We start from the raw sequence: 70,761 nt of genomic DNA on the forward strand, positions 1-70,761 counted from the left end.
ATCCCTTCTACGTAGGTGAGGCCAAACTTTGTTTACAACAGGACATTGCTTCATATCTAACCTATTGCATGGACACACGTTCTATCTCTAGTGCTATTGTCTAACCCTCCCACACTTAAGACCCTGTGTCACCCCACCAGTATTGCAGTGGGGTGCAACCTTGCCTCGCTGTATGTATTCAGCAAGACACAGTCATATTTGCAGGTAACATTTCAACAGCTCTCCTTAGCCAGGCTGAAGCATGAGGCATGCTTATGGTGTTTGGCTAAGCACAGGTAGCTTCATTCTGGCACGCTGACAGGGCCTTACACCGTGGCACTGTCCTCCAAAGGTTTCCCCTTAACTGCAGTGCAGCATCACGGCATCCTTTCTGCAACCCTACAGACATAGCTAACGGCATGCCGTGTGCTTCTCCTGCGGCCAGGACCTGTATCACCTACACGTGTTTATACCAGCATCATCCTCTTTGTGCACCCAGAAAGAGGAGCCTCTGACTCGCCAGCCCTGTGGTAATGAAACAGTGGGTTTGGTCATACAGATGGCCTGGGAAATGCCCACCTATAGGGTTCCCTCTGCCAGATGTTCCTTGCCTCTAGCAGAAAAGATTTTGCTGGTGCAGCTAGATATGGCATCCATGCTAGCATGGAGGTGCTACTGCTGGGGAGGTTCTGCCTGCAGAAGGCCCTGCAAAGCCGGTAGGAGGCCCCTGCACTGGGGCTTTTGCTGGGATACAGTCACGATTGCACTGTGGACCTTTTTAATTCCCCCCACTACGTACTCGTGTAAGAGCAGGGAAGTGCTTTTCACAACCAGAGCAATTGTATGCTGCAAATCAAGGTGTACTTCATGTTGGTGGTTGGATGCATCCTCCCAATGGCAGTTTTTGGCGGATCACTGGCACACGTGGGGATCACGCCATGTCCTCAGCAACCAGCAGAGCAGTGTCTCTGACAGCTCAGCCTCTCTGTGCTCGGTTGCTTATCAGCTTTGCCTCTATCCCCAGAGCAGCTGTTTCACTGGCCTAAGAGCTTTGGTTGACTTCACAGGTCCCTGCTCGGGTTGCATGGGAGAGGAACACCCTTGAAACCATAACTGATCATGTATTACTTCTGTTGAGGGCACAACTGAGAGTCCCTGCCCCGAGACGAGAGTTTTCCAGTGGAGATCTGTGCAAACAGACATGCTCTGTGCAAACTCCTGCACCAGTCTGCTTTCCACCGGGGTGGGCTCTGAACAAGCCACATCTCTACTGCAGAAATGCAGTTGCAAATACAAACTCTCCTGATGCATACAGACCAAACACTGCCTGTCTTTTTGGGTTCCCAGCTCCAAACAATGACTTTTGCAGCTCCTGGCAAAATTCATTCTGAACTCCTCTTCTAAAAGGGCAGAAAACCGTTCGTGCATTTCTTCGTTCCAGAAAAGGTGGAAAAGCTTTGATGGCGACCTACCCTTTAACATGCTGCTTTTATTCAGAGGGTTTCTTACACTGAAAGGCGGCTCTGAAGCTCACTGAGCTGCTCCAAGCAGTGTGAAAATCTTGTATCATGTGGTTGCGAGAAAACCATGATGAGGCTTGTCCACTTGGGAAATTTTACTGACATAACTTCTTTGTATGCATTATGTTGGCGTAGCTAGACAGATGATAGATAGGACCACATATTATATGTCATTCCTGAGCTAACAGTACCATGCAAAGAACATGTTGTGGGCAAGACCTTGTTTTGATGTCTCTGGCCTGCACAGACAGTGGCTTTCTCAGGCTGCAATCGATTCCCAAGATTGCACAAAGGTTATGGACTGCCTCCAAGCTTCCAGCTTCCAACAATGCTGCTGTGTATAGGGGGTATAGTAATAGCTGAACTATATAATTACTTCTGATCACATTCACATCAGGGACTATAGGACCAGGCCTTCGCTACATCTGTTATCAGTTAAGGATGCACCATCTTTTGCCTACTGAGCTGTGTCAGCAAGTCCCCGCTGTCTTGTACGTGGAGGAGCTGAAACAAACTACAACTGGTAGTTAGCGCAAAGTCCCACGTGTTTTGCTGTGCAATGCAGCAGTTATCTACCCTGAGGAGGAGTTTCTTAATACAGATCTTGCAAGAGAATGGCCAGCTAAGAGAGTTTTGCTGCTAGCACCCAGCAATCAGCCTCACCGAGCGCCTGTGTGAAGAAAGGAAAAGAGTTTTGTGCTCTGAAGGGCAGCAGAGGCAGATCCCAAAGCCTGCAAAGGGCTCAGATCTGTGCAGCGAGCTGCTTGATAGCAAAGTCTAACTCCTCTTCACGTCCTGCCTGGTAGACACCCTGCCAGCTCCACCAGCTGATGGGGGAAATGGGCTCCCAGCAAAGAGAAGCGAGGTAGCCCTCTTCCACACCTCTCTGTCTCAGGTCACTTAGCCTGACCAGTTCCATCTGAACACATCCAGAGATGGGCAAGACGCAAACGCAACTAAGCTCTTAATATAAATCTTTTTTTTTAGCTGCAAGGAACAAGCAGACACCGGTCTTTTTGTTCCGAGGGCTGAGTAGGAAAAGGCAAAGCAGGGAGGTTGGGTGCCCCGGCTGTAACAAGATCCGTGTCATGCTAACGAGGAGCTTTGCTACACACCGCACCGTTCGTTATGCCGCTTTTTGGCCAGGCTCCTGCTGCTCAGCCGGTCACGCAACAACCTGTCGCTCTCATTAATGCCAGATTGGGTTCCTGCCACCGCTCTCCCGCTGCTTTTAATCATGTGGCCACTGGCCAAGGACTGTCGGGGAAAACCCTGCCCCTTAGGATGGGTGTCAGCTGATCCCCACTAAACCACAGAGCTCTGGGGACAGGGGGGGCATAAAGGAAAGCAGCTGAAATGGGGACAACTCATGGGAAAAAAAAAGGACGAAGGTCAGAGGGTTAAAAGTGCAAGAAGAGGGAGCCAGGAGGGGACACGGAGCAGAGCCCCACCGTTGGTACATGGTATAGTCATATGGTATGGAATATCTCTTTGGTCACTTTGGGTCAGCTGTCCCGGCTGTCCCCTTCCAAAATCCTGTCCACCTACAGCCTATTTACTTGTGGGGTGCAGGGAGGAGAGAGACAAAGCCTTCACACTGTGTAAGCACCGTTCAGCAGCAGCCAAAACACCAGTGTGTTATCAATGCTGGTTTAGCCACAAATGCAAAGCACGGCACCATACAGGCTGCTGTGAAGAAAGTTAAAGAAAGTTAACTTCCTAACTCTCCTAACTCCATCCCAGACAGACCCAGTACAGACAGTAGGCATGTCTTGCCTCTTTTATACACACATTTGCAATGGCTCACCTTTTTTTTTTTTTTTTTTGCATGCTGTTGCCATCTTACTTGGACCTGGGTCTGCCACTCCAGTGATACTCGTTTCGTAAACACCATCGTATTCAATGGTTCATGTATCCCAGCACAAGAAGGACATGGAGCTGCTGGAGCAAGTCCAGAGGAGGCCACGAAGATGATCCGAGGGCTGGAGCACCTCTTCTATGAAGACAGGCTGAGAGAGTTGGGGCTGTTCAGCCTGGAGAAGAGAAGACTCCGGGGTGATCTTATTGCAGCCTTCCAGTACTTAAAGGGGGCCTACAGGAAAGCTGGAGAGGGACTTTTTACAAGAGCATGTAGTGACAGGACAAGGGGCAATGGCTTTAAACTGAAAGAGGGCAGATTTAGATTAGATACAAGGAAGAAATTCTTCACTCTGAGGGTGGTGAGGCACTGGAACAGGTTGCCCAGAGAAGTTGTGGATGCCCCATCCCTGGAAGTGTTCAAGGCCAGGTTGGATGAGGCTTTGGGCAACCTGGTGTAGTGGAGGGTGTCTCTGCCCATGGCAGGGGGGTTAGAACTAGATGATATTTGATGTCCCTTCCAACCCAAACCATTCTATGATTCTGTGATTCTTTGATGTCCTCAACAACCTCAGGAGTGCCCCCTCTCAGAGATGTACATTTCCCTCACACACGCTATCACAAACACCTGCAAATGAGCCATTACACACGTCTGTGCTCATACACACCCAATTGTTCCTACCACAAACACAGCTCAAACATGAATCCGAGCCTCTGCACTGGCGAGCTGCTTGGCAACCTGAACTCTTAACATAAACTCGACTGACTGCACTGGTGAACAGCACTTACAATAAAACCCACGTTAGCTTCCTTTCTTGCTTCCCATCCCGACAACGTGGCAGCCTGGGAGTCATGTTAGGTCAAGAGATGCAAAAGCCTGAACCAGCTGCAGCTGCCTCAAACAGCTCTGGAAGGATCTTTGTCTTTGTTCAGTTTTGATCCTGCTTTAATAGGCAAGAGTAAGTGGTTTACAGCAGCAGGCAGAGTCCCTGGGAAACCCACTGTTGAGCAGACGTTTGGCTTTGTCCAGCACCTGGGCACCTCGTGCAGAATGGGGACTTTGTGTTTGCTTTTAGAAGATAACGAATTCATATAGGAGGGTCATGAATATTTAGCTTGTGCTTAGTGTTGGGGAGAACAATCCCTAAAACAAAGAGGCAAATTCTTTTTACCCTTCATTTGGGGGAGTGCAGTTCCCAGTCTACGGGCTGCCAGTAGCCCGCGGTCCCTGTCTGTCACAGTGGGATCCATTAACGACCCGGGTTTTTCAAAGCCTGAGCATGCATCGCTTGTGGAAAATGGATGCAGCCAGCGAGGGCTTCGAGTTAATGTTTCTGGATGAAGGAAAGTTTGGAGGTGAGTCCAAGAGCATAAGGAACCAGGCCGATGTGAGTCAATCTCACTGTTGTAGCCTCTCTGACTTTGTCCCCTTTCCATGGCTGTACCTGTCCTGGGAAGCTGTAGCAAAGAAGTCTCCCAGCAGCGTGGACGTGGCTTTTTCTGCACAGCTGCTGTAGCTATTCCCTCCTCTGTGCAATGAAAATCAACCAGTGAAGACTTTGTCTTCACCATAGAGGTTTGTCAGTAGCAACCTATTCCCAAAGTGGTATATGGCTTCCTCCCCCATTTTCCTTGCACAGCACAGATTTTAGAGCTCAGACACACTGTCAAAGCATAATAAACAATGATTGTACCTTGTTTGTCTATGTTCAATGACCCTGCACGTGTTGTGGTCTCCGATATTCCTCCCCAGGCAATATGCAGCTGATGAGCAGGAGTTTGCTACGCCACAGCCGCCCGGATGCATATCTAGGCTCTTGTATACGTACTTCTCCATACAAAGCAGTTGTTGGCATTGTTTGCAGGAATTTCCAAGTGGAATAAGCTTTCCTCGTAAAAGTGAAATAGGCTTTCCTGGTAAAAGTGCTCTTTTGCAGCATAACCATGCCTACACTTGGGTTGTTACTGCTCTGACAAAGTGCTGTCTCCCCTCCTCTTCCCAGTCCCTTTCCAAAATGATTGCACCGGTAACACTTTGAAGTACAGCCTTGTTTTCCTTTTCTTCACCCTCACAGGAACTCTCCAGGCTACTGAAACTGCTCTATGTTGTACAACCAAAGCAGTAGAACAGGTTGGGTGACCACCGTGTGCCTGATTGTCACCCTGCAGCGGGGAAGGCAAACGGTCGGGGCTGGAGCTGGGCGAAGCGGGCACCGCTTGCACCAAACGAAGGCGGTGTTACTTTTGTGGATCTCTGGTTTGAACCCAAAACCCGGCTCCAGCAGTGGCAGGTGAAGACGGTTGCGAAACACGTACATCAGTGACACCTCTTGGGTGTGCGATGGGAAGGAGGCTCTGTGCGACCGCTCATCTCTGCTATAATTTCCCTCTTTCCAGGAAACACATGTGGCACCGGCTGCCATCACCAGGCCCTCCTCCATGCTTCCACCTGTTGCCTTTCCTTTGCAAGGGTATCTGTGTGCTCCGTTCTCCCCTTCCCTCTTTTCCCTCAGGATCTCTGCTTTCTCCTTGTGCTCAGCTCCGGCTTTTCCACCTTGCCCCATACTTCGACCTTCCATTCCCTTTGCCTTCCTCCAACCCTCTCGTCTCTCTCCATCATTATTCCTCTTTTTCTTTTCCCAGGAGAGGGGTCGTTCAGGCTGTCTACCTGCTGACCAAGGAAGAAGAACAGGGATAAAGGAGAGAGGTGGTCTGTGCACCATGACCGCACGCTGCTTTTGCCCCGCACAGTGATGGAGAGGGCTGTCACACCGTCATCGTGGTGTTGGCATGGCAAAGGTGGGAGGGAGGCGGCAGGGGATGAGGGGGAAGGGACTTGGAACTTCAGCTGCCCCTTTGTCTTTTCACCTCCTCCAGTTTATCTGGTGCGCAGTGGAATTTATGATCCTCCCCCCTGCAAAGGGCTGTTGTTATTTCAAGTCACAGAGTGCCTTCCAGCAGGCTGATAGACCTCGAGTTGAGTCATTCGACCAGCTAGCCTGCCCTTTAACAACCTCGAAGGGCTTAATGAACAATAACAAACTTTCTCCAAGCAACAGATTTGGGAAGACTGATTATCTCTGTTTTACAAATGGAGAAACAGTGTCAGTCCAGGCCAAGTCTCTGTGGCGGAGCTGAGCGATGGATACATGATTTCTCATACGTTATTCCGAGGCTGCTAACGATCCCGTCTCCTTTCTCTGTCTCCATGCTCAGCTGGATATTTGTCCAGCTTAGGGAGAATAAAGACATTAACTCTTGCCATTCGGAGAGGTAAAGCAGAGGAGAACTGGAGCGAGCCCAGCAGAAGTCAGCCAGAAAAATCCCTTCTCAGCAGCAGGAGTTGTCATCTAGGTATGGCTTTTCAGGTAACCCAGGTGAAGGACCTTAGCAGTGTCAACATTATCTGTTTCTCATCTCATTGCTATAGCGTGCTGCAACAGGGACAAGAGGCATCGTTTGAGAGGACTTAGCAAGCATGGGGTAGCCCATCACCCCCATGTCAGAACGCTGATCAGGGCCCACCTTCCCCTCTCCTCCAAGCAAGGTGACACGTGGGATGGGTGCTGGCAGCACCAGGGCAGCCCGGGCAGCAGGCTTTTTCTGAGCACCGTGCCTTTTTCTGATTAACAGGACACAGCTGAGAGGCATTGGGAATTAGAGATACGCCCCAGCACTGACAGCATGTCTTCTGCTAGCCCTGTAGCATGATGGGATGAATGCAGATTTCATGCTCTCTGTACAAGGTTTGAGGCATCCCAAGCTCTGGAGGAGAGAGGTGAGCACCTGGGGATGTGGCAGGTTGACCAGAAGCCCTCTGAGGACATGGGTAGGTGCTGATGCAGCCATCTGTGTGCTGGGTGAAGCACCAGGTGCCCCAGCTACTGGGACAGGTGCAGGGCTGCGAGGTATTGTGTGTTGCTGGTGGCTCTGCTCAGCTGGGGTGGGGTGGAAGGAAACACAGACCCCAGGCTAGCGGAGTGCCTGGCAGGTATGGCTTTCTCTGAGCATTACCAGTCCAGCCTGCTTTTCCTGGGGAGGCTTGCTGTGCTGGTACAAAACACAGCTTTGTGCTCCCTGAGAGCATTGCCCTGCAACCATCCCTTTGCCTAAGCAGCCTGAGGGCCCCATCCATCTGCTGCTCCTCTTTGTCTATGCATGTACAGTGCCTTCAGGCTGTAGTAGGTAGCTATAGTACTGTTAACTCCTTCCTCCCCATCCCAAGAAGGAAACCACGGAGGTGGTCAGGCCAGGCAGAGCTCTGGTGCAGCTGAGACCCAGACTGCTGGTGTGACAGGGGTGGCCTCGTCTGTATATCGCCTGGCACTCTAGATGTGTCAGCCTTCCTCCTGGATGCTAGGTTTCAGAGATCAAGCTGATACCCATGAGATTTGGCTCTCTTGCCACCACTTTCCTACACGTGGTCTCTCAGAGACAGGGACACATAAGCTGCAGACTTGTTGGGTTTGCATTTATTCTGCTTTTTATATTCATAAAACATGAAAAGCCTGTTTGTCCATAATCTCCAATGCTGCTGTACTGACACCCTCTCAGTGGGATTTGCAACGGGATAGCTGATGGGCTACCTGTTTCTTGGATCGATTTCAGCTTGCCTTCCTCATGGCTCTGCTACAGCCTCTCTGGTTACTGCACGTAGATGTGCTGAAACCCAGCTGAGTAACCCACACCATGCCTTCCGCCACCCCTGCCTGTCGGACAACCAGGAGGAAAGCCACCTCCAAAGGCTCCTCCACAGGGAGTCACACAAGTCTTGGTGCCAAGACCTGCAACTCAATCCGTGGGCATGGCCTTTTTGGTAAATCGAGCTGAGTGTCCCAGGTTTCTAATTCTCCTGCATTATTAATGTTTTGCTCAGGAATTAATGTGGGTCGGGCTCTGCTTATGGGCCCATGTGCTTATTTCAAGTGTAAGCTTACCCAGGGTTTGGAGATGGCTAAAGGCAGCATATTGGTCCTAAAAAAGACCCTATGAGGTTATGACCCAGGGACAAGTCCCCTCAGGGGTCATGGGACCCATGTTTCAGCTTTGTTTCTGTTCCCTTTCCAGGGAAATTGTTCACTTAGGGCCATGGGGAATTGTATGCTGGGGTCAGAATTCAGACTAAGTTTGCGTTATATCAGGTTAAAGTCTCAGAGAGGTGAGGAAAAACTTTAAAAGACAGCAGCAAGTTGGGCAGAGAGCTGAGAAAACACGACCTCTGAGGAACACGCGACAGAGTCTAGTGTGTTTTCCTCTGAACACAACAAATGGGGAGAAACCAGAAAACCTGCCCTTTCGTAAAAGTTGCGATGCATTGTTGTTCATGTCCACAGAAGTGAGACAGGTTTGGCTTGACTTACAATAAGAATGATTTATGGTAGGTATCAGGGAAGCATTTTCAAGTTTTTTAAGGGCTGCTAGTCCTCCAATAAATACCCACAGCCTCTGCTGCTGGGCTACCACCCACCAGTTCTTAAAAGCCTCCCCTGTTCAGGCAGGATGGGATAGGCATCCTCAATTCTGTCTCGGAGCAACGGGTGGGTTAGATCAGCATGAGCTAATCAGTAAGGCAATTGGGCACAGCCCACAGCCTTTTTCCTTGGAAGAAGGTGGCTTTTGGGGTGTGTGTTCAGTCAGCACCCCCTCATTCAGCTGTGTGGGGCTGGGAGACAGGAGCCAGGCATCTCCCCGCTGTACCATGGTAGGAGAAAGTGTGGGGGCACCTTGTACACAAGTGCATGGCACAGCAGGGAACTACAGTTTTCCTTTTAAGATGTAGCTGGAGTTTCCTAGGCTCCGTGGTGAGTCCTCACCGATGAGTACATGGTGGTTTAGATTTCATATGGCTAGAAGTGGGATGATGCCTATGCAGCGAAGCTTACAGCTTGATCTTTTTCATGGTTCAGCTCTAAACTCTACTCTTTGGATCAAACTTTTCCTTCTCTTTCAGGTTTAGGGTAGGAAACTAGTCTCACAGTCAGACTGGTGTAAAGATCTAGTAAGAGAGAGTAACAGCTACACAGGGCGAAGCACAGAATTAGGTGCAGTACTTGGATTACCTTTTTTATTGCACTACAATCTTCCTTCAAGTTATTCCCTTTTATAGTGGCAATGACCCAGTTTATACTCATTAACTTGAGTGGACTGACAACAAAGAGCTTGGCTTTCCTGCCCCAACCACATCAAACAAACAAAAACAAATCCTGCATCAACAAAGACACAAACACTAGTTGCCAGCAAGAACCAGAGGTGTAACCTGCACCCACTCGCAGGGTTGTTTTCCACCTCGGCCTTCTCTGGCCATTACATTTGCTAATGGCCTTGCATCTGCAAGAGACCTTTTGCAATCCTGAGCAGAGGAAATGAGGCTCCACATGGCACAACAGAGGGTGGAAATTAAAAAAAGTTAACTGTGCGAGGTGGAGCACCAGTTACGCCCAGGTCCCCCTGAAGACCTTCAGGTGAAGAAGGGGCACTGACATCCTTCTGCTGCCCTCCAGTTTGCCACAGCTGCCTCATGGCACCCTGCCTGGAGTCCCCATCTCTGATTGCATGCTGGTGCCTGCTGTGCTGTGATTATTTCTCACCACCTTAGAAGCTGATTTCAAGAGTGCTCAATGGCCTTGGATCATGAAGGTGCCCGTGTTTTGCAACAGGGGACTCGGGAAGCAGTGTGGTATCTAGCCAGCTCCCAAAACATTGCTGCCTATGTTGGCAACACAGACAAAAAGTAATTCCAAAACTCAAATGCAGAGCAGGCTCCCTCTTCGGAAGAGCAGTGAACAAATCTCCCCTCTACTTTTAACCAAACAATCCTTTTTTTTTTTTTTTTATTCTTGTCTATTTTTTTTCCTCCTACTTCTCAGGAGGCTGTGCTCTTTTATCACCCTGTCTGTTCTCCGTTGCCTCAGAGAGGCAGAAAACCCAAAGAAAGATCCATCTTTCCTAGGGTGGAAGCCCTCCCAAAAGCTTCAGTGCATTCATGAAATCCAATACCCCAGAGAACCACCCACCATTTATTGAAATATCGCATGAAAGTGTTGCACAACCCTCAGAACATCAAACAACCCCCCCCTATTTATAGTATATACACTTACAACAATAAACCTCCCTTCTGAACTGCATCGGCCAATATAGATTTAAAAGGCTATTTTCCTATTAATCAACGTCTCAATTTGTTGTTTAAGCATTCAGTGCTTTGGCTTGAGAGGAGCTGGTCTCATGACTTCCCGTAGGACTAGCTGATTAGGTTTACAAAACCTTTTGCTTCCTCCTCTGTGGCTCTCAAGGAGAGGATGGTACTGCTCCAATTTAGTAATGCCAGCTTCTTGCTCAATACACTCAGCTTGCATCAGGAAGCCTATGTTTTGAGTTTGGAAGTATACGTGGGAAACGTTGCCCCAAAAATGAAGGAAGAGAGAGAAAATTATATTTCTTCAAGCTGCTAAGCAAGATTAAAAAACATATAAGAAATCTGAGAGGCCCTTTCTGCAATAGTGCCAGCCTGTAAAGGCCAGCAGCAGAGCATCAGCCACTTGCAAGCCATCCCCTCCGTGCCCACCGCAGCTCCTTTGGTCAGTCAGCCAAAATCACGTATTTCTGTCAGTGCCCTAGGCACTAAGTCGGGCCCCAGAAGTCATGTATTTCTCCTAGCTCCAAGCTGGTGGCCTTGGCCAAGGACAGCTGTCCCTTGACCAGATGAAGTCCCTCCATGATAGCCAAGAGAGCCAGGCTAGCTCAGGCTGGGTGGCAGGTACTGGCTCCTGAGCCACTCTGGTCCTGCTGGATCAGCGTCACCCTGAGCCCGTCCAAGGGCCACCACAGCTGACCAGCTCGGGGTGCATTGAGCCGGGAAAGGATCTTTCTGCCCCACTGCCTGGTCCTGCTAGCCAGCACGGCCGTTTTGGCTTCTCCATCACCCAGCTTGTTCCAGCTCCATGCTATTTCAGCTAGGGAAAAGCTGGCCCCCTCCAATTCTTCCCCAGTCTTTTCCATCTCTTCATTGCCAGGGACTTCCTCAGGGCAAGGAAATACTTTCTTTCACGTGTTGGTACAATACTTAGGGAATGATTTGCATACTTTTATGGGTGGTGCGTGCCCTTGCCTGGAGATGCAGGAAAAGACGACTGCATGGGCGTGACGTGCTTTGGCTCTTCAGAACATACCTCGGGGAGGCCGTCTGGTGAGTTTGGCAATGCCCTTGGAGAGGCTTGTGTGCACACTGTGAAGGTAATAAGCTGCTAAGAATGAAGACAAGGCTGGTGGTGTTTGTTACTGGTGTCTTCCTACTCATCAGGGCATAAACAACAGAGAGGAAGCTCCCGCTGTTTACGTAGGAACTGGATGCAAGGCACAGCTTTCTCACCTGTCCATTGGGATAGACTGGAGATGACTCAGGTTGTTTTCCTGACTAGCTCTTTGCAATATAGATAGATTTCTACATATTTACTTCAGTGAGATCTTATTCTTAAAATTTCCAGGTGCAAGCATTCCAGAAGAGCTATCCCAGCAAACCGTCCTTGTGGGAGTACTGCTCTTGCTGTCACAAGAGAGTTCGGTGGATTTAGCTGATTTCAATAAGTGAAACAAAAATGATTATGTATTGGCAAAAAGACTTTTAAGTGGATTCAACAGCATTTGCACTAAGGTTTTTGTCATTATGGAGATTTCAATTTCTCTGCCAAAAAAAAAAAAAGGGGCGGGGGAAAAATAGGATGTTCCTTAACAATATTGCTATTCTGGCACAAAATAAGACTTTTACAGACCTGCCTTAAAAATTAATTTTGCCAGATACTCACTCAATTCATGATTAGCCTCTTCCCAACTAAATGTTTTCAGCGTGACTACAGAACAGGCTTGAAGCAAGCTAGTGCATCCAGCCGTCCTCCTCAACACTCAAATATGGGAACAAGACCTGAACTCTGACACCGAGCCCTCAAACCAAAATAAAACCCTCAGGTTCTTTAGAACTGAGAAAATTCAGCTCTGGAAATGCTGAGACTGGTGGTTTTTTGCTTTTTATCTGCAGCAGAGGAATCTGCTGGATTTGAGCATTAGATCAGAACATCTTGAGGCTTAAGGGTGGATCCCAGTTATGCAGCTCAGGTCTATCGCTAACCATAATGGGCTCTCCGCATTGTTTCGTGAGGACGTGCCCGTGCAGACAATAGCTATGTGCTGGCAAGCCGAGGTCTAAACGTATCTAAACACTACATAATCATTAAAAAAACCCACACTGGGGGATAGGGAGCTGGGCTGCTGTACTGCATGTACTTGGCAGATACTTGTGCACTGTACAGACCAATGGCATCGGAGGAGCAAAGCACGTTCTCTTGGGACATGCTATTCCTCCAAGCTGCTCCCCTGGTCTACTGTCTCCACTGTAATTGCCTCTTAGAGTGCTAGATGTTAACACTAAGGCCCCAGGGAATGCTGCTTTTTCAGCAGCCTGTGGGAAAGAACAGAGAGAGTGACAGGAGAGCACCGGGAGCTAAGCACAGTGGTAGGCATCTCGTTGGGGGAAAAACCCAAGCTATAAGTCAGCAGATTCGCTGCAATTTCATGCACTGCTAAAATTTCATCGCAGTCCTGGTACAAGTATGTGTTGCATGAAAGTAAGGTGCACTTGCCCCAAAGCAGCTGGTGCCAGAAAGACACTGAAAAGAACCATTAGTGTCCTGGTGAAGAGCTGGTACCTGCTAAGCAGAGGCTGGTCTTTTAGGTTAGCCTGGAACTGGGATCCCAAGCAGAATATGGGCAAATCTTAGCTCTGCTATGAACTTTCCAAGAAGCTCAGGCAAGACAAGTTTTGGTGCAATTCACTTTAATTTTAATTCAATTTTTTAAAAGTTTAGGTCAAAGGTCAGGTTTTTAACAGGGCCAAAGTTAGTGGAGAAACATGGGGACTTCCAGAGTGACCTGCCTCACTTAAGGTTTGGGGGTGGGTGTCAGTAGGAAAAATCACTCTTTGGAGAGGTGCTCTCTAGTGAGTATGGAAACAAGATGAATCCTGACCCCGTCACTCTTTGCTGTGTTTCTTTCTGCCTCTTGTCAATGTAGATAATGGCATGGTGAGGCTCCTAGTGTGGAACTACACTTGGAGATACAGTTTGCCAGCTGGGTAAACCCACAAGTGGCTAATGCAGTGGATCAAAGTGGCTATAAGAGCAAGAGCTCTCAGAAGGGTGTTTCACGTGCACCTCTGGTTACTGATGGCCAATGGACAGCATCCTCCCCTCAGCAGGTATTGCCTTGGGCAGCCAAGGGTACGGATGCATTATAAATCCACGTCATCTTCCCCAGCAATAACACGTTGCCATGTTGCATGGTCTGTGCTCCTGTCGGCTGCCAGGACTTTTGCTAATTTGATTAAACCCAGAGCCACCTTTTTTTTTTTAATCTGGGTGTAATCCCTCAGACAGAGCCTGCCACAGCCTCTGGCCAATGTGCAACTCTTATCTCGGGCAGCCAGGAGCTCTGCTGAAGTGTGTGACGGCTGCATGATAGCCCGCCTGGTACAGTGGAGTGGAGATGGGTGGCCCCCATTGGCAAGAAAGGACCTGCCACCCTGTTGCCCTCAGCAGCACAGAGGGACCACCGAGGTGCCATGCTGGTACGGGAGAGTGCCTGGGGCAGCCCAAAAGTTATAACTTAGAAACACATCTGGACGAATAACTCAAAACAGCCTTTTGGCCACCTCAGAGCAGGGCTGTAAATGCCCTCAGCCTGCAAAGTCTCGAGCTCAGAGAGGGTGGAGGAAGAAACAGAGTGGCATCCATCCCAAAGCTTCTCCTCTGCCAGCCAGGACCGTGTGACTTGCACGACTGGAGGAGACAACGTGGGTCCTTCCCTGGTGTGAGTCTGAGCCGCCGCTGCTCTGCAGTAACTCTTGGAAAGACAATGGGCTCCCTGCTGCTCTGCTCCGCAGCCAGACCACGGCTTGCTCAGCATACAGTCGCGCCAGGGTGCCAGGCTGGCAGCATCCGGACACGTTCCTGTGGGGATGTTGTCCATTCATGCCCATTCAAACACTTCACAACACCTGCTGAAGCTGATGAAAGTACAAGAGCTTCTGGTCTTTACACCGAGTAAGCAGCAATACAGACAACACTTGCTAGGCCTCTAATTTTCCTGGGTCTACCAAACTTCATCCACCATAAAGGTGAAACTGCAGGTTTATGCAGGTTCTTTCTGAAACTGCAAGCGAACTATATCTTGCCCTTCCCGTTGCAGCAAGCAGCCATCTCCAGCTTTTTTAAAAAATGAAGCAAACAGATATGTGTGCATTTGTGTGAAACTCTGCTGGAGAAACCTCCGGGCTAGCACTGTCCTTGTGGACACCAGAAACCCCAAGTAATGCTGGTGAAGAAGAGCTTAAGCTGTGCTCCTGCGACAAAGGACAGAATGGATTTCTAAGCACTTGCTTTTAAAGAGATGCTGTACTGCTCCACCATGCAAAGGAACCCTTCTCAAGATCTCATTTACTGCTGGTTGAGGCTGCTTTTTAGGCTCTCTTGTTTGGGTTCTGAACACATCGACAAAAAATTTTTAAAATGATATTTTTGTAAAAGCCAGGAACCTTGTCAACTATGCCTGTCATCTGAGTTCTCTCTCTCTCTCTCTCTCTCATCAATCCTCCTCTTGTAATTAATTACCTTACCTTTTTCCATTGGGTGATATTACAGTGTTGATAAGCACCTCTTTTCTTTTGCCCCAGAACAGTGATGAGTGCAAACAGGTAGGATTTAAAATCCTTGAAGAGAAAGATGTTCTGCAAACAGAACTTGTTACTGAATCAAAATTGGATTGCAGATAAGGACTCAGAAACTTAGAGCAAAAATCTATAGCTGGTCAGCGCTTTGCTTGCTCATGCCTATTTGAGTTGCTGTGGGCAGTAAACGCTCTGGGAATACAACACATCCTTGGGCTATAGCCCATCTGCATAGAGCAATTTTGCTGCTGAATGCGCATTTCTCACTAAGGCAAACTGCTCATCTCAAGGCTATAATGATACTGATGCACTCACACCATGCTCTGCAACCCACGGCTCTGGCAACTCTCTTGTTTTATTTCCCTGCCGCAAGAGGGAATGAATTGTATTTGCTGGCGAAGCTTATTTTTGCTGGCTTTCCCTCTCCGTCAGCGGAGGATTTTAGGGAGCTATCTTGTCTGTTTCAAAACTTTTTTTTTCCATCATCCTTTTCCCCAGCAGTTACATTGTCCTGGAATAGCCCGTATATAAACACCAATCAGGTTTACGTGCTTCATGTTTCCCAGGGTGCAAAACTCCCTCTAAAAACACGGTTTAGGAGAACTGCTGTGAGTTTGCACCTTCTGGGCACCAGGTTGGCTGGGAGCAGCTGATATAGCCAACATCCTTGCTCTTTCCTAGACTTCTGCATCTCAGCTAAGATGGCAAGCAATTTCTCTGCACATAAACTCAACGAGTCAGGTGTACTTCTGAGCATCAGGGATTTGGGCCATACTCAGACAGTCCCAAATCCAGACTGGAGTGAGACTGGGGTGTTCCCTAGCCCCTTCCCTGGCTCTGTCACTTCTGCAGGACCCCAGGGGCATCTCACTTGAGGCCCTATCTCTGTGCCTCAGGGAGACGAGCATTTCCTTACTCTTTTCAGGTAGGCAGGATGCTTTTCCGAACAGCTGTGAAGCATTTGGGCATGAAAAGATACAGGACCCATGTAGGAATTATACTTGATTCCCAGCAAATCTAGGGGCTCCTGGCTCCCGTGCTGTGTGGCAATGCCAGTTTACAGCGATGCTGCCTTGTGCTGGCACCGCTGTTTGCGTGGACCTGATGCGAGAGCAGATCCCCAAATAAAAGTCTTCAAGAAAAAAAAAAATGGGAGATGCTTTCTGCATGTTTGTTTGAAGTGAGACCAGTCCTTCAACCAGTTTCACAGTGTTTGTCCACAGCACTTGGGCCAACATAGCTGCTGGGAGAGATGGGAAGTGCCGGGGCAGTAGAAGGAAAGGACAGAGGATTATGGCGATGAGGCAAAGCTTTTGCTCTGCTAGTGCTGACAGATGTTTTGGGACACCCAGGCACAGCCCCAGACTCCTGAATGATGAGATTACCCTCCCTCTTAGTGAGACATCCTTCAAATACACCTGGGGGATATGGCTTTTTTCATTTGGGTTTCCTCCTTACCACACACTGCTTTTTAGATAATTACATCGAGGAATTACTAAAATGTCTGCTCTGTAGCGCTTGCCTTGTGTTTTGAAGCTTTTTGTAAAAGTCTTCATGGGGGCTGGATTATCCCAAAAGTGAACCTGAGCAATGACTGACTGTTTCAGAGCCCAATACTTTCCACCTGTTCTCTATGATCCTGAAGCTGTATAGAAGAATTTCCCTGGTTCGGGGTGGGGGGGAAATAACAACAGTGCCACTTCTAATAAAAAAATAGCTCCCATGCCAGTTTGACAACTACTAACTGAAAAAAGTGTCTGGTGAAGACTCAGAGTGAGAGTCTGGGCCTTGAGAATGAGGTCCTAATCCATAACCTATTACTGTTCTCATCACTTGCCAAGAGAGCCCACACACTGAGGTAAGGTTGCACCACGCTCTCCCCTTCCTTGAATAAAAAAATGCCTGCTCTAATGAGAAGCAAGACTCTGATTCAGCAAAGCACTTAAGTGTTTTGATGAACCAGGGCCAGACTGAACATCTTGTGCAGAACTCAGTTGTCTAGCGAACAATATCAAATATTTTATTGATGGATGCAGACTTAAATGAAAATTAAAGATGTGGCTATTTAAGACTGTAGGTGCCCAAACTCATATTGTTCATTTTTTATTGTATTAAAGTAATCATTTGTACGGGAACAGAAGCAACAACCTCCAGAAAATCCATCCCTGTCATTCTGGGAAGAATATTCTCAGTCCTCCCCCAGCACTTTGTCAGTTCGATGGCTTATGTAGCTTGCTTAGAAACTCAGCACATTCAGGCTATTTCAGATCAACAAGTTTCAGCCATAACCTCTCTTTTCCTACCAGGAACACCCAGCTTTAGTACCCCGATTGGCACAGGGAAGCAAGGCATGGCCTCCTGTAGGCCAGATCAGATGTTAGAAGGTATGATCGACATGGTGGAGCACCACTAGACAGGTCTCAGGATCTTGCCATCACACTTACTTGGCCGCCAGTCAAGAGGCAGGGTGCTGAGCTCCATGCTGACCTCGGTCTCTCAGGTTGCAGCCAGTGAGGGTCTCCATCAGCCTGCTCTCCCCTCCCTGACACCTCCGGCCGTCCCGCTAAAAAGGGTTCCTGAACTCAGAGAACATTAATCTTGGAAACAGAAGCATTATGGCAGGTGAAGATAAACCTCAGTCTATTAAAGCTGGTTCCCTCTCGTTCATTGTGCAGTGGAGTGTTGTAACTGGAGGCTGCACCGCAGTGCACGCAGGCAGGTGGAGGGAGCAGAGGTTGGACTTCAGCACATCCTGACTTCAGGGTGTTTCTCTTTGAAAATGTGTTTTTCTAATGCAAATTTTTAATGGAAAGTTATCGATACCTTTCGTATGTTTGAAAAGGTATCTCTAGCATAGTACAATGTCCAACAGAGCTGTTTCTAATACAGTGACATGTTACTCTCCTCTTCTCCACCCTAGACCAACAATCTTCAATTCTCTTTTACTTATCAATAACACACTCACTTGCCCACTCAGCTAGCTAAAAAACTGTGGAAGTACAGATTAAAAAAAGAAATCTGGCGTTTTTCACCAGCTTATATATACATTTAGATGCGCCTACCTTCCTGTCATGGAATACAGGCAGGTGTAAATGGGAGGAAAAGGGGAAAAAAAGGAGCACTGATGTTTTTTGGCCCAAGCCTATGCTCTTTCAAATATATTCCCATACAGCCACTAGTGCTCAAAGGATTCGCAGAGAAGGCGTAAGTTACATGGCACTCGGTTTATCTGCTCAGGAATGGCAAAGTGCACACACAGATACACACTGTGGTTCCAGGGAGTCTAGGGATTTCAAAGCTGCTTTATCTCCCAGATAACTCACTGGCAACGAAGGGTGAATTAAAAACAGCGTCGGTAACTAAAAATGGAACGATAGATTATGATTATGGGGTTTAAAAAAGAAGTGTCACTTAAATGCATGTTACAGCTTCGTCCAGAGCAAGAGTTTAACCCTTGATTTTTTTTTTTTTTTTTTGATTTGTGGATTCCTAAACATTTTTCCCAGAGAAGAGAAAATCCCTGAATAGTGTATTTGAATCTGTTGATGATGGCTTTGCTTTTCTTGCCCTCGCAGTGTCCCCCTCCGAGTAGTCTTCGGGGATTTGTGAACCCGTGATAAAAACCCTGTGTCTCCGAGCAGTCGGACAGAAACCACGCTCTCCTAAATCCCACACATTGATCTGATTCAATGCATGACTCCAGCTAAGCCTCCACCTCCTCTTTGGTAAAACACAAAAAATCCACAGTTTTTAAGTCCTTGGGCCGAGGCTCTTTGAACTTACTCTTGAGAAAGGCTGAGCAGCCAAAGTTCCCACCTACGGAAGTACCAAACACCCAGGAATTTTGTACAGGCATAGCACTGAAGCACTCTAAACGACCGGAATGCTGCGTATTTCTGCCCTTCGCCTCTGCAGCCCGCAACACCATCTCTCTCAAGGACAGTAGTGCCATTTATGCACAGTGGCAAAGGCCAGAGCTCTAATTTTCACAGGGGCTTTGAGGAACCTTCATCATGTTTTTGCAATACTATTTGAATGACTGACCCGGAAAGCTTCAGAAAAATGCAAAATACTATCAAAAATGCAAAATATTTCTACCTGTCAGCCGGAAGGTGGGGAGGAAAAAAAGCACAGGAAGAAGCTTAGCCAAACCTGACCAGCCGTAGTAGATGTTGATCTTTGCTTATCCCATAGTTAGATATTGTTTTCCTCCCCTCATTTAATGGAGTCACAGCCTTATCTCTTCAAGTGAGCTCATTAAAGAGAGGGGACAAGCTAGCAGGGGGTGTGAGTCCTGTAATTACAGCTGGATGGTCGATAGAAATACAGTTACACGCAACCACTTTGTCTTCTCTGGGTCCCCTCTTCAGGGAATTACCCTTCAAAAAGCATGAATCTCTTTGACCGCCTTTCTGAACCACACTGATGGGAGACCTCATGGTGGAACACATCTCGCTTTATCTGCACCGCTGCTGCTTTTGTTGCTTGCTTTACTCTGCTGTAGTTAACCCCATCCTCTGGAGACTCTTGAGATAAGGTACAAGTGGATGGGAGAAAATAGCTTATTTGGGCTCAGCTCCATTCTTTTTTTTTGCTGAGGAAGTGGGAAGCTCTGCTTGTGAAGGGCACTGTATTGTCCACAGGCAAACTGCCCCAATGCCTACATATTAATTGCCACTGAAGAAGTGGCCGTGGTTTTCAAGGTGAAGGCCAAAGCGTGGCTCTTGTTGCAACACCTGCAAAACGCGGGTGAACATGGGACAATGTCATAGAAAGAAAAAACCAGGTGGGAGAGGACATTCTTTCCTATTCCGGTAGTATCCACTCCTAGGATCCTAGTTTTCCCACCAAACCCTGCCCTAGGCTTCCCATTTGCGAAGGGATAAAGGTTTGCTTCTCTGTGTCGAGCTACACGCAGTCTGCTACTGGCAGCAGGAATATGCCCGAGCAGAAGCTCTTGTATCTAGCAGCGAGAGCAAAGGGCTTTCAGACCCTTGGACTCTTAACTAGAACCTGCTAAAGCTTTTCTGAGTGCCTGCCTTCCCTCTCTGTGACTCCGTTTTCCCACCTCTAAAATGCCCACAATAAAACTCCCTGCCATAAAACACTCTCAGCTTCTCTGAGTAAAAAACACTGCAGAAGTGCTGTGTGATGCCCACAGCAGCGGGCATTCACGTACCGCCCTGCATTGTCACCCTGAGGCCCACCCTTCTCCTTTCATCATGCCCCATGCTACCTACCCCTGGCATCGGACTGCTGCCCAACAGCCCACAATCTCACCACGAACAGCGAAGGGAAAAATGATGTCTTGCTGCAAACCTGCAAAATAACGATTCATGGTTACTCCCGGAATGGGGACACACAAGACAAAGAGCAGGAATTTTCAGGGATTAAAAACCTGATTTGGATCAGATCCTCTGGCAGGAGTGAAGTTCCCTGTACGTTATCTCTGCTTCTCTCAGCTGCCCTGCCAAGGTATCAAAACCAGTTTGTAATTGCTTGTAGATACTGAAAACAGAGCTCTCCTGATTTCTTTAAGCTAATCTCTCTGATACCTATTACGAGAGCAGAACACAAGTACTCTACCCTCGTCTGTTTTGACATAATAAAGTTTTCTTTGACCATATGGATTTGCTCTCTGTTTAAATCACTGCCAGCAACAGAACTGAGATGCATTTTTCTCCTGAAAGAGACACCAGCTCTGAGTACAGCACCACAGTTGCACGCTACGGTTTCATGTCATGAAGAAATGGCAACTACCCAAGGCAAAAGACGGATCAAACTGATAGTGTGCCAAATTAACTACACTGGTTACGTGGCACTTCAAGGGGAAACATGGCTCAGAAGTTGTCTGGAGGTCTTCTTTTAGTGTCCTATTGATGGTGTTTCACCGCCACATTGAAAGAAACCTAAATTTGGTATACTGAATTACTCTTAAAGAAAGCGAAATGCTCTTAAGGAGCGGAAATGAAATGGTGATTTTAGGCTCTGAAATTTCCACCCAGATCCTAACGCCTTCTCCTTTCTCCTTGCCTGCTGGCAAGAGCCAGGCCTTTCATGGGAAATCTTAAAAGAAGACCTCAAAGACGAGCAACGAGAGCTAAATGAGAGCGCTGCCTCGGCGTCAAGACGGTGCAGCTCCAAACGGAGACGGCTGCCCAGGTGCCATGTATTTTCCAGGCAAACTGAAAGCTTCAGTTTCCAAGTCTGTCAACACAATGCCAGATCCCATAAAGACCACCAAAGGCATAACATGCAGCTCCACCAACGGTGTGGTGCCTCCACCACCTTTTAACAGACTGTGATGGTTCTTGTGGCATCCCTTTCCCTTACCTACACGGGTCTGTGACAGTTTGATGAGCAAGCTCTTGCACAGGACATTTAAGGCCTGAATTCCGCTCTCTTCTCCTGCTGAGGGAAGTTTTAACCCCTGCTTACTAGGGAAGTGCATTCTTGCGGAGTAAGAACGTTCCTAGCACCCCCCTATTAATTTTTGGGGTCCTCGGCAAGTCACGCATCCCATGATGGGGAAGAGGCTACTGAAACGCTTTCTCATTTCCAAGCTCCTACAGGGTCCAGAAAGTTCTTCTAAGACATCCAGAAGGAAAAAGAGCAGATGCTGATTTTCTTTGCCACAGCATCTAGGCAAAAGTAAAAAGCAAAGTGATTTCCAACACAGAGAGGCACAACTGCTGCGCCCGTCGTTCCCAGGCTTTGGAGCGTTAAGGGACGGCTGCCGGCCCCCCGGCCGGGCTCCCTCAGCAGCAGAGGGCACGGAAAGCCACCGCGTAACTCGGTTCACCGCGTCCTTGATCACCAAGCGCGCCGACCGCCGCGCTTTTAAGGAAGTTTCTGGCAAGAACACGCACGTCGCCCGACGTACGGAACGAGCTTCAGCCTCGGACGGCTTGAAGCACCGCGGGCACCGTGCCACCCACGGCTGCCCCTCACCGATGCAGCCCGCCACGCAGCGGCACGGGCTCCGGTTTGGGTGGAAAAGCCCCCCCACATACCGGTGGCAGTGCCGGTAAGACCTGTGGGAAACCCACGGGGCGCCCCGGGCCTTCGGACGGCCGCGACGGCGGGGCGGGCTCCCGCCGTGACCGTGGGCGTCGGTCACGAGGGATCGACCGCCAAACCCCCCCGGGGCGCGGCGAGGCTGAGGCGGAGCTCGTCACGGCCACGGCGCTGGGACTCAGGCCAGCGCTGCCCCTCCCAGCAGCGCCCGCGGAGGGCGGGCGGAACTTTTCCCGTGGCAGGAGACCCCCGCCCCGCCCCGCTTCTCCCCGCCCCGCTTCTCCCCACCCCGGCGAGGCGCGGCTGGGGCAGCCGAGGGGAGCCCCAAGGTGCACCCAGGGCCGGCCCCGTACGCACCGCTCCTGCCCACCGCCGCCTCCCCGTCCGTCCCCGCCCGCCCGTCGCCTCGGAGGGGCGGTCCCGGGGCGGGGCGGTCCCGGGGCGGGGCGGCGAGGGCTCTTTATGCGGCGGGAAGCCGGCGGCTCTCCGAGCTGCGGGTGGCTGCGGCGACAGAGAGGAGCGACGCGGGCGGGGGCAGAAGGAGGGGGTGAGGCGGACGAGAGGAACCGCGGAGGAGGAAGAGGAAGGCGAGCGGCGGCCGGGACGCTGCTGTCGTTCCGCACCTGCAGCCGGCCGGGACACGTGGCGCCGCTGAGCCCCGCTCCCCGTCCCCAGCCGCCCGACCCGCACGCAGCCGCCCGCCACCATGGGCAAGGGGGTGAGCGGCGGGGCCCGGGCGGGCGGGCTGGGGCGGAGCGTGCGGTCAGGAGTGGGAATTTCGAGGAGCCGGAGCGCGGCCGGTCTCCCGGCCCCTCTGACCGGGGCGGGCGGGGCCGCGCTTTGTCTGTGCCGGGCCGGGGCGGCGGCGGGGGGGGGCGGCGGCCACGTGGTGCGAGGGCGGCGGGGCCGGGGAGGGCGGCAGCGGCCGTCGGAGGGCGGCGCCGGTGCCGTCTGCCCCGAGCGACGCGCCGTGGCGGCCGGTCGCCGCCGCCGGCGGGAAAAGTAACGGGCTGGGGGGGAGGGGGGGAGCGGCGCCAGCGGCCTCTCCCCGCCGACATGGCCGCGGAGGGGGCCCTGTGCCGGTGAGCCCGGGCGGGGGTGAGCGGTGGCCCGAGCCCCGCCGCCGCCTGCTTTGCGCTGAGTCCTCCCGAAAAGGGGCCTCTCGCCCCCGGGCGTGCGGGGCCCGCAGCCCCCGGGGCCGGTGTTATCTGATGCCCTTTTGGAGCTGAGCTGCGGAGCGTGGCTGCTCCCGGGTCTCCTAAGAGTACTTTAGACTTCCCGAGGCACGAGGGCCCGGGGGGTGGGGAGGGGACTTGTCAGGATTATTAAGGTTTATTAGGGATAATTTGCTTATTGGTAGCGGTGAGGGCGTGATGGGAGTTGGTGGCAGAGGTCCGCCCTGTGAAATGGGGTGGTACCGGTTTCTCAGAAGGCCCTGGGGCGGTTTGTGCCCTGTGCTGGCGTTGTTCCTACCTTAGAGCCCACCAGGATGACAAGTCCTTCGTTTGGATCATATCTTTTAACTAAAGGAAAGTGTATGTGAAGGCTCTTGGAAACAGGGAGTGAAGACTTCTCAAAGTTGGATGTTGGAATGAAACACCCATGTGCAGAGCAGAAACACCTCTTGGGTTGCTCTGATTTTGGTTTATGTTGAAAAATGAAAGACTAGTTATTTTAAAGACCAGATATTATATATCTGGGCTTTATTGTTGTTCGGGGGGTTTGTTTTTTTCCCCCTTCAGGTACTTCCCTGTGTGTCTTGTATAGTTGGAAGCGTGTAGATTTTTGCTTACTTTTGGTTTAGACTCATTCTGAGAAAATTCCCAAATTTCTCCTCTTCTCAAGGAGAGTGTGAGGGCACAGGGCCTTGAGGTGCACAGGTGGTAGCATCGTCCCTGCCTCCAGGTGTTCTGTGCTTCCCTGAGCACCGTTCAAATGTTGACTTGACTTTGCGTTGTCCTCATCGGTGCGGTACCACGGCAGCAATGTTGACATAACTGCAGTGAGTAGCAGGGGAGCTGCAAGAATATGGCTGAACGGACCGTTATTGGAAAAGGGGGTTGAGGAGTTCATGGGCTGGGTTTGGGGAATATTTTTTTTTTTGTGAGTTTTTACCTCAGTGAAGCTCTTTTGATGCTTGGCAGGCCAGCGTGATGTGTTTCAGTCTGGAGGGCAACAGGCCCTCTGTTATCATCTGAGAGATAAAACATTGAGGGCAGGCTTCGTGGCGTTGCCGTCTTCTGGATGCTTTAAATCATCAAAGAAGCCTTTGAGGTGTGTGTGTGTGTCTGACTGCAGTGCAAAAGGCTTTGGGGGCTTAAGCTGCCTTGGCTGGACTAATGGGAGGTACAAACGCTTTTTAATACAGAAGGCTGTTAGCTGTCAGGCTTCCATTTCAAATTTCATACTGGCATGGATAATAAAGCAATCGGCCTGCAACCGGAGCGCCGACGGGAGGGATAACACAACCATGTACGGCTGCCTCTGGCTTTCTGGTAGCGAGCCACAAGGTTTGTTCATTTAGTGGTGGGAACACATGCGGTCATCGAGGAGCCCCCTGACAACCGTGGACGTGAGGGAGCAAGGCTGTGAAAAAGGCAGCGTGTGATTGCGACACTGAACAGCACGTGCCTGCCCCCAGTTAGGGTGCCCAAAGAGGAAACTTCTTTCCCATGGGAGCATGGATGGAGGAGAAAGTAAGAGTGTGAGAGAGCGAGTTCCTTGTCTTTGTGGCTGCGAGAAGCCGAGCGAAGCATCTGTTTTACTTTAAATGGTAACGGGACGAGGGGAGGGCCGCGGGCTGCCCGAGTATGTTGTTCAGTCCAAAAAGCGGATTATCCAAGGGGGTGTGTGTAGCGGAGGAAAGTAGGTGGGATTTCAGTTCCGTTCAGCGCTGCCGGGAAGCTGTCTGCAGACAGCAGCACGCTTCGCTCTGTCTCCCATGCCGCATCCGCGTAGCGCGCGGTCGGTGGTGCTTCTGGAGGTCAGTGCTAATGCCTGAACCCCAGTCAAGGGTGTTTTCCTGTCAGAAACTAGGAAGGCTTTTATTGCACAACAGACCAACTGAGGGGAAATTATGCAAATCAAAGCAGTCATCTGGTGCAATTAAGAAATCTTAATATTATTCATCTCCATTCTTCCCCACCTTTTTTATTCCCGCTTTTTATTGCTATGGCTAGAGGATACTCCTTTTGCCAAAGCAAGCCCTGGGCTTAGTCGACACATGTTTTTGCGAAAGCAGTGTAACAGGGTGAGGGGTCTCTGACAAGTGGTCTATACCTGTGGGATGCAGCCTCACAACACGGTGGGATCCTGACCTGCTGAAACCTGCAGAAGATCAGACTTCACCCAGGCCTTTCCAAGGGGTAGCTGAAGTCACCAGCTCCTTGAGGGGACAGCTGTGTCCCGTCCACTCATCTTTGTGTGTTTGACAACTGCTAGAGATGTCTGGATTGATGGTAATGGTGCACTAATATTCCAGGCGAAGAAGTGTGGGAGGTGACCCTCCGTAGTCAGCACAGCACCAAAAAACCAGGAAGGGTTCCTTAGCCATGCTGCAGTGGTAGTTGGAAAGCCAGCTCTGTGCTTGGGCTTTCAGGCAGCTCCATAAGAAGTAGAGGTGTTTGTCTTAATATCCAGAGGAGACTTAAGGTGTGTGGGTGGTTCTGTTCTGACCTGACAATGAAAACCTTTACAAGATTTAGGTCCCTTGTCATGGGAGGACGGCTTGTCCTTCCATAATTTGGGAAGCAGCAGTCTGCTCACAATGAGCAATTACTAACTGCTGAGTAAAAACTGCTTTGTACTTTCCTAGATGTTGAGAGTCTGTTCAACTGATGCGGTCGATTAGACTTTCAATTAAAACCAGAAGATTGAACACAGGTTTTGAGAAGGAGGGAGAGGGATCCAGAGGAGACATTCACATCCCTTGCTAAGATTGCATAGGGTCATGCAGTAGGCAGGGTCTGTATCGTTACTCATCTGCTTAATATATTTACTGAAGACTGTCTCATGAGGCAGCAGGACAGTAACTTTTCTGTTTTCTCTGCACGGTTGATTATAATGACATAAGTACTAGAGCAGACCAGGCCTCCAGAGACTGCGTAATTTATTTTGGCTCTTACTTGACATTTCTTCTTGGATTAGATGATGTTAGAGTAAGGTACTTCTGAGCTTGTCTGCTGATTTGCACCCCTCCCATTTCCTGGTCAATTATAGTTTGTGTTAAGGACATCAGCCATGAATGGCTCAATTAGTCCACAGCGGAAAAACATAAGCCATATCTGAAAGACAATAGGATTTTCTAGGGGCTGTATAAAACTTCTTACACTGTTGTGTACAAATGTTGTGCTTAAGCCAATGGAAAAAAAAAATCTTGCATGGAAGAAAAAAACCAAACTGTGTTGTTTTTTTCCGTGGCAGTTTTGATGAGTCAGAGTTCCTAGGCGAAGTCAAGTAACCAGGGGTGACATTTCTGATGAGACAGACCTTCCTTTGTGTTCAGGCCATGCAATTAATTCTTGGTAAGATGCGGACCTGGAGTACCGTAAGCCTCCTTCTCATTGTACAGCAGGAAAAGGAGGGGAGAGCAGGAAAATCCTGCAGCACTGGGGTGGGATGAACCCCTCATCCCCTGGCAGCCCAGCCAGCACAAGCCTCTGTTGAACAGAAGAGAGGCAATGGCCCTGAAGGCACAGAACCAGGGCAGGACTTTAACTCTGATCTATGTGTCAAGTTCAAATTTGAAACTCTGATCTATGTGTCAAGTTCAAATTTGAATGCTGGAGCAGGAAGTTCAGATTCTGCATGAAATGATCCTGTAGCAAGAGCTGAAACCAATGCTACCTTTTCTGTATGGGTGGAATGTGGTACTAAAGCAACAGAAGGGAAGGTATTGTGCTTTATTATTTTTTAAAAAAAACCTGAGGAACTCAGCTCCTTAGTAAGATGGACTCAGCTAAGACCCAAATACTTGGGTGCTTAAAGAAATGAGTAACTCTAGCCACTCTTTGACCTGACTCCAGCTGATGGTTGGGATTTTGTTCAGTTGTCTTTTTTTTTAAGCAAATCATGCTTGAACAAGAGCATAGAGCCTTTTCATGTTTGCCCACTCATACATCGTCTCTGCAGCTGAAAGAGCTAAATGTTGTTATGTTCCTGTTCACTGCTACCTCTGGTAAACTGTACTTCTCACAGGTTTTTAGATCCACCTGTAAGAGCTTGCCAAGCTTTTCTGGGAAGAAGGGGTGAAGCTGAAGGTGGTGGACTGCCAGTCAAGGCACCAGCTCCTTTCACCTTCATTAGAAATCATTTCTCATCTCAAGCAGTAATCAAGAAGCGTGTTTTGTGCAGGACTGTGTTTGGACTTGTCTGCTAGAGCTCTAGCAGTGATCGAAGTTTTTTCCTTCAGAGACTGAAGGAGAGAGACATACACTTCATGGTTACTTTTTGTCAATTGCCCCGTGGCAAGTTCTTGTGATGTTGGAATGCGAGGACTGTGGGTTTAAGTTCTATGGTTTTCATTTTTTTAAGTGAAATGAGAGTTTAGGTGCAGGGAGGAAAATGTCAGGAATGCTGACAGTCTGTAGTTGTGTGTCCTTTTCCTGGACGTGAGGAAGGCAAACAGCTTGGCTCCACTCCACTTACTAAAAACTGTTTCCACTGCACAGCTCTGTAGCTGCATGCAAGGATTTGGGGGATGCAAAGCCTGCTGTTGCTGAAGAGAGCAAGAGAGGGCTTCTGTGCATGTGAGATCTACGACTGTGGCTGCAGAGTGGTGTGCATAGAGCAATAAAAATCCTGATCTAGATGTGACTGACAGGCTGTTGTAGAAAAGCTGTGATGTTTTTCCTCTTTCATATGGTTTCACTTTTAGTTTTGGTTTCTACTTCTCTAGGAGTAAATAATAAAAATTTCCTGTGTTTGCTGCTCAACAGGACAGTTCTTGGATCCTAGTAATAGTTTCTGTTTCTAGATCGCTCTCAGGAATCCAGTTTGTGATTTGAGCTGCTGGTGCAAAGATCAAGCAAGGTGATGCCTTTGAAACCTTTTCTTAATCGTGTTAACGGTTTTGCTCTGGTGCCACTAACTGCTGTTTCATCTCAAAATATTTCTGGAGTATCTTATTGGGTGAAAATGTCGTTTCATAAAACTTGGCAGGAGTGTAATAGGTCCCATGCAGAAGAGAGGGGAGGGAAAAGCTGCTAGTGGAGTCTTGTGAGAGTCTGGAAATGTATGAAGTACTTAATGGAGGATCTGCACTGTGAGGCTGTACTGGTGCCTGGTTTTGGTACCTTACGGGGTGTCCAAATTCCTTGCAGTTCGGGATTATTTCTGCCTGTAACTCCTCTGTACTTGTTTTTTTTGTCTTTCACGTGATGTTTATATGTGCTACATCACGGTTTCTTTGTCTTCGATGATCGTTTACCCCTTCGTGACAAGATTTAAATCCCTGCATGATTTCATGCAGAATTAACCATAAGGAAAGTGACTGAAAATCCATCTGAATAAAGAGGCTTTAAGCAGATCGTCTGCTCCGTGAAGTGTAAGCAGGACTGAGCACAGATGGAATCTGCAGAAGTGTACTGCTGCTTTATATACCGTTCTCGCCGGTCAAACCTCTGTAAATTGAAAGCAGATTCCTGTTGCGTAACCCCTCAGCTAGAGTGCCAAACTGAGAATGAAAGTGTTGGAGCTTATCCCCCAGATTCGACCAGTTAGAGATACCACCTCTGACTTATCTTTGGTTGATAGACTGCTCCTTGCCAGAAGGAGATGTGGAAGGCTGAGAGGGGGGAGGAGGACTTAATGCCGTGAAGGGAACATACGTATGCGCTCAGGAATTGGTTTCTTCTGCTCTTCATCACTTTTCGGCTTCAGCTGGGGCGTGCACGTCAAGGCTGACTGAACAGCGTGTAGCTTGCTCTCCTCCTAGCTGGACTTGCACAATGTCTGGCTGTAGTCTGTGTTTCGGGGATGCTGTTGAGCAGACTTGTCTGCTCACTAGCTCGCTTATTACTGAAGTGGCATAACTTACATAAACTGTAACTGTTTTGTCTGCCTGGCGGTCTTGTGTGCATAGTTCATGTCTACTGCTGTAGAATTTGTCTGTAAGGTGTTTCTTAAAGCACTGTGTCTTCTCTTACAGGCTGGAAGAGACAAGTATGAGCCTACTGCTACATCAGAGCATGGCGCAAAGAAGAAGAAAAAGGGGAAGAAGGAGAGGGACATGGATGAACTTAAAAAGGAAGTGTCAATGGTAAGTGTAGGGCATGGAAAGAGCAGCTTTAAGACTATTCACTGCCCCCAGAGCCCTGTGCTTCATGTGACTAAAAGAGGAAAGAGCATGGTGTGACTGAAGTTGCTGATCTCCCTTCTGGTCCCCTCTGTCTCCAAGCCAGACATGCTGCAAGTGTTTCAGCATCAAGATCACCACGCAGTAGCCCTGAAAAACATCGCTTCTCGAAAGGCACTTAGCACAGAACCCACGTCTCTGCTTGCCTGCGTTATCCGTAGCGTAGTGTAGTTGCGTTTCCTCACCCAGCAAGCTCATTGCAAGCTTTATTGTGCGGTCATGTGAGTGAGACTGCTGTTTTCATTCCAGCTTGAGTTGAGTCTGTACAGCTCCATTTACTGCTGGCCTCTGCTCAGACCGACCTCAGAATTATTGTTCCTTTTAATCATGTTTGAAGCTGTGGGGAGCATCTCCCATCCCCATCTCTGAATGTTGGATGGTGCTGTAGGTTTATTTATGCACATCATCCAGCTTAGATCTGCTCTCCTTAATGTTAATAGAGGTTTTTTTTCTTTCCTGTGGATTTGGGTCTGGGTTCTCATGTTTTTGGCCGCCACTGTTAGGGAGAGGGGATACTAAAGCTTGCTCCAAGGTGAGATTTTTGTGTTCAGTAGCAATGCTAACTTAAAGCATCTGCTCCCTCCAGTACAACTGTTTAAATGAGGCACTACTCTGCAGCAACTTGATCCAGTTGAAAAATAGCCTGGCTATGGAAAGGAACCTTTTGGGAGGGGGGAAACACAGCTTAAGCTGACAGTATTACTTAAAATTGTGTGAAATTACAGAGTTAATCTTCTGTACATTCCTACCTGCCTTCCGAACTCCTTTGTTTTCCCCTCTTCCCTCACTGCCTGCCACCCCCCTCCCCTCCCTGAGATATAGTCAGTGGTGGCTTAAAAAGCTGTCACCTTGTACCCAAATAGTCACAAGAACACTAAAGATGAGACCACTTTGAGTTGCAGAATGAGATTGAGATTCACTTCACAGAGACTGAACTGTTACAGATAGGAAACCTGGGTGGAGGGGGGAGTGTGTGTGGAATTGCCGAGCTCGTGCTGATCAGTCTGCAGGGACTGTGATTTCTTCCCCCTCTGCCCAACCATTTCTTGTCTTTCAGGATGATCACAAGCTGAGCCTTGATGAACTTCATCGTAAATATGGAACAGACTTGAGTCGGGTAGGTAGAACTCTGTTTTCCCTCCTTCCTTGCCCTGATCTGAAAAGGAGCAGCCTCGGCTCAGAGCACTTCACAAAGGGAGATCTGGGTGGTCTGGGTTTTTTTTTGTCTTTTTTTTAATCTCCCCTTCTCCAGTTAAGTTTCCCAGGCTTTGGGAGAATTGTTGAGCTCACAAATACTTCTCTTCATCCTCCCAGTGTACAGCCTGAATGCAGTACTTTAGTGACTTTGTTTCTAACAAAGTCACTGTTATCAGGCTCTAAATTGTTCCAAGGTCAAGTTGATTCTTGGATTTATTTTTTTTACCCCAGGAGCTTGTAATAAAAACAAATGTTTGTTATATTGCAGATGCAGTCTAGTGAGCTAGCGCATGCCCAGAGACGTAGTGATGGCTGGTAGCAGTTAAAATTTTACCCTTTTATAGTACGATGTGTGCAAATATCCTAGCTAACCTCAAAGTCCAGTGCAGAAGCACTGCAGTGGGTTTGCACCTTTGCTCTTGTTTGCTTTGCTTAATGCATTTTTTCGCATGATTGCATATAGCAACAAGTCTACTCTTACTCTATAACAGCACAGAGACTTGCATAGTTCTGTCCAAGACATTGGCTTCTGAAAGCTGAGCTTCCTGGAAGGCAAATCCAAAGTGTTATCATCTTTATGGCCCCCAGCTTTCACTTGTTCCATAATTCGATAGGATGGATTGCACTGGCCTATTCCTCAGAGCTCAAAGTCTGCTGCTGTAGCCTTCTTGTCCTGCCCTTCTTCAGTGTTTGTAGCCCCATGGCCTGCAGGATCCTCAGGTAGCTTCCAACATCCTGTAGTTTGTCTTCTGGCATTCAGCTTTCACGTCCTGCACTTGTGTTGCGGATCCCTGGCAGCTGCGGAGATCTCCGTTACCTGTTAGCATCTCCTCGTTGCTGTGGTAGAACATGAACAAATCCAGAGCTACCTTCCCCAGTCAGTCTTGCCACAATGCCTATAAAAGGAACCTCTCTTCTAGGGTTTGACTTCTGCACGTGCAGCTGAGATTTTGGCTCGTGATGGCCCAAATTCCCTTACACCCCCACCCACCACTCCTGAATGGGTAAAGTTCTGTCGGCAGCTCTTTGGAGGATTCTCGCTCCTGTTGTGGATTGGTGCTTTTCTATGTTTTCTGGCTTATGGCGTACAAAGCGTGATGGAGGAGGAGTCCAACAAAGATAATGTAAGTAAGAATGTCTGGTTTACTTCAAAGGCAGGCTGAGCAGCCTGTTTGGCCCAAAGCAGATTAGCTTCCTCTAAGCATTCAGTCCAGAAGCCTTTCCCATAAGCACGGGAAATTCAGTGTGTGAGCTTAAGACGTCTTGGAGTGCTTCCACATAATGAAGCGAACAGCCGACTTCCTTCGTGTTGTGTTAACACTAGCCTGTGGATGGTCTTTGTGTACAAAATGTACAGAGACTGCAAGTACCTCCATGCTTTGTAATGGGGCACTTAAATACTAAGCAATTTATCTGGACAAATTGGAAGCTTTTCAGACAAATCATCCTCTGACTCACTTTCTCTGCAACTTGTAGCTGTACCTAGGTGTTGTGTTGGCAGCTGTGGTTATCATTACTGGCTGTTTCTCTTACTACCAAGAAGCAAAAAGTTCCAAGATCATGGAGTCCTTCAAGAACATGGTGCCTCAGGTATGGAATACCTTGTTCCTTTGAGATCTGCCAAGCTGCAGTTTGCTGAATGTTATTAATGGTTTTAAACACCAGCTTCAATGGCAAAAAGCCTGGCAGTTAGTGTGGATTACTAGCTTTTAATGTTGAGGGGTCTGTGAGACTCCTTCCCCTTTATGCTCCAAGTAGCTATGCTAATAGTCCAGGGCAATTTCTGGCACCTTGTGGGTTCCACCAGCTCAATAACATTCATAGGATGCTTTCTTGATAGTCTGGGGAGTTCAATAACTGGAGTGACGAGCACTAAAACTCGGATTCCTTCTCAGACAGAGTCTGTATCATACCTAGCCATCTTACTGTCACCTTGGCAACAAGGAACTTTAATACCAAGAAAACAAAAATAGCTAGTTTTCTTAAATAACATATGTGTCAGAGATAAACATCTTAGTACAAGTGAAAACCTTGTAGAACCATAGCACAACTATTTTAAGATACTCACATCTCTTAAGCCTCTTCTTAAGAGTTGCTTTTGACATAGGGTGTTTCTTTAATGTTTTTCAGCAAGCTCTTGTAGTCAGAAATGGTGAGAAGATGAGCATAAATGCTGAAGGTGTTGTAGTTGGAGATCTAGTGGAGGTGAAAGGAGGAGACAGAATTCCAGCCGACCTTCGGATCATATCTGCACATGGTTGCAAGGTACAGCAGTGACATGTTCTCTGAAACCATTATGAAGGATGATGAATTGGTCTGGTTTCAGAGAATGCGTTCTGTGCTGTGAGTGGGTGGGGGAGAAGGATGAGGGTAGTGCCTCCTGTTTTATCTGCTTTCATTGCTGAAGGCATCTGCCTGCCTGCTTGTGTATGACAAAGTACTCTCTTCCATGTAGGTGGATAACTCCTCACTCACTGGTGAATCAGAGCCTCAGACCAGGTCTCCAGACTTCTCCAATGAGAACCCACTGGAGACCAGGAACATTGCCTTCTTTTCCACCAACTGTGTGGAAGGTATGTGACTCTCCTACTTCCCTAAAGTATTAGCAGTGCTAGGGACTGGACTGCATAGGTGAGCGATGCAAATGCTGTGTGAATTAGTTGGTGTCCTACTCCTACTATGCAAGAGCAGGCTGGAAGCTCCCTGTAAAGGCTTTGCCCATTCCACCTGCAAGGCATTAACAATGGGCAAAAAAGACTCCACAGCACTGCTGTTTTTTCCTCTTGCTTCTGCTAGAGGAGCAGCCATGTGGTGTATCTTCGAGCATGACTGCCTTATTACAGCAATATTAAAGTGCAGATAACATAATATGAACCAAGATAATTAGGCAGAGCTGAAAGAAATACTACGGCTGCTGCAGAACACAGGAATTTCAAACATCTCTGGCAGAACTTCTGTTGCAGCTCAGAGTACGGTGACAGATACTCCTTGTGCTGACCCAGAGCATCTTTTCCACATCCATAGGATGTCAAGGTGTGACTGTTCAGTGATGGTGTAGAATTCTGCTGGACTCCTATTGTGTCCTCTCCTGACAGATTCTCACCAGCAGTGTCCCCTGCTCTTTGCCACTCCCCAAAAAAAACAACTCTGCAGTACTGAAGGATATTTTTGATCCTTCTCAAGAGCCTTGGGGAGAGAAAATGGGCCTCCCCTTAAAAGAGAGAAGAGGACACTGACTACATGTTGAAGATGGCTTCCTCTAATTCCCTATACAATGACACTTGATTCCCTGGGATAGAAGGGAGAGAGCATACAGCTTGGCCAGTCAAATTAGAATCCTGTGTGGCACTTATGTCCATTTATTTCTCATGCTGCTAGAAAGTTAATAAAGCTGTGGTGGGAGACTTTGGCCATTGGAATGCCTAACTGCATTGTCTTGGGCAAAGCTTGCTAAACTCTAGGACAGGCTGAACAAACTCAGTTTGATGTGTTTTGGGAAGGGTTTTTGTTTTCTAAAACCTGCCTGTCTTCTAGGCACTGCTCGTGGCATTGTCATTAGCACTGGGGATCGCACTGTGATGGGCCGTATTGCCAGTCTGGCTTCTGGACTGGAAGGGGGCAAAACTCCAATTGCCATGGAGATTGAACACTTTATCCACCTCATCACTGGAGTGGCTGTGTTCCTGGGTGTCACCTTCTTCATCCTTTCAGTCATCCTTGAGTACACATTGCTGGAGGCTGTAATTTTCCTCATCGGGATCATTGTCGCCAATGTCCCTGAGGGGCTGCTTGCAACGGTCACGGTGAGTGAAATTGGGGAAAAAGGATTGAATAGGTTACATATATGGTTCTTAAGGAAGTGAAGGGCTTCATGCTCAGTGTGCACTCATGGAGGCAAACACTAAGTAATGGAAGGTGCTCTGTGGTGACTGTGAAGGGGCTAGACTTTATTAATTCAATGTGTTCAGACTTATTGCCTGAATTGGTGTCAAGTTCTACAGCTGTTTCTTTTAATGAAGATGGCTTCCTGAGCTAGACCTGCGCAGAGGCTTGGCATCATAGAACTGAAGCAAGCAAGACTAGGAGTTCTGGACTTGTCTTGCCTTTTTCTGTGGCAAGGAGAGGCCTTCCTGTTGGAACTGTTCATGGTTTCTGTGCTCACATGCACACCAGCCCCTCCAGCCCTGAAGGGCTGGCAGAGCATCAGGCACACTTGACTCTAGTCCCAGCTTTTGATCTGGAACCTGGCAAAGGTTCTTGCAAGTTTAGTTTTCAGAAGAGATGGTGGGAGTATCTAAGTGTGCTCAGCTGTGTAGAGGGTGGTGGTGGACATGGCTAGCAGTGTCCGTGCAGCCTTAGGGAGCAGAGCAGCAGCTGATCTGGGGAATGAACAGTTGGGAGCTGGAAGCAGATAAGAACTCCTGATGCGAAAGGGTAGCTGGAGCTGCTCACTTACTACACCACTAAGTTGCAGCCCTATCACCAGAGCTGTTTTGAGCCTTCTCATATGTGCCTGCCTCCACCTGTTTTGAGAGTTCCTATGATTAGGGAACTGCAACTTCAAGTGCAGTGTTAGTCCAGGGTGTGTTATTTCCTTCCTAGTGCACTGAGAAGCAGGAGACTGAAGCTTTGTGGGTCCTTTTCTGGAGGTTTTGTGATGATGAAATTGTGTGGTTTAAACCTAGCAGCTCTCCCTAAATGTTGCTGTGATTCTTGCTCTGGCAAGGCGAGCATGGAATTAAGGAATCACTGCAGGGCACACAAGCTGGTTGTCATTTCGTGCCAACAGTGAGTTGGGTAGCAGTGTATTAGTGCACAAGCACATCTCACCTGTCATCTTCTTCCTTGTCGCCAGGTGTGTCTGACACTAACAGCCAAGCGTATGGCTCGTAAGAACTGCTTGGTGAAGAACCTTGAAGCTGTGGAGACCCTGGGCTCCACATCCACTATCTGTTCTGACAAAACGGGCACTCTGACACAGAACCGCATGACGGTTGCGCACATGTGGTTTGACAATCAGATTCATGAGGCTGATACTACAGAGAACCAGAGTGGTAAGACCATCTCTTTGTGCTTGAGGCATCTCATTAAAAAGTGGCCTTTTTTTGGGGCTTCCTGTACTTTTAAGAACCCATGTTTCTAGCTCTCCAGTCTAAGGGAAGTTCACAGTTCAAAGACTTCTAACATATATGATCTGCAGTGAGCATTAAAAGACTTGGGGTGACTCATAGAAAGCTTTGCCCTGTACCACAGTTCTGTTTAATCTGTAAATTCCATATAGGCTGCTTTTGCTCAGAATTACTCCATTGGAATTTGAGCCTCTTGAATGTTCAGCCCCTTATGTTTATCCTGTGCATAGAAATATTTGCTATTCTGTACTTCAGAGTACGTGGTTATTTTTGCCAAATCGTATCTGATGAAATTGCCACATCCCAAGTCTGCTGAAAGTGTGGACAGCAGAGGTATTAACGCTCTCAGTAAATTAGTTGAGAGTGGACATACATGGAAACTTCCCATTTTGAACTAGATGGCTGCCCCTGAGCAGGGGTTTTCCCAGAACATCCTGGTTGTGTTTGCAGAGCGGTACAGATGAATGAAGTGACTGTAAGGCTTCAGCAGGAAGTTTCTTCTAGATATTGATAAGAATCTGCAATCTCTGCGTGCTGTGCAATTGAGAGAGGTACTTAGCTCTCCAGAACTGTTTAGTTCAACCAAATTCAGGAGTTTCCCAGCTGTCATCTACCTTGTGAAATGTTGTGCTTGCAACATGTTATTAGCATAAACTTTTTCCAGTTGTGCTGTTGCACCCTGCCCCCCGCCCCCAACCCCTCCAAAACATCATGCTTGTGTGAGCCATTTAAAAAAGCTGCTTTACTGTTCTTGGTCTTTAACACTAGTGCAAAGTAACGAGCTATAAATACAGTGTTATTTGGAAGCATTTGAGTTTGGCCTGGCAGTGGCTGACCTGGCTGCAATAGAAATAAATGTGGAAGATTTCACTTCATGGAAAGTAAATCAGCTTATCAGTTAACTGTGTGTTCAATTCATCTCCCTTGCATCCAACTCAAGAGCCAGCATGGGAGGAGCAGTATCTCTCTGTATTTAAGCTTTGTTTCTTTGGGAGCTATTTCATGCAGTTCCTGGGTGATGGACAATGTGAGACAACCTGGAGGTGGAACCTAGCATCCCTTATTCAGCTCCTCTGAAAGGATGTTATCTGTCCAGAATTCCTTGACTTTGTCAACATGGCCTCTGCTGCTGCCCGACGCAGCTGTTGGAATCTCGAAAGCAGAGATGTTTTCTTGCACTGTTGCTATTTCACCCTCAGGTCTTAAAATAGTCAGTGGCTCATCAAGTACCTGGGAAGGGAGGAGGAACGAAAGAGTTGTAGTGTGCTAACAGGCTCTAAGTGTTTTCCTAGTTCTGAGGCAGAGGATTCTTGCTGTTGAGCCTGTGGGATTTTGGGCTTATGTGATTTTTTTGGGAGGATTTTTGACATTCTTCCTCTGTTTTCAGGTGCTTCCTTTGACAAGAGCTCAGCTACTTGGACAGCTTTGTCCAGAGTTGCAGGTCTCTGCAACCGTGCTGTGTTTCAGGCCAACCAGGAAAATGTACCGATTCTTAAAGTAAGTTCCTAAAAGAAATGCTTGTCCTGTTCTCCACCACCACCCTCCCATAATGGTAATGAGATTACGTCTGTGGATCACAGGGAACTGCAAAGTAGAGGTTTCTGCCACTCTTATCTTTTCTGCAGTCTAGCGGCCTTATAGATATGCTACAGGCAGAGGAGATGGGACTGGGAAAATGCATTTCCTACAGCAGACTCCCTGCCATCCACCAGCATCCACAGTCTGTTTGGGAGGTCAGATAATTCACACAGGGCTGGGAAAGACCAGAAAGCTTTCCTAGGCATTTCCCAGTGTCTAGCTGTTGCAGGAATCACCATCTCTGGCATTTGTACACTTAAAAGCTACAAACGCTTTGTTGCAGGAGCTGGGAGAAGTAGACACTAGAGCTGGGGGAGCAGCAGTCATGGGAGACTGTTTGTCTTTACCCAGTCTTGGCTTTTTAAGCTTTTGCTGGTTCAGCACTGGTGCAAATGCCCGCATAACATCAACTCAGATTCCTGCTTCTGAACTGTGAAACAGTCATGGCTGAAATTGACTGTACAGTGCTTATAATGTGTCAAATGTTAGTAATGTTGCTTAGAAAACTTCTTCCCAAGAATGTTCTGATGCTGTGGTAGTAGAAACGATGGAACAAACTGCAAGCTGTTCTTCCCTAGCATTCCTCTGACTGTAACTTCAGATCATATTTTAGACCTAAGGTAAAGAGCTGGAGTTCTTCACATCTAAGGGAGACTTGGAAGGGGAGAGTTTTGAAAAGTCTTTAGATACCAAAAAGCAGTATAAAAACGAAAAAAAAAAATCTTATGGACAAGGGGGCCAGAAAGGCAAGAAATATTTGGTTTATATTGCAGCAGAACAGACTCAAGCAGGAGATAAAGCACACACAGATCTCCAGGGCTGAGATCCCTCATGTACAATCTCTACCAGTGCTGACCTTACAAGGGAGGAGGTGTGGATAGATTAAATCTTCTCTTCCAGAGACTTGATAAGCTCATCTTTCACTGGGGTAGGAGAGCACATGCAAGTGTTTGTGTGTGCACGTCATCAGTCTTCGTCTCGCATTTGTTATTCTTCCTGGCAAGCAACTTAGAGCAGTTCATGTCAAAGTTTACCCTCCAGCCTCCCTTTCTCTGACTGCACCTCGTTATCTGACTTTTTCTGCCCTTTAAAAGGGGTTCTTGACTTTGGCACCAGGAGACTGCTGCTCTCTCAGACTGGGAGGCCTGGCATTCTGAAATGCAGTATTTGTCAGTATTAGATAATAGAATTATTTATTCTTTGCTGCTCTCGTATCATGTTATGTAGAAGCGTGGTCTGGGCTGAGATGAATACACTTTTTTTTAAATGTCTGATCTTCTGTGGTGAGTCCACTGGGATGTACGCTTTGACAGTTGTCTCTTTCCTCAGAGAGCAGTGGCAGGAGACGCCTCTGAGTCTGCACTTCTGAAATGCATTGAATTGTGCTGTGGCTCTGTCAAAGAGATGAGAGAAAGGTATCCCAAGGTGGTGGAAATACCATTTAACTCTACCAACAAGTACCAGGTAAGCATGTATCCTCTTGAGGGAGGGTCACTGTGTGAAGCACTTGGGTAAATTTTCATGCAGTGTGCCTCAAAACTTGTTTTGGCCCCAAAATCTTGTCTAGCCATTACTTGCTTGTAGACTGCTCGAGATTATTAAGTTAATGGACCGTACTTAGTTACTCTGCCTAAGAGCTTCTGGAGCTGCCTTGACACTAAGGTGTCAGCTGTTGAGAAAAGACCAGACGTGCTTCCTTCCTGCGCAGCTGTAGTGCACAGGGAATGGAAGAACTCAAATCTGGGAGTAGTTATGAACTGCTGGGAAATTACCTTAACAGGTGGAACTTGGGTACAAAAGAGGCCATTGCAACATCTGTGGTTATATGTTAATGTTAAAGAATAGATAGTAGTTCCTTAGTTTGTGGATATTGCAAACTGTCCTGAGCTACTGTAGTAACAAAACACTGAGTGATGGTGATTACTCGTGACCTTCACAGTACATGTCTAGAAAACAGTTTCATCTCTTCCACCGCAGCTGTCTATCCACAAAAATGCGAACCCATCAGAATCCCGTTACTTGCTGGTGATGAAGGGGGCTCCAGAGAGGATCTTGGATCGCTGCAGCACCATTCTTATTCATGGCAAAGAGCAACAACTGGATGAGGAAATGAAAGATGCTTTTCAGAATGCCTACCTTGAGTTGGGAGGCCTTGGGGAGAGAGTGTTAGGTAAGGAAAAAGCAACCTTAATAAATTGGAAAATTTTTGTCCCTCGTGCTCTTGTGCAGAGTCCCCACAGATTTAAGTGGAGGATTGTAGTCTGTTCCTGCAGTGTAACCATAGTGTTGAGTCAAGGTCACTTCAGCAATTCATATAGGAACAGTCCTACCTTTAGGCTTTAAGAGGCAGCCTGCAGAGTCTTGTCTTGCCCAGCAGCTGGGTCGCCCAGATCAAAATGAAGCACAGCATTTGGGATCCTCAGTCTCCATGGAACTAGATGGTATTAGATTTGCTCCACTGGCTGTGTCTGGGCACCTAGCAACAGCTATTAGTTATCAGAACATGAGCGTGACTCCTGCCTCCATAGCCCTGGCTAAACCTCTCACTGTTATTCTTGTGTAGCTGTTTGCAGAAGCAATAAGCGTTTGCTCCCTTTGCCTCCTGATATGTAGGAACAGAGTAAACATGGATTTGATGTGTTACAGGATTCTGTCACTTGGCTCTACCTGATGATCAGTTCCCTGAAGGCTTCCAGTTTGATACAGACGAAGTGAACTTTCCTGTGGAGAAGCTCTGCTTCGTAGGACTGATGTCTATGATTGACCCTCCTCGTGCTGCTGTGCCAGATGCCGTTGGCAAATGCAGAAGCGCTGGGATCAAGGTAGTTTATTCCTGGGTTGAAAATTGCCTTGCTCTGTGCCTCTGGATATACAGGGCTTCCCTTACTCTGGGTTGCTGTAGTGTGAGTGAGTGAAGAGAGGCATCGATCAGGATTTAACTAGCGCTACTCTAGGCTTCGTTTCGGAGTGAAGTACAGATGATCTTATGTTAATGGACTGAAAAATGAGTTGGACTCCAAACTGCTAAGGCACTTGGCAGGTGCTGATGGCATCGTGTCCCGAAGCATGTGACCTGGCTCAGGTGTGTTCTGCATATCCCGCAGTACTGACAGATGAGAGAGCGAAGCACAGGCTGGAAACAGAACTGGATCTGTTGACTCAGGATTAACAATTTTCTTTGTCTTTGTCCACCTCAATCCCTTGCATACTGGTAACGGGTTACTGCCTGTACCTCAGGCTTGCTCTGTGCCAGGGCTTGCTACTAGAACAAAAGCCACGTGGCCTTTTCAGTCTCAGGGGACCCTGCCTTGTGGGCAGCATTGCTGTGCGGTACAGGCAAGGCTTTCACAGCAGTCTGTTTGCATTTCAGGTTATCATGGTTACCGGAGACCACCCGATCACAGCCAAAGCCATTGCCAAGGGTGTCGGCATCATCTCTGAGGGCAATGAAACAGTAGAAGATATTGCTGCTCGACTAAACATTCCCGTCAGCCAGGTCAACCCTAGGTACTGACTAGTGGGGAAGGCCAGAGCCATTCAAAGAATTAAGCATTTGCCTCTCTCCTTGCCTTGGGTAATCCCTCAGCATCTCTCCCTAGACGTGAGAAGCTTGGCATCTGCTTAGTTCAGCATGTCGTGGCTCTTCAGTGGGTATCACGAGTTATGTGAAGAATGCACAAGGCTGTCTTGAATGTCTCTTGTGCTTGGGAAGTAGTTAGGAATAGGAATAAGCCCTACACAGAAAACTTGGGCACTTTCTTCTGTCCGTTCTCTGCCTCGTAGCTGCCTGTCCTGATGGTCTGTCCCCACACTGAGGGAAAGAAACAGCTGGCTGGCTGGAGTCTTTTGGGCGCTAACTTTTGCCCCTGAGCTGAGCATTTTCCCTGCCTGGTTCATGTCACAGAACAAGCACCATGTACTGGCCCAATGTAGCAGGCACAAAAAGCATCTAAAGTGGCATGGGGGAGGGAAGTGGCTGTTTGGGAACTGCTTGGAGCAATGCTGCTGCAGAGCTTGAAAGCATGTACTGCTGTGGCTCCAGATCTTTAAATAGAGGCTAGGTCTAGTTTTGCCCCCAAACATGGACTTAGTCAACCTTATTTAGTAAGATGACTTACAGGTTCATGGGAAAACTGGTAAAAAGAAAATACCTAGTTTGTTAGTCACAATCTAGACTGAATGGGCTACCAAAAGTGAACTCTGTGTAATTGTTTTATGCTGTTTAGGGAAGAGAGCTGAAAAGCCACCGATAAACTTACACTCAAAGCCCAGTTCTGTCCCTCTTGCTCTCACACCCTCTTCTGAGTCTGATTGCAGGTGGACAAAGGGAGTAGGACTTGGGCTGGGTAGAGGAATTGACGCTAGTCAGTAGCTACAGAATAAATAAATAAATAGCAGAATAAATACAAAAATAGAATCCCTTCCTCCTAGGGGTTAACATTTGCCTTCACAGCCTAGTCCAGAACTGAGGCATCCTCAGAAAATGTGCTTTGGCATAAGCGGGCTGTTTGCAGAATGGCTGGGCTGTCTGCATCGCTTAGCTTGACCCAGCCTGTGTTTGGGCTGGAGGGTAGCCATGTAGCTTATGAACTGTGAGTAGAGACACCCTCTGGAATGAATTGCTTGGAGAAGACAAGTCTTGTGGCTGAATTATTCTTTTTTTTTTTTTTTTAAGGGTAACTTCACAACCTAGCAATGCAGGCTGGGGATCACTGGGCTGTGTGACCAAGTGGGTCAGCAGCTGGCTGTAATGGTGGGGAAGGAATTTCCCTGTCTAAACTGGGTGGTGTCATGAGCTGCGTGGATAGTCTCTTAGACCTATAAGGGATGGTATGCTGGGTTGGAGAGGTGGTATTTTGCTGCAGCATGCAGGGTACCAAACCAGTCTAAATATAATGTTGCGTGCTTTTGTTGCCGAAGAGTGTAAAACAGTCTGAACTGGCACAGCATGAGCTCTGTCTGTGAAGAGCCACGTGTAGATCATCAGTCTGTTGCAGAAAGGATTGCCTGCAGAAGACCACAGCATCTCTTGTGGTGTTGGACACTAGCTGCCTGAGCCAAGGGTTCTTTTTTTACAGAGGAGCCAAGAGCTGTGGAAACAACTAGTCTTTGCCTTGATGCATTTTTAAAAAGCTTAAGAAAGAATTAATCTGTTCATGGGGCTTTTTGTCTATTGCTTGATGCTGTCTTGTCTTTTTCTTTGTGTTCAACATCTATCTTTAAACTTGGAGCATCAAACCTCTGTGCAGGGGCTGCTTGGATTAGTATTTAGGAGTTGTTCTTTCCCTAGAGCACTGAGGAGCCATAGCTTTATGGGGCAAATGCAACTAATGAGAGACTTGGTTTAACTTGAGAAGTAAAGCATTGTATTATCTCTTGATTGCAGGGATGCCAAAGCTTGTGTTGTTCATGGCTCAGATTTGAAGGACATGACTAGTGAGCAACTGGATGATATCCTGCTCCATCATACAGAAATTGTCTTTGCCAGGACATCTCCTCAGCAGAAGCTTATAATTGTGGAAGGCTGTCAGCGACAGGTAAAGAGAGGGAGTCCAAGGATTTCATATTGGAGAAATCCCCAGACATAGATATAAACTACCAACCAGTGCTGCCTTCTGAAGTGGCAGGGCTTAGTCTTCTCGGTGCCCTCAGGTAAAGGGCCAGACTAGATCCCAGTCTGTCAGCAGCCTTCAGCTGCTAACCTCAGGCCACTCTGCAATACATAAATTTGTATGAGTCTTGCTGGAAAACATCTTTACTTTGTACTGAGGCTTTTTTCTGATCCAAGGATGTTTAACACAATTCCTAAATGCTCTGGAGGTGCTTGGGAGAGGAGGATTCAACATGTTTATATATATGTTGTCCAGCATCACCTTTGCAGACAGCAGCATGGTTCTCTGATAAGCCTGATCAGAACAGAGAAAAGGGTTAGGGGATGACAAGGAGAAACTGAGGTCCCTTTACAGCAAAGTGAAATAATTTGGGTATTTTTATGCATCATCTCCTGAAAGATAGGAGAAAACTTTTCTTCCCAAAGCATCTTATGGTTTTTTTATCCCTCTCTTTGTGACTAGGGTGCCATTGTAGCAGTCACAGGTGATGGTGTGAATGATTCCCCAGCCCTGAAGAAGGCTGACATTGGTGTTGCTATGGGTATTGCTGGCTCAGATGTCTCCAAGCAGGCAGCTGACATGATTCTGCTAGATGATAACTTTGCCTCCATTGTCACTGGGGTTGAAGAAGGTGAGTTCATAACTTGGGCGCAGTGGTGGCCAAGTGGCACACTTCAGCAATGTTGCTTCCCTCTGAAATAGGGGCATCTGGAGGGCTTTCCTTTATTTGAGCTTGTGTTTTCAAGGAGGATAGTACTTTTCAAAGTCTTCTTCCTTTCCAAGGGACCAGCATGACCCTCTGGGATGGGTAACAGGAAGAAGCAACTGAGTAACGTCCTTTTACCTAATACTGACCCTACAATCATCTTTGTCAGCTGAGTCTGATACGTTTTCCTCCATGATGGAGCAGTAGCTCTCAAACAGGAGCAGAATAGGGGGCGCCTCCAGGGGCTCTTGGTGATCTTCAGAAACCAGGGCTTAGTATCCTACTGCTGTGTGCAGTGAACTCAGATTGCTGTGACCAAGGGTGATTGCTCTCTCACCCTTGCACAAGAGAACTCTTCAATTTGCTGAGCTAGCGTTTTACCTTTCAGTGTTACCACTGAAGCTGCCTATGAGCTACTTGGCTGTCTTCTGCTGATGAGTGAGAGTTACGTTGTTCTCTCTTCCTTGCCCCAGGCCGTCTGATCTTTGATAACCTGAAGAAGTCTATTGCTTACACCTTGACCAGTAACATTCCTGAAATCACGCCGTTCCTGATCTTCATCATTGCGAGCATACCCCTTCCACTGGGAACCGTCACCATCCTCTGCATTGACTTGGGCACTGACATGGTGAATGTCTTTTGGGTTTTTTTTGTCTCAGGAAGAAATGTGGATGTTCTTGGGTACCCTAAAGGAAGGACAGGTGGAAGGAAAATGCGTAAATACAGTTTTCTTCAGTGTTCTGACTTAAAGTGGCCGTTTGATACTCCCTTAATTCACACTCCCTGTCTCATGACTCTCTGAGTCTGAGGATCCTTCAGTTCCATGCAAAGACAAACTGGGGATGGGGAAGAGGGTAAGATCCTTCCTAAATACTACAACTGGATCTTTTGGGCAGTGCTGTTTCTCAGGCTGAAAATACAGGGCAGGGAAGGCCATGTACAGTGGGAAATTAAAATGGTTCTAACAGAGGTCCTGCCACCTCCAAAGGTCCCTGCTATCTCCCTGGCATATGAGCAAGCAGAGAGTGACATCATGAAGAGGCAGCCCAGAAATCCCAAAACAGACAAGCTGGTGAATGAACGGCTGATCAGCATGGCCTATGGGCAGATTGGTAAGCTGGTCTGTGTTTTCTGGTGCTGATTTGAACTTGGGGGGGGGGGGGGGGTATACACTATCCTGAATTAGTGACTGTTGGGCTTATTTTGGTAGGGTTGAGGTTTGGGATGTGTAAACCAGAACCTCGGGCTGTTAAGAACTTGCTTGCCCCTGTGGCACATAGCGGTGGCTTGTGCAGCTTGATCCATTGAATTGCTTCCACAGTAATTTTGTTTAATTGCATAGCGCTATAAAGGAACTGGCTGGCAACCAGCTCTCCTCTGGTTCAGACTTGTTCAGCAAGAACATAGATCCCATTGTTAGTTTAATTAGAAGTAAAGGATTCTCTCCAGCATATCCCTAAACACGCAGTATTAGGAGCCTTGATTAAAGGCAGGCTACAGAGATGTGCCCAGTTCACAGGATGGGAGCTCATGCTTAATTGCAGCAGACCTTGGGAACCTTCTTAACTGTATTTTGCAAGGGCTGGGGATGGGCAAGGCTCAATGAGAATACAAAGGCAGTTTTATCTTGTGTCCTTGAGTAGCATGCCATCACAGCATAGGGCAGAACAGAAGTAACTCTGTACAGACTTGGGAGCAGAGGCTGCTCAGCAAAAGGGTTGCAGCTGAGTTTGATGTTAGCATGAACTATTTCTATAGCTGCTGCTTGGGAGACTGAGCTCCACAAGGAGTAATTTGTAGGTGGTTGGGGGTCTCCTGCAAACTGCTTTCTTTGATAATTGCACTGCACAGTAGCTTCATCGGTTTTATCATCCTTTCTTACCTGTTTAGGTATGATCCAAGCCCTTGGGGGTTTCTTCAGCTATTTTGTAATCATGGCAGAGAATGGGTTCTGGCCTTCTGGCTTGCTAGGCATGAGAATTCAGTGGGATGACCGATGGGTTAACGATGTAGAAGACAGCTATGGGCAGCAATGGGTAAGTTTTGAGACACAGCTTAGAGGCTGCCAGCCAGAATCCTAATGCCTGCTGAACTTGGTGTGAGCACCAGAGAGCAAGGGCAGCGTGTCTGAACAAATGCTCTCCACTTTGTCTGCTTCCTAGACCTACGAACAGAGGAAAATAGTGGAGTTCACTTGCCATACAGCCTTCTTTGTCAGCATTGTGGTTGTGCAATGGGCAGACTTGATCATTTGTAAGACCCGAAGAAACTCCGTCTTCCAGCAGGGGATGAAGTAAGTCAGACTGTCCATGGAGGATTTAGGATTGGACTCCATGTATTCTCCAGCACATGGCATTCTAGTTCTTCATCCCAGTGGTGTCTGGACATCTTGGCATAAGTCTTGAACAGTCTGGTGCCTTGATAGTGGATAAAAGAGGGACTGGGTGCTCTCTTTCTTGTATACCTGCTCTGTTCGTCAGACTGAGGCAAAATGCTGTCTTCTGCTGGCATTGTCTGTGGGAACTAGCCCACCTCAAAGGGCAGTGGCATACTCCAGCACGCAGCCTTGGGCAGCAGCAGAGCAGCTCATGTCTCAAGAGATCTGGTGGCATGAACCTCAGCCTCCTGAACCTGTGAAGAAAGCAATTGCTGGTTGATTTTGTTGTGAACTGGAATGTCTCTGTCTAGAGACATAAAAAGTTGTCACCCTTGTGACAACTGTGCCATCAGCTTGGATGGCCTGATAGTCTCTACCTGATGGACTTCTGGGCTAGACCATAATGTCTGTTTCCATTCACTACCATGTTGCAACTAGGTGGTTTTTAGGATGTCATCAGTGAAAGTACTTTGTCCCTGACTACTCTTCTGTTTCTACTAGGAACAAGATCTTAATATTTGGTCTCTTTGAGGAGACTGCTCTCGCTGCCTTCCTCTCCTACTGCCCTGGGATGGATGTTGCTCTAAGGATGTACCCTCTCAAGTGAGTTGCATCATGCTTTTTGTGCAGCAGGCTGTACCGCAGAACAATAACGCTTGGGTGGGGAGATGGGTGAAAGTGGTTGTGAGTTTGTGGAGCATGAAACCTAGTCTTAACCCAGAAGACCTCAGGCTAGAGGGGCAAGTGATCCTTTGCTGTAGTGTGGCACCCCAGGAAGTTTGCTTTGCTTTACGGGGGAGCCTGCAGTTCAGTGCCCCACTAAAAATTAGCAACGCAATCTCAGTTGTAGCAGTGTGCTGTAGTGCAGCTGCTCTTGGACTTAATTGCATGGGGTATTTTTATGGACAGGGCACTGCACCTCCGAAGAAAGCCAGTTGAATTGCTCTAAAACATAGGTCAGGGGACTCTGCTTTACTAAAGAACTGGTGATGACATCTTGTGCCTTTTTCCACCTTCCAAAGAAACAGCACAAGTAGTAAAGGCTTCTGAAAGATGCTGTGTAGGTGCAGATGACCAGTTGGGGCATAGTAACTTTCCTAACAGCTGGGAGGGTGCCAGCATCTTAAGTGTTGCCCAACAGCATTGCAACACTTCACGACAGGGCTGAGTCTCAAACTTTGAACAGTCCTCTGGCTTAAGGGCTGTGAAATTTTCGTGGAAAAAAAAAAAAAATCCTGGTACATCTTGCGTTCCATTCAGAAGTTTGGTGCTGAAGTTTGAGCATTTCCTACGAGAAAGCTGGCGTCTGCCCAATGCCTGCAGCACCTAGATATTAGCACGTGTAAATCATAAGGGAAACCAACGCAGTTCGAGTGAGCAAGGCTGTGGGCACAAAGGTTGTGTGTACTTAGAGGAAATATCGCTGGATTAATAGGTGGGGAGGTGCTGGTACAGAGATAAACAAAGGTGCTGTGACACACCTTATGTTGGAATTAATATCCAAAAGCAGATTAACCTATTGCAGCAGCAAACTTCGTGGTAACTCTTGGCTTGGAGGATTGTCAGCTGAACCACAGCCTTGTGGGAGCTGGCAAGCTGGGACATGCCAGCCTTCCAGCACTTCTCTGTGCCTTCGAGTCAGAGCTCTGCTGGGCAAAGAGCATCTCCCCTGCCTGTGTTCTCACTGTCTCCTCTCCCAAACAGGCCGGCTTGGTGGTTCTGCGCTTTCCCGTACTCCCTCCTCATATTCCTGTACGATGAAATCAGAAAGCTCATTATCAGACGCCACCCTGGTGGTAAGAATATGCTGCTGCTTGGTGTGTTTCCTGCCCCACCTCTTCGTGCTGCTGAGCTCTGTGGAAGCTCTGATGATGCTCAGGGACCCCCAGTGCCAAGAGCTGTGCAAGGGTGTATTTTGCTGTGTTTTCCCTTCCTCAACATTAATAGTGCAGTTAGTCCGAATTAAGGACTTTCTCTCCGTCCCTCTCCCTGCATATTCTCCTGCAGTATATGAAAGTGCCAATGCACTGAAGTAGATGGAAAAGACTGATTAATGCCTGGATAGTTCTAGAAAGCTGGAACAGGGCCTGAAAGCTGCAGCCCATCAGCAATTTGGCAAGATTTTCCCATTGTGACGGGTCACTGAGTAGCTCAGGTGCTACAGTGCAAGTTTTCAGAGCCTAAAAGGAGCTCGTGAACATCATGCTTGGTCTGCCTATAGATTAACTCTACTTTCTCCCTCCTTTTCCTTTAGGTTGGGTGGAAAAAGAGACCTACTACTAAAAAGCGCCTGTAAAACATTCCACGCACAGCCCATGCCACCTCTCCACCGTCTCCCCTGTGTGCGTACTTCATCTTTGCAAGTGCAGAACTGTGCCTGGGCAGGAGTGAGCTGAAACTGAAGGAAACATGAAGAAACATGGACTGGAGGAGAAAGCAAGGGGGAGGTTGGTGGGGGTAGTGTCTGACCATCAGTCCATGGAGATGACAGTTTGAGTAGTTTTATGTGCCTTTTTGTTTTTGTAAAAGGAAACTGAAGATTTTATATGTGGATTTTTACAAATAAAGATGGATTATAAGAGGATGCCCCCACATGGTCTTACATGGATGTTTTTCTCAAGGCAAAACTGGTTCAGGGCAACTTCCCCTCCTGCTTAGGGTGTGATGGTGACAGCATGGGTTAGCCTCTGGCTTCCCATTTTTGTAGCAGGGAAGCAGAGCTGCTTGACCTGGAGACAACAGCATGTGCAGTTCTCAAAAGCCCTGGTGCATCCCACTCTGTAGCTCAGTGCCTGATGTGACAAACTGCTTGCAAGCACTTGCATTTCAAAGCCTAAAGCTCAGGAAGCTTGTTGGCCTCTAACTATGCGTCTTGGCTACTTTCTGCAAACGTAGCATTGAGCAGAGAGAAGAGCTGGTGGCTGGATGTCTGCTCTGGCCTGTTGTGAGAGGCTGTGACTTGCTTGCCGCGTTCCGAACAAGAACCGGCTTCCACTGAATGGCATTTGGATCCAGGCATGTTTGTTCTCAAAATTCTGACACTGATTTTCCTGCTCGCTTTGCCAAGGGATAGTGTTTCCTGGTGTGTGCACGCAAAGAGGACACCTGTCCCAGCATGGCACTTGCCCTGTCCTGGCACTGGCTTGCGCCTGCTGTGGAGTGAGAGCAGAGGGCTGATCATGGGTACAGGGCTGATCATGGGTATGTCTTCCACTTTTGAGGAAGGCATGGCTGTTGTCAGGGCTCCAAGTTGGCTCTGTGGGCTGAAGTGGGTCATGCTGCTTCCCTCTGAATATCTAGCCATTTTCCCTGTGTTTTGATGTACTCTTTAATGCCTGTATGGTTCATTTCGGGGGGAGAGCTGACCTTCTGCATGTGGACAAGTCACCATAAAGTCCTAACTTCATATTCCTGATGCTGTTGGGCTAAAACCACCTGGAGATGCTTCAGGCCCTTGCTCTTAATCGTGAACTGCTGTTCTGTGCCCCTCTTAGGTACGCATCTGCCTCTGCAAAGGATCACCAGACCACAGCATGGAAAGCATCTGCAGTTAAAACTACATCTCATTCCTCATTCCTTTTTATTTTAAAGCCAGCTCACTTCTCACGTACTGAACAATATAAACCTAAACAGCAAAGAGAGCACTAGGGAAGGAAATGATGAGAGACAGAGGGTGGCAACTGTTTTAACAAGTCTTGGACATCAATGTGGAAGCTGCAGTTGGCAATTGTTAACAAAATACTAATGAAGTCTTCCAATTGTTGGAGTCTGCCCATGCTAACAACTGAATTGAGGTGAGCCTAGCTGGGAAGGGGAGATGAGGAGTTGCACTAAAGGAAGAAGGTGGGATGAATTTTACAGGATCTGAGGATGACAGAGCAGTGATGCAGAAATGATGTTTCTTCTTTGCAGGCATTGACACTTGCTTGAACTTTTTGACCAGTGCCTGAGACTTCCTCAGAGTCCTGCTGCAATGAAGTTGCAAAATCAGTGTTGCTTGTCTGATGCAGGTGAAAAAATAAGGAACTTGTTGTTCTTCCCCCTGGTGTTTTAGTTTTAAATAGCCTTAGTAGTAGGCCTCTTGCTGGAATAAAAGATGTAGGTGAGGATGGACCCCTGAAGGTCCAGCTGCCTGCTCGAAACACAGCCTCTTTCAAAGTGTGGTCAGGTTGCTGCTGGCCTTATCAAGCTGAAATCTGAATATTTGCAGGGAGGAGGGAGTCCCACACATCCGAGCGCCGGCACCGGAGCTGAACCTGTGCCCTGTGAGCTCACGTGGTTCCTCAGTAGGCTGTCCGCGTGCTGTAGTGTAGCTGAGGCTTCTTTGCAGCCAGGTCCTGCAGGAACGCTTCTTGGCTACACTGGCTGCTCTGGAGTAACGTCTCACTTGGACATCTCACACCAGTCCAGGAGCATCTCTTGCATTTTGTGCTGTCGCTCACCAGTCTAATTGCAATCTCCCCCAAAAAAACTTATTCAGAAGCGCTGGCTAATGTTAAAGGAAAGCTTCACCCCACTGCTTTGAACATCCTTGACTGAATAAGGGACTGAGGGAGCTGTGACTGGGGCAAACAGGGCTCTGATGCCTGGGGAAGGGAGCAGGGAACCAGGGCTGGGGTGGTGGCGAAGGCCTCCCAGTACTCAAAGGAGATCTACAAGAAGGCTGGAGAGGGACTTTTTACAAGGGCATGTGGTGATAGGACAAGGGGCAATGGATTTAAACTGAAAGAGGGGAGATTTAGATTGGATATAAGGAAGAAATTCTTCACTCAGAGGGTGGTGAAGCACTGGAACAGGTTGCTCAGAAATGGTGGCTGCCCCATCCCTGGAAGTGTCCAAGGCCAGGTTGGATGAGGCTTTGAGCAACCTGGTGTAGTGGAAGGTGTCCCTGCCCATGGCAGGGGGGTTGGAACTAGATGATCTTTGAGGTCCCTTCTAATCCAAACCATTCTATGACTGTATGTTTTATATTGGCTGTAGATATTTGTCAATATTTACAAGTTGAGCAATACATAGTAATTAGAGACTAAAATTATTAAACGTCACCAAAGGTGGAGTATAAGGTTTGGACTAAAAATGTTACAGGTTTTTCTTATGAGTGACCTGTACACGCTCCCCATACCACTTTGGAGAGCTGGCCCTGGGAGGTCATGAAATCGTGTGAACAGGGCCAGGCAAAACTCTTCCTCCCCATCACAATGCAGAAGCGGAACGACTGTTTGAGTGCAAGTTCATTTCGGCAGATTTCCCAGTGCTGAAACCACCATGGTGACAGTATTTGCTCTGTTCCGCTCACGTTTCTAGCATCAGTGTCACCAGCACGGGCACTGCATAGCTGCTGCCATGATTTGAGGCTACTGTGGACGGGATGGGTCTGGCCAGAGCCCGGTCCCAGCCAGAACTGGGCATGGACCATCAGCCAGACTTACGATCAGGAAGGTGACGAGCCTGGGCTGTGCCACAGAGACTGGGAACAGCTTGGAGAGCACCTGGGCACTGTGCTTGCTGTTGGCTTCAAACCCAGATGCAGAGAGCGAGCAGCATGTCAGCAAAGGTGTCCAGGGCCCCAGGGGCTGGAGCACGGTAGCTGCACCGTCCCCATCACTTGGCCCACAGTCGCAGCTGAACCAAGCTGCTCTCCACCTCCACCCTTGCTGCTGGTGTTGGAGCACCAGAGGATGCAATGTCAGGTGGGCTCTGACAGAGCACAGGGGAGCAGAAGAGGGTATTCCCACTTTGCTTGGTCACCCCACGCAGAGGTGGGTGGGTGGGGAGACAGGGCTTTGACTCAGCAGCCCATGATGGAGGGGCTCAGCACCCACCTCCAAGCGTCTTCAGGAGGTGATGGCAGCCCCTGGTCACCACCTTCCCATGTGCCTCTGACAAAGCTGCTGCGTCCCCCCCACCCCTGTTGTCTGAGCAAAGCCCAGCTCAAGCCTCACAGCCCTCCTGAATTTTTTTTTTTTGAGAAGCCAGCTTGGCCACCCTACGGCATGTGGTGGCTCTCGGGGGTGGCCGCATCTGTGCCAGTGGCATGTTCTGCCTTCGCCAGCAGCAGGGAAGTGAAAAAGCCCAACTGGAAACCACCTGAATTCGCTGCACGGGTGCCAGGCAGGGAGGTTTAATTGCTGCCCCATGGGCTTGGCAGCCGGGCCGAGCACGAGCAGCAGGCGCCTCGCACAAACAGTACGGGGGAAAAGCTGGAGCTGCTTCACTCCCCTGACCTTGGCTTTGGGAAAAGGCTCCTTCCCCTGCCTGGATGAGTTAGGCTTCGAGAGCAGCCCTTTTTGCTGGAGGTTGTGCGCCAGCAGATCCCCTCCGCCTCTGCGCAGGCAGGTCGGCGAACTGATGGAGAGTCCCCACTGGGTACCTCTGCAGCCCCCGGCAGGGAGGGGAGGCAGGGCTGAGTTGTGGGACGGGATGGCTCGGGATGGCTCAGGAAGAGCTGGAGCGAGGACGGCTTTGAGTAACAGGAAGGTCGCGTCTACTGTGATTAAACAACGCCGGACCTTGAGTGTCCCTTGCCAGTCACCAGTGCGTCATCGCGCTGCGGGCGTTGTTTTGGCTGTGGTTTTGTCGCCTTGCCGGGGGGACCACGTGCAAGCAGCCCTGAAGACAGGCTGGGTTTTATTCTGCCCCTTTTTGTACAATTTACGAGCTCTGAATAAGGCTCCGGGTGCCCTTTTGTTTCCCATGCAGGACCTGGGAGCTTTCTGAGACCCCCTACATGCTGTCTTCTCTGAGAGACTGGGATCAGCACGGTGTTCTAGAGGAATGAAGGCTATTTAGGGACCAGTTTGGAAACCACCTATTGTGTGGCATGCTGAAGGGGGTCCGACCCATCCTTGACCTTGCAAGCACAAAGGCATTAGAGCAAATATCTGCTTGGGATTAGAGGAAACATTAGAGCTCAGGAGGTTCGAAGTGGTGGAACCACCACCTCTGGCATGTCCATGGCTATGTCACAGTCCCCAGGAAAAGCACTTTACGTGCAGGAGGGGCAGCGTTTAGGGCAGCTTCCCCTTAGCGCAAAGGGCTCTTGCCACAGGCTGAGCTCGTCCTCCTGATGCTTTTTCCATCCTCAGAGGGTGGGATGTGCTTCTGGTGGCAACAGCATCTCCTTTAACCCAAAGTGACAAGGAAGACTTTGCATGAGATACCTGTGACTCACCCCATCCCGGCCAGCAAAGGGACCTGATTTAGCAACGGTCTCAGAGCAGAGTGGCACAGAAGGGGTCCCAGAAGACAAAGTTCACGGGGGACAAAGGGACACCAGAGGCGTGTGCCTGACCCACGCATCTCCTCATCTCTTTTGCTCTAGATGGGCCCTCGAGGCAGAAGGGTGAGGGCAGGGCATGGGGCCAACTGGAGATGGTGCCCACCAGGATTTGGGAGCCTCAGCAGACCCCTACAAAGCAGATATCTCGCTTAGTGCCAGGCTCTTGCTGAGATGTTTGTTTTTTTTCCCCAGTAATCCTTCGCTTTCATGGGATTCATTAATTAGGGAAAAGAAAGGCACTAGTCCCTCCCAGGGACCTGCTCCCCAGCACCATTCCTCAAGGGATAAAGCACTTTTCCACCAGCCCTGACAGCAGGCAGCTCTGAGCACCTCCACAGCCATCTCTCCCCCACCTCCATGGTCTGAAAGGAGGAGGAGGGCAAAACACCCCCCTCCAGCCTATCAGGCCTCTGAACCAGCAGATTAGCCAAAACACAAAGCAGATTGACCCCAGTTAGGAGGAAACATATAAACAAACATACTCAGTACAGCCTTTCAGATAAACTCCCCAGGAGCCTGGCTTTGAACACACCTCCCAGGGACTTCCCCTGGCTCATGCTCACAGCTTCCATCTCCATCAGCTCCCAAACAGATGCTTGGGGTTCCTTCTGTGCTCTCCCTGCTGCAAGCTTGCGGAGACCCTACCTGCGCTTGCTTCAAATATTGCCTCTCCTCTCCAGCCTCCACAGCTCTCCGTCTTCTCTCTCCCCTTTACTCTATGTGCCACCCCAAAACCCTCTGGACCCCTGGGCTTTGCCAATGAAGACTATGGTGGAGGGTCTGTATCTATGGAAAGTGTTACTTCCCATAGGGAGGGAGAGATATCCCTCTCATTACACTCATCTTTCCTCCCATGAGATCATCTGTCCCCCTGTTTCTTTTTCCCAAACACAGAAACATCTTCACTTGCATGAACTCTTGAGTCTTCTGACTCTTGAGAAGGCTGGGAAAGCAAATACAGCCAGTTTGCCCAGCTCTGGTAACAGCAGCAATGGGATCTTGCATTTCTATGCTTACTTTCACTTTAAAAGGCCCCAAATTTCCTGCACCATACACAAAAAATTCCCTCTGCCTCAGGGAGGCTTGTGCTGCTCTCAGGCAAACAGCCAGTTCAAACAGCTCAGGGGAGAGATCCGATGGAGAGGGAGATACCGAAAAGCCTCTCCGATGAAATGCCATGGGAGCTTTCGTACTATAGCTGGAAAAAAGCTGTGCTTCCTAAGGAGCACGGGTCTCCGGTCCCAAACTGTGGATAGTTGGTGTCACCTCCAGAGGCTTGCCCAGCCAGCACCCACATGTCCAGTGCACCTGCCAAACTGGATCCTTGATGTGCAGAAACAAAGCAGAAAGTGAGGGATGGTTTGAAAACCATCAGCCATGAGGAATGGGAAACCTCTCCCCGTGCAGAGCAGCTCCGCTCCTCCCAGTACTGCTTCAGCCAGGATGTTGAACAGCCAGAGAAGACATTCACAGCAATTTTTTAAATGTTAAAGGGGGAAAAAAAAAAAAAGGGTTCCTGACAGTGTGTCACATGCATGGACTGGGACCTACAGCTGACTGGAATCAGGGTTAAAAATAGACATCTGCTCTAACAGGCTCAGAGCAGCCTTTGGTGGATGAGTCCCAGGGTGCGTTATGGAATACTTGTCAGCAACAGCACCGGCCAGAGGTGCTTCTGGTGGTGGACGCTTGCCCAGATGGACTGATCCAGCTAAGTTGTGATGCCACTTGGTCAACCTGGCTTTCAAATAACCCCAATACCCTTCATTAATACAACGCATGTATTTAGTGATATATATCAGGTGGTGAGGACCTGGTCGTTTATGTCCAACCAATGCCCATCTGCAATACCCATCCCAATAAATCTGACCTGGCTGAGGCAGGATAACAGTGATGTGTTTCTGCCAAGAGAGCCAGAGCACCCTATGGCACTCGTGATGTCTTCGTCCCACGTGCAGGAGGATGGGCAGCACCCGATCCAGAGAAAAGCCACGAGCACAGGCATGAAGCCCGGCTGTACAAGAATTACTATCTCAAAAATTCACAAAAGATTTTGAACAACAAGTTTATACTCATCTGCCCTGAATATGGCACGGCCAGGGTGTGTTTGATCTGATGTCAGGAGCCCTACGGTCAGGTTCACCACATCGTCAAGCTACAACCTGAAATGGCTGGGAAGAGTTGCCCTGGAGAGGGGCAGGAGGCTTTAGCAGACAGTTGGATTTTCTCTTCCTTGGTTAGGCTGTTTTCCCCTGCAGTTTTCAGTTGTAACTACGGCTAATTATCCAGGCACTTTTTTCCTGTTTCTTTCTATTTTCCTTTCAAAAATACTTTCCAAAAGCAAATCAGTGTGACAGCCAGTCTGGAACATGGTTGTCCCCAGCCTCTTCTTTCTCACACATGCTTGCCCACGTGCTCTTACTTGCCTGCTCTCCTATTTTTTTTTAGGAGGCGATTCATCCTCAGAGAGATTAAAATAGAAATGAAGGGAGTTTTTCCTTAGAGAGAAGAATATTTTTGAGTGACCTTCTTTTTCCTCCTTGGTGAGAATGACCATCCTGGGTGAATTGCTTCCAAAGCAATAGATGCTACTCGCAGGCTTCAAACGAGCTGGTGGAAACTGTGACCACCTGGAAACAGGAAGGCATGATAGGAAAGAAAACTTAATACTGGGATGAGCACCCGCAGGATCTGCTGGGGAAGATCTATTTTGGTCACAGACAGAGCGGGCAAGGCATAATCCTCACTACCTCCTCTGAAAGCAGCCGGATAGCTACAGCTTGTCTGAGTCTTCCTCTTTTTAGTTCTGAATTTCAGTGTATTTTTGTAATCAACTGTCTGAACTCATCGACATCTTTAAACCCCCATGTGTCATTTCTGGTACCGAGGAACTTGCTCTGACGTCAGCAAAGTCCCTTTTCACGCCTTCATGATGTAGCTGGTTTCATTTTATCGATGTGGTTGTGTGAAATCCCCTAATTACTACCAACTTTGGAGGAAGTGCTAACATGGAGCTGGTAGAGCGGTCCAGAGGAGGCCACAAAGATGATCCAAGGGCTGGAGCACCTCTCCTGTGAAGACAGGCTGAGAGAGTTGGGGCTGTTCAGCCTGGAGAAGAGAAGGCTCTGGGGAGACCTTCTAGCAGTCTTCCAGTACCTGAAGGGGCTACAAGAAAGCTGGAGAGGGATTTTTTTTACAAGGGTGTGTAGTGATAGAACAAGGGGCAATGGCTTTAAACTGAAAGAGGGGAAATTTAGATTAGATCTAAGGAAGAAATTTTTCACTCTGAGAGTGGTGAGGCACTGGAACAGGTTGTCCGGAGAAGTTGTGGCTGCCCCATCCCTGGCAGTGTTCAAGGCCAGGTTGGATGAGGCTTTGAGCAACCTGGTGTAGTGGAGAGTGTCCCTGTCCATGGCAGGGGGGTTGGAATTAGATGATCTCTGAGGTGCCTTCCAACCCTAACCATTCTACGGTTCTATGATTCTATGATCTCTTCCTCCTTTCTGTGCCTCATCCTCCAGTTAACCCCTTGCATGAAGGTCTCCATGCACACCACTGCATGCATGTGGTTGCTGGATCCTCAGCATGAACCCACCTCCCCAAAACACGCACATATGGTATGTAACAACCATACTATAAGAGGACTTTTCTGTTCATATTATCCTTAAGGATTACCCTGTCTTCACTCACATCAGTGGAATATTAACACCTGAACACTCAGGCAACATCTAGTTGTTTAAATACATGATCACGGATGTCTTACAGCTACAGCTGTATAAGTACAGCTACCTAAATACTCTTTTGCCTGACCACCCTTCAGGCTTGAATAGGCTTGTCCTGGTATTTAGGGAGAGCACAGTGAAGCTACTGCTCCCAGAGTATCAGTGGAACCTCACTGCCCCCTCCCCCAGCAGCTCAGCATCCCAGCCGTGCCCTAAAGAAGAGCAGAGGGATGGCTCTGGATACCCCCAGCAGCCTGGGAAGGTGCAGCAGCCGCCAGGTACAGGGCTTGCACCCTCTGCCCTGAAACATGGGGAGAGGCAGGTGTTTTGCTCAAGGTTTCATGGAAACTGCTTGAACTGCCAGCAGCCCAGGTGAGCAGCTTAGGATGTGCCTTGTGGGACCATATAGGGGCTCCAAGGGACGAGGGAAGCAAAGCCTCCCAAGACAGATTTGAGAAAGGCACCCTGTTAGAGGTCAGCTAGAGGAAGGAAGGAGCAGAGAAAAGCCTATTCTTTCACAGTTTCACACACACCAAGTCTCGATCAGGAAAAGAGAGGTCAGTCCCTCTCCGAATTTCAGACTAACATCTGTGATTCAACCCTAACAAAGCTTGTCCCACCTTGCTGAGGGCCAAAAGCGTCCTCAGATGCCTCGTGTTGTGTTACTGTTAGAGAAACAGCCCTTCACATGTCTGTGGGATGAGTTTCTGCACCCACCGAGTACGGAGGGGACACAACACTCCAGTCTCTCAGAGGTGAGGTGGGAGGGCACAGTCGGAGGAGTACATTTGATGGAAGGGGATGTGACATGGGCAGGAGAAGAAAAAACCTTGAAAGCCTCTCAGCAGCCACATAAGTGAGTGCACAGCATGTCCCACCTCAGCCTTCTGGTTCCCCTTGAAGCTGTTCCCCCTTCTTGTGCACATTCCTGACAGCTGGTGGGACATCTCTGGTGCATCCTGGACAGCTGTGGTGTAGGCTGAGGCTGTTCGGCACCCCACTGCACCTTTCCCCTTTCTCACCAAAAAAAAAGTCAGAAAGGGACTTTTTGCTTTCCTTCTTTGTAAAGCACTTGGGAGGGGACAGATTTTGCTGGGGAATACTATGTCACCCTTGGCCTAGGAGTGCAGAGATAGCCAAGTTGGAGGTATTCCTCTGTGCTCACAGCATTCCCAGCTCCCTAAACTTCCCATCACAAGCCAAGGCTACGCATTGGAGAACACAGGAAGGGGGGCTGAGATGCAGGAGGAGAAAGGGTTCTTAGGAGAAGATCAAATCTCAAAACATCATATTTGCATTTATTAGGAGGCAGTAAAGAAGCCAGGCAGGCAGGACAATTAGAGATAAGGGCGAGCAACACGCTGTTCCCAGCCCAATGTCCTGCCTGCTGGTAAAAGTAGGGGTGCAGCCCGATGCATTCTTGACATTTTGTTCTCCCAACTGATGCCAGCTCAGTTCTTATCAGATATCTCCACGGCCAATGATTTTTTACAGTGGATAACACAGCCAAGCTGCACAGGAGAACATCATAAACCTCTGTCCTAGGTAGCTAAGCAGAATGTTCCCTTCCTGGCCTTCATATGGGACTATTTGTGGCTTTACCTTTTCCACCCTTCTTGACTTAAACTCTTTCCTGCCCTGCTCCCAGCTCTAGAGTTTCTGTGAGCGCTCTGCAGCCGCTGTCTTGGCGGTGCCAGCCAAGGTGGAGGTGCCAGCCAAGGTGGAGGTGCACCAGGTGCCTCCCACCATTTCCAATTTAATGTAGGGATCACCTTGCAGCCAACGGAGCCACCTCTGACAAGGATCTGACCTTGTATATGCTGGTCTGACCTCCCAGCAGAAGTGGCACCTGAAGCTCCCTCCTGAGCGGACTTTGGCTGATTCTCAAGGATGCTTTGGATGCGTTCTTCCTTTATGCTGAACTACATGAAACTGGGCTTGGTGTCACCTCCTTGTTCTGCTCTGTGTCCAACTCTCTGTTAAAGCAATATTTGGGGAGCTCGGTTATGTGTGCAGAAGCCAGGGGAGCCAGGGATGCAATCCAACTGCTTCCCTTTAGATTCTGCTCTCTGGGATAAGAAAGCTTTCCAGTAAGCGGTCACACCCCGGTGATGACGGTGGCGAAAGCACACCCTTGCATAGGGCAACATGTGATGGTGCTGTTAACGCAAGCAAGGTGCTGCTCTGCCCTCCACCCCTGCGTACGACAACTTGAGGCTTCTCCAGGCCTCCCTGGGATGGGTCCTCACAGATTAGATAACAAGGAGCGTGTTAATTTTGGCCAGGCAGCGCTGGTTTCAACCTACCTTGACCTGCTCTGCGCTCAGCTATGCACCTCAAGGGCTCCCCTTTTGTTGCACCCTCGTCCTGGAGCACCAGGCTCATCCCCCTGGGGCTGTCGGGAGTCCCGGGGGCTGCTGGGGGCCTCAGGCTCTTTGGGAGAGATCTGCCTTTTTCTGCAGCTTGCCTGAACCACCTGAGCTACATCTTGTGGGTACCGTGCCCGGTCCCACATCTCCCTTTGCAGATCAAAGCTGGAGAACATCGTCAGAGCTCATTAGTGTAGGGCATCGCTACAAACAGCCACAACAACCTGCCTGGAGAGCAATGCCCGAGAGCTGCTGCAGCACCCACTGCCCTTGTTCAGACTCGCAAGGTTCCCCCAGGGCATTGCCATCTCCACCAGGAGCAGATGTTTTCCTCGGCTGGGTGTTTCATACCCCCTGCGGGGCTCAGAGATCTCTTCCTGCTGTAGCGCGTTCCTGATCCCTAACTCCACAGCCTGGGGGGTGTTTGTTGTTTCATCTTCCATGTCTTTTCGTACTTCTAATTCCCCCATGTGTCAGGCAGCAGCGTCTTGCTCTTCAGGTTTCTGTTGAAGGTGATGTCAGCAGGCAGAAACCCACTCCATTAAGTGCTCTGTTGTAACATATATGACACATATAATAACATATATAATTAGTACACTATATGTAGGTTGCCTGTGAGTCTGTGTGTATGTCCATACATACACAAACATACAGGTATGTGGACACACAGCCATACATATCTGTCATCTGTGTCTATATTTACACACACAACACGATACCCGCACATTATCGGCCGCTCCGCAGCACTTTGCAATGGAAGTGTGCTGGAAACTGGGATAGCAGGGTACGCGGGAGATGAGCTCCATAGCAAGTTTCTGAGCCAGTTTAGGCCCTTCTTGCGGTGTTTTTCAAAACAAGCAGGATTATTTTCCATTTTGTCCATTCCTCCATTGTGTCGGCAATGATAGGCATCGGCAGCCACCAGCCTCAGTATCTTCTGTGCCGACTGCTCTACCACAGACCCACTGAACTGTAGCCAGTCTCCCACATTATCCTACTACAGCATCAGATATCGGCTATATCCAGCCACATTCGTATTTCTGCGACTTGCGTGGCTTGCCTGGGGCCCGCCGGTCTGCGTGCAGCCATCCCTGACCCACACACCCTGCTCTGCAGATCCTGACTCCCTTTCTCACCGTGATCTGGATTCCCAGCTCTGCAAACAGGTTCAGGACCCCATTTGCCCAGCCACAGCCATGCTTTCAGAGGGGATGCGCTGTGTTGCTTGGCACAGCCAGGATTAGTTCTGGCTGTCCAGCAGCCCTTTCTGTTTTCAGTCCCAGCCATGGGCTGGTCTCTGCTAAGGGAGTTGGCTGTGCTCCTCTCTCCCTTTCTCCTCCCCTAAAACTACCAAACCAATGGAGCACATCAGAGCCAGCCGCTGTAAGAACTAGGGCTGTTTCTCGAGGCCTTTTTGTTTCCTCACACCTTGCGCAGGCACAGAGTGAAACAGTCTTGGACCTTCTGCTGCTGCTTCCCACGGCCCCGGAGCTCCAGCGGAGCTTTAAGTGCTCCATCCTTCTGCTCTGATGTTTTCTCTGTATGTCTGGCACTGTGTGGTCATCAGAGATTACTCAACAATTCAGGTATCTGCAGGACAGGGGTCTGCCTGTGATCAATAAGGAGTTTTGCGAGTTTATTACATGCAAACTCTGCCCCTTCTCTGCCCCAAGAAATCCTTCCCAGCACCTATAACTGACAGAAACCTTTCAATACGAAAGCCTGGAAGCCACAGGACCGCCAGTTACCAGCTCCTTACAATAGCAGGACTAGATCTCCCAGGTGAATTCCTGGGAGTCCAAATCACACGCCCACAATGCTTCCCCACCTGACTAGAACAAAGATTTTTTTTCCTGGATTACATCTGGACCCTGGTTTACACCTGAACATGTGAACAAGACGCACCAGGGAGATCCTTGAGAGATTTCCCAGCTCAACCTGAACACATACCTGCTGGTCTCGCTATCTGTGGCCAATCTCTAGCACTTCAGATAGTCAGCCAGAACCATCCTGATTTTACAGGAATATGCAGCAACAGGCAGCAGCTAACCAAGTGGCTTTCAGACAGAGACAAAATCTAGCCTTACTGCATGCCGTCCTCCTGACCATGTGGACAGCAACACATCTGTGATGGAGAAGGAAATTTTAGAGAGTGCTCTTTGCTCCTGGATCACAGCTCAAGAAAAAAGGGAAGCTGTAGCTCAGTCACTACTTCTGGGACACCAAGAGTGCACTGTTATGGGTGCCCCGAGGTGCAAGGACATGGGCAGCCAGATAATCCTTCAACCTGTCCCTTCTCTCCCCTACCCCACCAGCTGCGTGGGTCTCTGCCAGTGCCTGGTGGGATCTGTGTGGTCAGGACTGGCTTTTTCGGCAGACGGGGGAAGGCACCCTTTAGCCGAGGGCAGATGCGCGACGAGGGCAGGGACAGCTCACCTGGGCCAACTGCTGCACGTGGCTGGCTCTTGTTCCAGGGGTTATCTAACGACAACACAAGGTCATCAGCCAGCGGCCAAGCTACGTTGCTCGACTCCCATTCAATGTCTGTACGCCCAGCAGCCAACGTCACAACCTTGTTTCCTTGCCCGGGTTCCCTGCCCAGAGACCAGCCCCCAGCAGGGACCGGCTGTGGCCTCTCTCCAAACCCCAGAGGAAACTTACTGGAAGACCCTGGTCCAGTGTCTACCCAAAACTCCGGCAAAGGCAGCCTGGAAGAGCGAGAAGCACTGTCCCACCCATTTGGGTGGACACGACGCCACTGGTGCACACCAGAGCTCATTTTGGTGGTTAATGTTGTTTGCTCCTCCGAGGGCTGTGTTGGCAAAAACATTTGATCTCCCTAGCAATGCAAGTGCACAGCTGCTTCCTCCAAAGCAGGAGGTAAATGGAAGCGGGAGGAGTGAAAGTGCGCACGCCTTTGTGGCGCTCGTGCCACGGAGGGAGAGGAAATGAGTCTTAGCGCAAAATAGAGGAAGTGGGAGAAAAACAACACAAAGCCAACGCTGCATCCATTGAACGGGGCTTGAATTGGTGTCTTGGCTGCTGTTTGACTAACTGACGGTATCACTAAATCCCATTCTCCTCGAGGGAAAGAAACCCTGCAACTGTGCATTGTCAGCGTGACGGAAGAAACAACGGCAGCTGATGCTGGTTGGGTCAGTATTACTCTCGATCTCACAGACCGGCCTTTGTTCCCGGCATGGCGACAAAGGGCTCCCTTCTTTCCTTTACCTCCCTCGAGTTGTTCATAGGCCTGTGGGAACAGTGCATGTTTTAAGACTATGTCGGTTACGGGTGGCCTGCCTTGGCCAGCTCCCATCAGGACCCCCACCACCCCTGCCCCTTGGGAGATGTTCCTCCCGTGCACCGGTGCCCACCATGGAGGGAGGAGGGTGGAGCTGGTGGAGCTCCATGCTCCCGGGAGCCCCTTGGTACTAAGCACGACCAACAACAGATCATAAGCCCTGAGCCAACAGGTCTGCAGGATACCAGGAACGTGCACGGTGCTCCTGCTGCTTTCTGGTTCATCTCTCTGGTTACCCTCAGCACCTCCTAAACTCATCACTCTGCTCTCCCACCTCTCCTGGCAGATGAGCACAGGGGAAAGGGAGGTGGTGTTGGTGAGTCTTAGCTGGCATTCCTCAGGGTGACTTCTTTCTTCCCCCACATGGAAGAAAAGGCTTCAGAAGCTTTGCCAGCACTTGAGAAGTGGCAAGTTACTGCTGCTGGTGCAATTGTAGCCTGTGATGCATGTGTTTCCAAAAGAGGTGGTGTCTCAGCTGGTGATCTTCGGCAAACAGCTGTGCTCAGCAGCTGGCAGAGGGAGAGAGTCTTCAGGGCACTGTGGTGGTGGCAGAACTCTTCCAGACAAGGAATCCGTCTGGAAGACACATTTCCCATGTGCAGCCATTTGACTAGAAGTCCCTCTGCCATTCCACTGCCAGGCAGTGATGATCGCCCCTCATGACATCTGCATGTTGCAAATGGAAAGCACACACGGTGGGGCAATATCTGAAGACCTGAGAGGGCACCTGAAAGGCCATTTGATGTGATCCCAGTATTCCCAGTCTGCGCAGTCTGCGCAGCTCCAGTCTGAGCTATCAGAGTGGCAGGATTATTCCGGCCGTGTTTCTAGTGCTCTTTAACTTGGCAGTGTAAAGATTTCACCTTCATTACACTTCTCATGTTCTTGGTACAGAGGGATGAACCTGCACAGAGACACGTGGAGACACAAAACAGGGCCCATGCCCTGATGCGCACAGGTCCTAACATACAAGAAGACACATTAGGAGGCACATACACAGAGACCCACTTGCAAAATAAGGATCTTGCATGGACAAGCAGAACAGTACACTGAGATAATGACAGACAGACAGATATCTTCTAGTGTTCTACAAGAAATCCTAAGAGCCATTGTTCCCCAAGGGAGTCTGACAAAAGCAGATTAGTACATTAGATTTGAAGTTGATGTTTCAATGTCTCCCTTTCGGAAAACAGGGAAATAATATTTAACCTCTGAAAGCAGCAAACAGCAGCGTATGGAAGAGCCAACATAGATGCCAGAGCCTCCACTATAGTTTTGATGCATGAGAAGACCTCAGCAGGAACATCACGTGCTGGCCACCATGTCTGCACACAGCTCATACGACTGGGAGATGTCTGCTGTCAAGCCATCCCAAATCTATCTTCAGAAGTTGTGCTTCCAGGTCACATTCATATAGGGTAGCGCAACTGCAAGGAGTGGCCTTCCTTGGACAAAAGATGAACATTTCTGCATGGAAGTCAAACAGGTGGAGCTGACCACATCAGTCAAAACAGGGGGCTCGTGACTAATATTCTCCTCCTCTCTACTTACGCTTACTCGAGGGGTAACTTTTCCCCTTTGGGCTCTGTCTGATGCCAGGCAACATGACTCACATTAAGCCTAGCAGGCACTGGTACTCACCTAAGAGGGCAGACCTGCCTCTTTCCTGAGACCTCCACAGGCAGCCCGGGAACACAGCTCAGACTCTCCTCTGGGGTTTGGGTCCTGGATCGTTGGTTTTTTAGAGTAGGGATGGGCCGATGACTCCACATATACGTAGGATAAATTCAGGAGAAAAATGAAGAGAAGATAAAAGATGCTTCGTGGTGCAAGACATCTTGCTCAATCCATACCTTGTGGGCTACTGTCCAGAGCCCTTTGAGAAGCTGTGGTACCATGTCCACTTGTATCAGAGAGTGCACAACAGTAAAGGCTGTGCCAAATATGCAAAATTTTGGGAGGTCAGCAAAGAAGTTTCTTCTTTATGCTAATATCAGCCATCCGTGCACCCAGATCCCAGCAGCAATGAGAGCAGGGGCTGTACTTCATAGCTCATGTGAAGCTGGGCAAAAACACATGCCCTTGAATCTGTGACATCTGGGGGGATTGACCTTCTGCAGCAGGAATTACGAGTTACCTACAACATGGCTTAGCTACTGCTTCCTACAACAGAGTAGGGGGAAGGGCTTAAGCTTAATTGAGATTGATCAAGGGAGAGAGAGAGAGTTTGTCTCCAGAGCTGATTTTTATGGCACACATCTCAAAACGGTTTATATGTGGCTAGAGGAAGCCTCTACATTATTGTGGTTAGAGTGATCTCTTAGTATCTAGCCTCTATTTTAAGTAAGTGATGCATACATATGTTCTCATGCCAGTACTCTTCAGCCTTTTAGCTGAAATAGCAGTACTCTTTCCTTGGGATTTACCCATCTGGCGTACTAATAGGCAGCAATCATACGGCCTCTTAACATTCCTTTGGCTAGGCTAAAAAAAGCAAACACCTAGACTCCTACCATCCCCTTTTCCCCACTCTAGTGCCATTCTTTGCACTTGTTGCAATTTTCTCCCTCCTTTTCCAGCTCTTGTGGAAGGTATTTTCTCCTCCTCCGTACTGGCAATGCCTCCTGGTTTTGTCTCTTCAGCTAACATTTACGTTTTTTCTCCAAGGTCATCAGTGAAGATATGATATTAACTGTTGCCAAAACCAGTCCCGAAGGAATTTCATTAGCAATTGCCTACTACTTTATGTTTCAGAGCCTCTTAATTAAGCATTTTGTTATCCACTTTTCAGTTTCAGTTTGAATTCCTGCACTCCCCTGCTTTCACAACTTCCCAACCACCTTCTATGAAGCCCAAATACACTTCATATACCAGACAACTGATGTTTAAAAAATGATCTATTCTCCCCCCAAGCGTAAAAATAATCAAAAATATTCTACCTTTCATATAGCCATGTTGAATTTTGTCCCATTGTCTATGCACTTAAATATCTTTATTCCTACTTTGTTCTAGTATAAAAAGAAAAGCCATTCTAAGCTCTTGAGTCTGTAAGATACCATATCGCTTTTTTCTTCCTTAATTAAATTTAGGTAAAATTGTTGATACTGCGCAACTCTGCGGTCCTCATCAGACCTTCAGTCGAACAGGTTGATTGACCATCAATACTACTGATTTAGTACTTGATGTGTCTCCAGGAACCTTCTGATTTAAATAAACCTTGCGAGTTTTGCCTTGACCTCTGATGGGATTGTTGCTGTTTCCAGACACTTTTAGCCATCAATTTCTAATCTTCTTCTTCTACATGGTCTTTCCTTTAAAATGAGACGAAACTTTTGGTTTCTGTGGCACACCTTGATCTTAGCCACAGTGCACAGAGGTCTGATCTTGTTCTTTTTACCTTTACAAAGAACTTCTTTCAAGCAACTCTGCCAGGTCTATCTCACCTTGATTTCTGCCAACTGACGTGTCTCTTTCCCTAAACTTTGTGACCTCCGCAATGTAGATTTCTTTGCTGACCACTCCCATCTTTCACTGAGAAGATTTTTTCATCAGAGTGCCATGTTTTCTATACACTCTCCCTCCACTCTTGTGTTCAGGAAAGCAAGTTAGCTTTTGCCATGCTAAGTTGGAATGCCTTCCACATACAAGTACTTGAGACTTCTAACTCAAATCGCTTCGTCACTTCAGTCCCATAGCTTCTCTGATCATTCCTGTTTCGAGGCTGAAAAATCTTAGCTGTGGCCCCATGATATTTACTCTTCCATTTAATTTAAACAGAATCAGTTCATGCACAGTCAAGGTTAAAACTTATCTTCTGCCACATTGTTCTCTAATGTCTCACTGGTTACCAAGACCAGGTCAAACACAACAGCAGCTTTGATCAGTTTGCAACCTCTTTAGTGAAGATATGTGTCAGCCAGTGAAACCAGGAATACCTGGACCCAGCCTATGCTAGTAGCAATTTTTCCCCACGGAAGAAGAAGTTAAAACCTGTAGTAACAACAATCCCTGGTACTGCATATCTTTCTGAAAACATTAGAGACCTTCATCAACACCCTCATGCAACCTTGGTTAACTGCAGCAGAACTACACCTGTCTTTCCTCAAGGTGATTTGAACCCAAACACATTCTATTTTATCACCTCTTCTGCTGCTTTTTTCTTCACACTCAACAATGCCATGCACAGGCAATACTACCACACACACCACTTTTCTTTGCTCTTCTGAGCAGTGCAAATCTTTCTATCAGTGATCCAGCTATGCCAGCTGTCCATCCAGCCTCCAAAAGCGCTGGCATACACAGTTTCATACCCTAGTTCTACATATTGCTCATGAGCTCCTTTCCTAAGCATTCAGGCACTTCCATTGTTTCTCCCGGTTTTCCATACATACTGGCTATATAATCTTGGATGGTGCATCAGTTTCCTGCTCAAATTAATATTACATTCCTGCTCTCATATGTTCCTTTAGTCATTGCTGTACCTTAGCATGGAAACTACACAAGTCCCAGCTAAAAAGCCCACACAAAATCCCAAGTGCTCCTCCCCATGTCTTAGTCTAAAGCCTGTCTCGGCCGTCTCGCTCCCAGCAGGCTGCGTTCCTCCACACGCACACCCAAGCTGCCCAGGAGGGCCCTCTTTCTGTGCACGCCTTCAGAGAGATCACACATTGCTGGCAGCAGTTCTCAAGGTATCTGTAATGCCTGGGCCATGAATTTTCTCTTCTCTTAGGACATGTTTCGCTGAAGTGTGTAAAGTGTGTTGAGCAGTATCTGCAGTCATCCTCCTCCCATTCTCATTTGTCTCAACAAGAAGGGAATCACCGGACTATTCTCTCTTCCTGTCAGGCTCCTTTTCAGTTCCAGATCCCCTTTGTAACAGGGTGATGATTTGTCTTAGAGCATCCCTGCTCACCGGACCTGGTGCTCATGGGTGCCTCTAGCTTCATTTCATCCCTTCCCCTTGCCCTTTGCAGCTCCTCCTGCAGTCTCTCCACCTTCGCAGGTTCCTGTACTCAGACTTCCCTGGCCTCTGGCCTTGAGCCATCCCCATCTCCACTTTTCATTCTCTGCTGGGTTTTTCCTTTCTCCTTGTTGCTTTTCCTCACCATTCCCAGTCCACAAAGTTTTTTTGAACTTCAAATGATGCAGTAGCAGAGAAGAACTAGCTAATATGCCTGATAAGCTCTGCTCTGATGTTTGTTCAGAAGGTGCGGTAGGGATGACCTGAGTGCATCCCTCTCTATGCTGAAAAACTGAACTCCCGAAAGGGGCTGTGAGATTTCATCAGCACTGAAGCTGTAATCCTAATTCAACTTTATCCAAATCCCAGCTCTGAAGTGCCCTGCTGACTTAAAGCAGCAAAGGTGGGCTGCAGCAGCACAAGGCCAGAACATACAACAGCCTTTACCTCAAGACAGCAATTCCCATTGCAAGTTTGAGCTGAAAATCAAATTTCCCCAGGAGGTAGGCAGGTACTACTACTCACATCGTACATCATGGTGACAGACAGAGGTTAAATAACTCACTTGTTGTTATTGACAGAAGACAGCTACAGACACTGCTGCTCCCTGCCCCATGGCACTGGGTGAGAGCTGCCAGGGGGGTGGGAGACGTGCCTCTGTTGTAGCTATCTCCACCTGACTGTGTTGCCTAGAATCCCTGGTTCTAGACAATTAACTCAGGAAGAGGCACAAATGATGGACACTGCTTCAGCACCCTAGTCCAAGTGTCATGCCTCCTGCTGACACCTGAACCACTGTCCTTCCCACAGCTCTCCTGCCTCTTTCACTTGGGTACCGCACTGTTCGGCAGAGCTACAGCTGAGTAGCATCACTCAGGTGGAGCACGTGAACCCCAGACAGGGTTGCGTTGTCCAGGGTGAGTGACGCGATGCTCCCACTTGCTGGGCCAAGAATCAAACTGCCACGGCACAGCAAAGGACAGTGGCAGAGTCAGGGGCCTGTCTCCCTTCACCTCCCTTCGGCCTTGCTCAAAGTCATACCGCGTGGCAGCGACAGGAATAGAGCTCGCGAATGCCACCTCCTTATCCCACTTGTCCCAGGGCCAGGCCCTGCTGGGAAAAAGCAACATCCATCCAAGCGCAGCAGCAATGCCCTGGTGTTGTTGTGAATCATAGAATCATAGAATCATTAGGGCTGGAAGGGACCTTCAAAGGTCATCTAGTCCAACCCCCCTGCAAGGAACAGGGATATCTCCAACTAGATCAGGTTGCTCAGGGCCTCATCCAACCGGGCCTTGAACGTCTCCAGGGATGGAGCATCCACCACCTCTCTGGGCAACCTGTTCCAGTGTTCTACAACTCTCATGGTAAAAAATTTTTTCCTAATATCCAGCCTGAATCTACCTCCCTCTATTTTAAAACCATTACCCCTTGTCCTATCACAACTGGCCCTCCTGAACAGCCTCTCCCCATCTTTCTTGTAGGCCCCCTACAAGCTTCTTGTAGTGAAGCTCAAGAACAGGTTAACGCTCACACTGGAACCCCCGCCGCGCGCACAATAGGCAGCGAGAGGTGCCAGCTCTGAAGGCTGGAGGCACAGGGACAAATTGTGCTGAAAACGCTGGGGCCCCATCCAGCTGCACCAGCACTCCCTCACCCGTGGGACTCCAAGTTCCTCCCCGGGAACACAGCAACGCCTAGCTGACTGCACTCCAGCCCCGGCAGGAAAGCGCCGGTTTACGGACAATGCCCAGACGGGGTGATTAAGCAACCGGTTCAGCAACGCACCGGCCAACGCGCGAGTTGTGTGCGCGCCACGGAGCACACCTCCACTCCGGGCTGCGGTTTGTGCTGCTTTTTTGCAAAGGTCTGCGCGTTAGGGATGCTCTCCCCCAAAGAGACGAGGGAATAATGAGGCATTATTTTTCCCTCTGCTCTGCCCCAGAGGCATCCTGGAGGAGTTTTGGGGGTTGTTTACTACCTTCACTGAGACGGCTATCAAATCTTTTAGTGTGGGCCCTCAAGATCTTGAAGGATTTGGGCGCCCAATCACTGGGGAGTAAAACGTGCTGCTTTGACTTCAGTGGAAAAGGTCATGCCTCACAAGCTCTTGCCAGCTAATGAGAAATGAGTCTGGACAATTAATCAATACATAATCTCCTCCGCTAATCATATTGATGGAAGATGAGCTCCATGCTTCAGGAAGGGCAAAGGCCATTGAGCTAAACCATTTAGCAGCATTTATTTATATCCTTGGTGGTTCAATAATTTGAGTCTTGCCTGATAACATCAGGCCCCCGAGGGCTATTGCCCAGCTGGAAAAAAAAACACGACAGGTATTACTTAAGAGAAAAATAACCTTTTAATGGAAATGAACACTTTTAAAGGCAAATGCATTCCTTTTCTCTAAATTATCAACTGCATACATGTGCACACAAAGAATTTCAGAAATATTCTATGCAAATGGTAAAAAAAAAGTCATTTTCTAAGAGACACTCAAAAAAATATTGGCAAGGTCTCAGGGCAATAGATCACTCTCAGTTGCACCAGAATGCCCTGCTGTAGAAGTCTACCATGAAGCATTAAAAGAGAATTTGTCACAGAATCATGGAATGGTTAGGGTTGGAAGAGACCTCAAAGATCGTCTAGTTCCAGCCCCCCTGCCATGGGCAGGGACACCCTCCACTACACCAGGTTGCCCAAAGCCTCATCCAACCTGGCCTTGAACACTTCCATGGATGGGGCATCTACAACTTCTCTGGGCAACCTGTTCCAGTGCCTCACCACCCTCAGAGTGAAAAATTTCTTCTTTATATCCCTTGCTTATTCATCCTAAAACATGCCTTTCCTCCAGCAGGTGCAAACCGCTTTGTAAGAAACCTGGCCCTGTAGGTAAGGCGAGTTCACGTTTGTGTAATTAAAGCCTGTGTTGAAACACATACGCACCGAGGGACAAAGATGATGTCACGGCACAGCTGTTTCTGCAACACAGCTGGTTTCTGGGCTCCCTGATACAAGTCCTGCTTTCACCGAGCTGCAGCGGAGCAGGTGGTAAAACCGGCAGTTGGTGGTTGCATGTTCTCCCTGGCCG

At 48.6% G+C, this 70,761-nt stretch overlaps 1 protein-coding gene across 2 annotated transcripts; it reads left to right on the plus strand.

The window, feature by feature from the left end:
- Nucleotides 1-22,720: 22,720 nt before the first annotated feature.
- On the plus strand, nucleotides 22,721-48,620 carry ATP1A1 (ATPase Na+/K+ transporting subunit alpha 1). Of its 2 annotated transcripts, none has more exons than XM_086616918.1 (23): nucleotides 22,721-22,801; nucleotides 29,231-29,341; nucleotides 30,495-30,554; nucleotides 31,555-31,758; nucleotides 32,111-32,224; nucleotides 32,765-32,899; nucleotides 33,090-33,207; nucleotides 34,169-34,437; nucleotides 35,490-35,688; nucleotides 37,151-37,260; nucleotides 38,671-38,805; nucleotides 39,319-39,511; nucleotides 39,988-40,163; nucleotides 40,712-40,848; nucleotides 42,728-42,878; nucleotides 43,416-43,584; nucleotides 44,133-44,287; nucleotides 44,648-44,771; nucleotides 45,550-45,695; nucleotides 45,822-45,952; nucleotides 46,538-46,639; nucleotides 47,741-47,832; nucleotides 48,291-48,620. In XM_086616918.1, the coding sequence occupies exons 1-23, from the start codon at nucleotides 22,790-22,792 to the stop codon at nucleotides 48,317-48,319; spliced, it is 3,072 nt and encodes a 1,023-aa protein (XP_086473044.1). In that variant the 5' UTR covers nucleotides 22,721-22,789; the 3' UTR covers nucleotides 48,320-48,620. The 2 variants fall into 2 exon arrangements, with proteins under 2 accessions (XP_086473044.1, XP_086473053.1); XM_086616927.1 differs by lacking the exon at nucleotides 22,721-22,801 and adding an exon at nucleotides 28,086-28,113.
- Nucleotides 48,621-70,761: the final 22,141 nt, after the last annotated feature.

Source organism: Tauraco erythrolophus, chromosome 1 (genome assembly GCF_009769465.1).
Source record: "Tauraco erythrolophus isolate bTauEry1 chromosome 1, bTauEry1.pri, whole genome shotgun sequence".
Taxonomy (NCBI): Eukaryota; Metazoa; Chordata; class Aves; order Musophagiformes; family Musophagidae; genus Tauraco; species Tauraco erythrolophus.

Coding starts and splice junctions, on each gene's coding strand:
- ATP1A1 (XM_086616918.1), top strand. Junction 40,849..42,727: donor GTCAGCCAGGTCAACCCTAG/GTACTGACTAGT, acceptor TCTTGATTGCAG/GGATGCCAAAGCTTGTGTTG. Junction 44,288..44,647: donor TTGACTTGGGCACTGACATG/GTGAATGTCTTT, acceptor CCACCTCCAAAG/GTCCCTGCTATCTCCCTGGC.